The 69,927-nt window shown below is 43.8% G+C and overlaps 6 protein-coding genes and 1 long non-coding RNA gene across 10 annotated transcripts; 4 read left to right on the top strand and 3 right to left on the bottom strand.

Moving 5' to 3' along the window:
• The first annotated feature begins 1,675 nt into the window (after nt 1–1,675).
• LOC100829351 (methyltransferase-like protein 13) lies at nt 1,676–13,713 on the top strand. Of its 2 annotated transcripts, none has more exons than XM_003579544.4 (16): nt 1,676–2,149; nt 3,270–3,371; nt 3,497–3,563; nt 4,368–4,549; nt 4,647–4,907; nt 6,770–6,853; nt 6,945–6,992; nt 7,092–7,156; nt 8,501–8,549; nt 10,246–10,486; nt 11,667–11,788; nt 11,974–12,054; nt 12,125–12,199; nt 12,735–12,874; nt 12,980–13,130; nt 13,197–13,713. In XM_003579544.4, exons 1-16 carry the CDS (start codon nt 1,793–1,795, stop codon nt 13,377–13,379), a joined length of 2,208 nt encoding a protein of 735 aa, XP_003579592.1. In that variant the 5' UTR covers nt 1,676–1,792; the 3' UTR covers nt 13,380–13,713. The 2 variants fall into 2 exon arrangements, with proteins under 2 accessions (XP_003579592.1, XP_010239790.1); XM_010241488.3 differs by having other exon boundaries at nt 1,793–2,149; nt 10,246–10,477.
• LOC112269317 lies at nt 4,914–6,708 on the top strand. The gene is made up of 2 exons (XR_002960975.1): nt 4,914–6,152; nt 6,227–6,708. It is a non-coding gene; the product is annotated as an uncharacterized LOC112269317 (long non-coding RNA).
• A 5,142-nt stretch (nt 13,714–18,855) lies between the features above and the next one.
• On the bottom strand, nt 18,856–19,488 carry LOC104585552. Its single transcript, XM_010242475.1, has one exon. It carries the CDS (start codon nt 19,486–19,488, stop codon nt 18,856–18,858), a length of 633 nt encoding a protein of 210 aa, XP_010240777.1.
• Nucleotides 19,489–30,240: 10,752 nt separating this feature from the next.
• On the top strand, nt 30,241–34,426 carry LOC100829659 (RPM1-interacting protein 4). 2 transcript variants are annotated; one of them, XM_024456112.1, is made up of 4 exons: nt 30,241–31,262; nt 32,226–32,764; nt 32,873–33,046; nt 34,084–34,426. In XM_024456112.1, exons 2-4 carry the CDS (start codon nt 32,261–32,263, stop codon nt 34,105–34,107), a joined length of 702 nt encoding a protein of 233 aa, XP_024311880.1. In that variant the 5' UTR covers nt 30,241–31,262; nt 32,226–32,260; the 3' UTR covers nt 34,108–34,426. The 2 variants fall into 2 exon arrangements, with proteins under 2 accessions (XP_024311880.1, XP_003579593.1); XM_003579545.4 differs by having other exon boundaries at nt 30,242–31,262; nt 32,279–32,764.
• A 516-nt stretch (nt 34,427–34,942) lies between these two features.
• Nucleotides 34,943–37,667, bottom strand: LOC100829969 (violaxanthin de-epoxidase, chloroplastic). 2 transcript variants are annotated; one of them, XM_003579546.3, is made up of 6 exons: nt 37,498–37,667; nt 36,880–37,074; nt 36,613–36,785; nt 36,330–36,426; nt 35,856–36,247; nt 34,943–35,778 (listed from the first exon to the last, which is right to left on the bottom strand). In XM_003579546.3, exons 2-6 carry the CDS (start codon nt 37,060–37,062, stop codon nt 35,265–35,267), a joined length of 1,359 nt encoding a protein of 452 aa, XP_003579594.1. In that variant the 5' UTR covers nt 37,063–37,074; nt 37,498–37,667; the 3' UTR covers nt 34,943–35,264. The 2 variants fall into 2 exon arrangements, with proteins under 2 accessions (XP_003579594.1, XP_010239793.1); XM_010241491.3 differs by lacking the exon at nt 37,498–37,667 and adding an exon at nt 37,364–37,478.
• A 66-nt stretch (nt 37,668–37,733) lies between these two features.
• Nucleotides 37,734–44,056, top strand: LOC100830271. The gene is made up of 12 exons (XM_003579547.3): nt 37,734–37,954; nt 38,064–38,157; nt 38,266–38,329; nt 38,499–38,600; nt 38,715–38,773; nt 39,564–39,659; nt 40,074–40,153; nt 40,833–41,049; nt 41,998–42,053; nt 42,343–42,450; nt 42,852–43,035; nt 43,716–44,056. The coding sequence occupies exons 1-12, from the start codon at nt 37,884–37,886 to the stop codon at nt 43,836–43,838; spliced, it is 1,254 nt and encodes a 417-aa protein (XP_003579595.1). The 5' UTR covers nt 37,734–37,883; the 3' UTR covers nt 43,839–44,056.
• A 265-nt stretch (nt 44,057–44,321) lies between these two features.
• LOC100830577 (stearoyl-[acyl-carrier-protein] 9-desaturase 5, chloroplastic) lies at nt 44,322–48,337 on the bottom strand. The gene is made up of 3 exons (XM_003579548.4): nt 48,024–48,337; nt 45,691–46,192; nt 44,322–45,222 (listed from the first exon to the last, which is right to left on the bottom strand). The coding sequence occupies exons 1-3, from the start codon at nt 48,137–48,139 to the stop codon at nt 44,662–44,664; spliced, it is 1,179 nt and encodes a 392-aa protein (XP_003579596.1). The 5' UTR covers nt 48,140–48,337; the 3' UTR covers nt 44,322–44,661.
• Nucleotides 48,338–69,927: the final 21,590 nt, after the last annotated feature.

The raw sequence follows: 69,927 nt of genomic DNA on the forward strand, positions 1-69,927 counted from the left end.
CAGCACGACGTCCATGTGCAGCAGCCCCGTGGCTTCCTTCTTCCTAGTCATCTCCAACATTGTTGCTGAATTCTTCATCATACTCTCCGTTGGCAGCACCTCCAACAAAATTCTCATCGCTAGCTTCACCGTGTGGATCAATAGGGTTTTGTCGTTGTCGAACCCCAACACCACATGCAGGGAGACGCTCATTAAGCATCCTCTGCATGGCTTGAACCATGTGTTTGTAGTTGTTGCATCTCAGCTCGTATGACTGGAGCATCTTCTTCTCCATGGTTTTCTCCACGAACACTTGAACCAGATCCTGCCATGTCAGTGGAGATAAAAGTGGAGTAGGAAATTTTTATGGAATCACACAAACTCACCTCTTACTTACCAAAGTTCTTATGGATTCAAACAGATTGCGACCCCGGATGTGTTAAAGCGATTGAAAGACAGGAATCGAAAGATCTAGCCTTGGGTTTTTTTGGTGGAGCTCGGTGAGATAAACAAAAGGGGGCTTGTGCTGAAATCAAGTTGATGCAAACCAAGCAATATCGGAAAAAAATTACTAGTTCTTGCACCAGGATTGAAAAGCAACAGCACACACATACTTCTGAAATTTTGTACCAAGCTGAAACCTTTGGGATCTTGACCAACACTTTCTTTTCTCAAATCTCACTTTTTTCTGTCACTTCTTTTCTTTCTTTTCTCTCTTTTTTTTATTTTCTTTCTTTCTAAACAACACAATCAGATCTGAACACAACTACAGCGATGAACTTGATGCAAAAATAAAAGATGAAACACATGCAAGGAAAACAACAACGAGATCGCAGCACCAACGAGGCTTGGATTTATTTTTGGTGGGGCTTTTGGACTCTAGGACAGGAAATAAAACACTAGAACTTCAGATCTAAAGGGATTGAAACAAGATAATTATGATAACAGATCCTACCGTGTAAACGAAAGCTCTGATACCAAGATGATAGGCACAACCCGTTTGAAGGAGTTGATGCCCAAGGGTGGCTCGATCTTCACGTCGTAGGATCGAATCGGGAGGGGATAACTTGCTACAAGCAACTGGGGTTACTAGCTTTAACCTGCCAAAGTTGGAAAGCAAATTTGATTTAGCTTCTGTTGGTATACCCCTCTTGTCATGTCTCTTCTCCAGGTGGGTGGTAGCACAGCCGAAAGGCAGAGGAAAAATGTGCATTGGAAACACTTCTAACTTGTTTCTTCACTTGGTTTCTTCAAGAGCTCATAGGTTGATGGATTTCCTCAGTAGTGTATCCGAGTTCAACCAACAACAATGAAGACGAAAGAATAGCCATATCACTAAAGTTGTGAGATAAACTTAAGTTAGCGTTCACCTGATCGCTTATTAGTTTGGCACGACTTCGTGTGATAGGTCCATTGATTGTTGGTGTAGTGTCGATGGCTAGGATGTCCTCATCAATTGCACTCGGCTTATATACAAGCACGCGGCAAACGTTGGCTCTCCCTAGTGAATCGTAGACATTTGATTAAGATTTCTCATCTTTTGCATTTGCTTGTGTTTTGCACAAATCTCAACAATTTGATTCGTGGACTTAGATTAGATATAGTAGTTATTTCTCGTGCAGTTTTAGAAATAGCAAAATAAGTAAGCAACGGCCGGATGCAAAAACCGTCGCCCACTCAAAAGTTTCAAAAGTGCCGTTCTCTCCGAAACCCCAAACCCGAGGACGTCCCAAACCCAACCCCAAACCACTGTTCTGACATCCATTTTCTAAACCCTGCTAGGTTAGGGTTTGACACCTCAACCTGCCATCCCATGGCGACCTCGCCGGCGGCGGGCGCAGCGATCCTCGGCACGCTGAACGACTTCACGTCGCAGAAGAATTGGGACAAGTTCTTCGCCATCCGCGGCGTCGGCGACAGCTTCGAGTGGTACGCTGAGTGGCCGCAAATCCAGGCCCCGCTCCTGTCGCTCCTTCTCGAGGAGGAGGGGGCGGATATCCTGGTACCTGGATGTGGGAGCTCGGCGCTCTCGGAGCAGCTCTACGACCTAGGGTTCCGCCGCATCACCAACGTCGACTTCTCCCGCGTTATCGTGGCCGACATGCTCCGTCGACACGCCCGCGTGCGCCCCGAGATGCGGTGGCGCGTCATGGACATGACTAACATGCAGGTGCGGCCTCTCGTGGCATGAATTGTGGTTGCGTGGTGCTAATTTAGATGATGCTGGATTTTGTGTGGGTCGTCGGATGAGTTTTTTTTTGTGTGTTGTTGGGGACTTGGATTAATGCGGTTTCTTCTAGCTGAAATATCGGCGCTATTCAAACTTGAGTTTTGAATTTCGAGCATGGTGATTGTGCTGGAGGTAGGATCAAAGTTTATGCTCTGCAAATTTCAATGCTCGATTGGACCTGATGGGTGCAATGGAAGATGATATTAGCTACTGAATGAAGAAGAGACACACCTCTCTTTTTGTACAAACATCAGTACTATAACTAGAATGAGAACTGCTTATAGAACAGGTTGGTTTGGGATTTGTCGGTGCATAGTTTTGTAACTGAATAGATTTGTTGTCAGTTGTCACTCCGAGACAGCTTCCAGACGATACTTTTCTGGGACATGATAGATCAAACTAACTACAAAATTTATGTATTTTATTGAGATTCTGAATGGCCTTGATATCGGGTACCTGCTTGGTTATGATTGTGATTCCTCATTTCCTCTTAACATGTGCAGTGAACTAAGTCACTGACAATATTTTTGGTTACACATAGGGCATCCACAATGGTAGTCAATATTGACTCCCCACATCATTTAGAGTCGACAGTAAAATAAGAGTTGACATTGGTCGTGTCTTTAAACCGACTCTAGATGTTTTGTTAGCATTAAATGCGATGGTGTACAATGGTAAAAGGGGCAGGGCAGACTCTTAGTTGACTCTTGGCGAAGAGTCTGACTCTCCAGGAAGAGTCAATTCTCTTCTCTCTCATACTTCTCTTTCCTCCGCATCAACAAACTTCAAATAAGGGTTGACCTTTGCAGTTGCCCTTAAAAAATCTACTCCCTCCGTCCCATATTAAGTGACTCAAATTTGCCAAATACGGATGTATCTATGTCTAAAAAGCGTCTAGATACATGTAATAGAAAGTCACTTAATATGGGACGGAGGGAGTATTGCCTTACGTTCTCATTTGCCCTTGCCATCTTTGGAAGGATTGCCACAGGGTTATGAATTTTAGTACCTTGTGCTTTCGTTCTTTAGGTGGAAACAACCTGACATCTCAAATTTACAGTTTCCAGATGAGTCATTTGATTTCATACTTGATAAGGGAGGATTGGATGCTCTTATGGAGCCAGAGGTTGGCATGGAACTGGGGATGAAGTATCTAAATGAGGTATTTTGGTTTTGCGTTTTTCTTAAATACTCCTGTTTAATTGTCGTAATCTAGTGGACTTGATGGAAAATGCTATTTTCTTCAATTTATGTCTGACTAAGCAACTAAGCAAGCACGTTTCACAGGCCAAGAGGGTTTTGAAATCTGGTGGGAAGTTTGTGTGCTTTACTCTAGCAGAATCCCATGTTTTAGGTGAGCTTCTATCATTATTGAGAATGGAATACTTGGCAGCTACCACCTTGTACCTTTGCCATTGTTTGCTTTTAGTTTTACATATGCACATGTTTGATTTTGAGCTAATATAGTTCCAAATTTTCAGTTACACTTCTTTTACTTGTTCTATTCTTCTATGAGCGGTATTATTGACCCTTCTCACATTTCTGGACAAATTTGGCCATTGAGTTTTAACTATATATTATTAGTACAAATAGAAGGTTGTGTGATTACAGGAGTACCTTTTTTAAAAGCCAATTTAGTGATATACTGGTATTATATGAGTTATGTCCCATAGGTATCCAATTAGGATGTTATGTGGCCATGTGGGGCAACTGGAAATTAGGAGGTGTGAATCCAGCTTAGAGTGCAGCCAACCTCAATCAATAACCAGCCCTCAGGCATTGCATCAGTAATGCAGCAGATAGGAGTTATCAGGGGTTGAGCACGCAGGCAGCAGTAGGTTATAAGGTTTCTTCATTACTAAACTATTTTGTTTCCCAAGACATAGCTGGCTCTAAGAGCCTGGTCATATTGTATGGAAGAAGGCAAGCACTCATTTAGTATTTCTTAAGAGTAGTTTAGCCTAGTTGTCCTGGAATGATATAATATTGTTCCAGTATCTGCATATAGCTACTTCTGCGGATATTGCAGTCAAATTTCAAGAAGTTCACATCAACTATAAAAGAACAGACGGGCTATTTTCTATGCAATTAACCAGTTAATATATTTTTATTTTTTTCACTTAACTTACACTTCTTCTTTCTACGTTCTATTTTGTAGCCCTACTTTTTTCTGAGTTCAGGTTTGGATGGGATATGAGTATTCAAGCTATAGCTGGCGAGCCCTCGAATAAGTCTGCCTTCCAGACCTTCATGGTGGTCATGGCAAAAGGGAAGATGGGTGTTGTACACACAATAAAATCACTACTGGATCAGTCTGCAAAATATTGTAACATGGCACAGGTACTATTATGTTCTTTGGATAAATACAAAATATAAATAATTAAGTTCCTCTCAGGACCCTTAAATTCTACTCTTCTATTCTATGTTGGCACTACAGGCAAAGGTTGTAATTCATGCTCTGCAAAATGAGAATAGAATCCGGGAGTCACACACTTCTGGTGGTGATATACTTTTCTCACTGCAAGATCTTCAGCTAGGAGCTATTGGAGATCTGAATGTTATTGTCCCAGGACGGAGGAGGCACTTAATTCTCGGTGAACAGGGAAGTTCACTGTATTGCTACAAGGCTGTTTTGCTGGATTCGAAGAATCAAACAGGAGCATTTGTATACCATTGCGGAGTTTTTATTGTGCCTAAGGTCTGTTACGTATTGTCAATTTACACCTGGTACCTTTTCAGTATTTTACTGTTTCTGTTTAACTGAAACCCCTAGCCATTCATTTCCTTCGTCTTGCAATAAACAAGTGGACTAACAAGATGCATTATCTGATTATCATGAGAAATTATACTTTGAAGCTAAGGCACAGTAGAAAATAGTTAATTTTCTTGAACAGATTTTCGTGGGTCCATTTGCTGCCTCGGCACTAAGTTTTTTCCTTTTGATTGAAGCCTTTAACCTATGCATTTTATGTCACTTTTATTATATGTGATCTTATTTGATGTGTTGGTTTTGTGTCAAATAGTTGACAGGGCACACATCAAGTTGCCTCAAACTATGATATGCACTAAATATAAACCTGTCGATGCCATACCATTCTATTTCCTTCTCTATCATGGTTGTAAATTTCTTATGTCGCTCTCATACTGCACCTTCCATTGAAGCATTACGATTGCTGGAGATATGGAAACCTATTTCAGAGCAATAAATAACGGTTACCCTAGTTTTTTTTTAAGTGAACACACAAACAAGCATTTGCAGATTTTTTCATTAAGCAGGGCAGCAGCAAAAATACAAGAGTTTGGCACCTAACCGAGATCTGCAAGGTCCCTAGTTACCCATAGTGGTTCGCACAACCGATAGTTGAAAGCCTGCTGGCAACGCTCCGCTTCAGCCTTGATTGTCGTTTGCCAAAGCCAATAGGTCCTTGCTTCTCCCCTTGAAAGACCCTTCTGCTGCGCTCCTGTCAAATAGACCATACATTGAGGGCAACCAACGAGTTAAACTCCCTTTAGCGCTTCGGGGTGGTTTATGCGCAGTCAGTCACCAGTCCTCTAAAGAGTTCGCTACCGCAGGGATATCCAAACTGGGACCAGGTCAGTCAGAGGAAAACACGACGCTTTAAAGGCGTGCGGGTCCAGGCAGGGGGGTGGGGGGGAGTGGTGGACCTTGGTTTGGTCCTGCCGGGCGTGTAGTGCATTGAGTTGTAACCGTGGCTGTAGCCCTTTTTTGGTCTTGTACATAATTTTCTCTTCAATCAATCCACCGAGAAGCAAGCTTTGTGTTTTCTCGAAAAAAAAGGCATGCGGGTCTTCCAGACGGTTTTGTGGCAGGGGAAGGTGGTGCCACCGAACAAGAAAGCTTTGTATGCCAACTGCGCTGAGTATGTCCAATCTGTGGACCAGCACCCGATCACCACATTCTCCTGGCCAACCATGAGAGCAGGTCAGTCACACGGCCCGACACAGAAATGTATTTTATATATGGTAGGGACCGTGAGCGTGCTGGTGATGTCGCAGACCCAGGCAAGCCCTTCCAATGCTTGAGCCACCGTCCTAGATGCACAAACCTTGGGAGAACTTGCTAGCATTAGTTTCTGGCCCAATGCAGCAGCAAACACTCCAGCAGCTCATTGACCGGCTCGAGGTGCGACTTTTATGTGGGAGAAACAGACCACCATGTCATCGGCATAGTGCAACATGTGGTACCAAATGTCTCTGTGGTCCAGCGGCTGGAGGTTGCTGGAGGAGTCCACTCTCTGAAACATGGTATTGAGCACCTCTATTGTGAGGATGAAAAACATAGGGGACATTATTACCCTAGATTTAATTTACTCCTGCTAAGGTTTTTAATCTACTTTATCTCACATTCTCATTATTTATTTATTGCTGTCATGATTTTTTCCACTGCACAAAGTAATGTTGCCAACTAGGTTTCACTGAACGGCAGTAACTTTCACAGAATGTCCATCAGTCCTTCCAGTACTGTACCCAACAATGTAGAAAAAAAACTCAAATAGTTCATCTGTCCATTCATGATTGCTAATGAACACCTTCTTTCAGGCCCGAGCTCAGGAATGGTTATTTGCTTCAGAGGAAGGGCAGTGGCATGTTGTTGAAAGTGCAAAAGCTGCTCGTCTAATCATGGTACAGTTATGAATGCAAACCGCGTGTTGATCATTTAGATATCTAGGATTATGTGTCTGCATTTTCGTGGCTTATATTTGTGCTATTTTAGGTATTTTTGGATAGAAGACACATGGATTCTGACATTGATGTTATTAAGGTGATGTTTCTTGAATTACACAACTGTATGATTGCCTAAGGATCTTATGTTAATGTATGTTCTGTCTGTCTTAACATTCATAATTTTTGCTATTGTCAGAAGGATTTATCTCCTCTTGTTAAGGATCTAGAACCTGAATATCCTGAAGAGGCAGACCCTATACCGTAGGTGTCAATGTTCCTTTCTGATTTTTTTCAGCATTAACTACTGCGAGCATGCATTTATCATGTTCAAAATGAAGACAACAAATTACTGAGCCAAACTTTGAAATAACGCGTCCGGACAAAATAGTGTTTTCCATTGACCAGTAGAAAAGTTGTTGTTATTTTAATAATATATTCTGCTTATGGAAAATTAGTTTGATGTGTTTATTCTGCTCATGCTCTTATTTAGGATATATATTATCATCAATATTATTCTATCAAATATATGTATTATAGCAACCATAGGCAAATTTAGTGTTATAGTTGTTACTGCTCACAAATTAACATCTCCTTAGTTCTTGGATATTCCTTTGTTCTTGTGCTAACTACATGTATGCATTGAAATTTCCCCCTATTTTCCATTGCCTTACTTTTGCAGACATCAACCGGTTTCCTCTCAAATAAAAAAAACCCTGCATATATTCTCAAGAAAAGGAGCCAAATATTAATAGCTATATTTAATGATTTGTCCTCATTCAAATTACAAAGTGTATCAGTATATTTGAACTACTCCCCCCGATCCATAAAAAGTGTCACCCACTTAGTACAAAATTTGTACTAACTTGGTACAAAATGGGCGACACTTTTTATGGATCGGATGGAGTATTAGTTATTATAGATGTGTTTAGTGTATTGGTATTAAACAGTGGGGGGCTTCTTACGTGAACTTTCTTTAATGCTATAAGACACGATAGGAAGAAGTGACTAAACCATTACCATATAAATAAGTATTAACATAACAAAATGGAAAACTATATAGTTTTATAAGGCATTGTATGATGATAGTAGTGAAAATATTTCAAACTAATCTTATATTGTAAGGGCATTTCACAAAGTGTAACAAGAAATAAAGCTCCAAATCAACATAAAGGAGACAGAATGGGCAAGGTAGGCGCTTGTTTCGTGGAGTGAATGATGTGATAGTCTATGTTCTATTATTTTAACTCGAAGAGGTTCATTTTTCAACCCTAAAACTCTGTTGGAAGTTCACTGATAAAGTTCAAGGTTGAAAAGTGGACTCTTGTCTTTTATTTTATTTTTCATCTAATTGGTTATCTATTGTTGCCAATATAAATGGTGCAATTCTGTTCTGTATAAGTAGAATGTGTTAGATTCTATCCTGCAGTTTGAATATCCCATTGTGCATTGCACTGCTACACAACATTTCAATATCCCATTGTGCATTGACCACTTCTTAACTTGTTTACTTTTTCTCAATTGGCTTTATTCTAACTATTTATCACAAACTTTTTTTTTTACTTTGATGTTTGATCGTGTGGCATTGGTGCATCAACACCTATGCAGGTTCATGATGGCTAGCGATGGTGTCAAGCAAAGAGATATTCTGCATGAGGTATTATTGATGTCTAATTTTTCTGGAGACCTATTCCGGCAATAATGATGTTTGCCCTTTTCCCTTGGGGCCAACATTCATAAAACTAGCATAATTTATATTTGGAAAAGGTCCATTATGTAATTTGGTTGAATCCAAAAACTATAAGACCAAGTATTTGTGACCCCCAACATTCATACCGGATCACTTTGGACTCTAATGTGGGTGAGGGCCATTTTATTGATGTGGCATATGATGCAGGTCAGCAGGTGCTTTGGTTGAAGGGTCACATACGTGACTGGCATCATGTTTTTTTTATATATGAGGAAGATATAATGTTTTGTGTTTAACCAGGACTGCATTGGCTGCTTGTCATTCGAAAGCTTCATAGTTCTAGCGTTAGTGTTACTGTCCAACTCCCAGTTAAAATGAAAAAAAAACATCTTGTTCAGTTGTTGCTTGATGGGATGTTTAGTTTCTCCTTTATTCATCAAATAGGAAAATGACTTTAGCTTTAGAAACTAATTGATACATCGAATAGCTGTATCTTATCCTAGGAAGCTAAGTAATGTTTCGAATGACATCTCCAGAGCTGACAGCTGATTCTAAGCCTGCGGTTTCCTATAATCTGGTATCTGCTTCTTCTGGGAAATTATATTACTGACAACGAAGCCTCCCAAATCTTGGTTGTGGGAACCACTACCCTGATGCTGTGCAAAGAGTGCCATGCAGTCATGCACAGGGCCAGTGTTGTACCCCCAGGATTAGGAAGGTTCTATCTTGTCAATCGAGCTATTATGTTTCCCAAATGTTTGTTTGGTTTGCCAGGCTATGGATCCATTATTTGGAATATCAATTAGCTTCTGCATATATGGTTAGTTTTCTACTATTTCGTACACTTTGTGAGGATAGGTATCATAGAAGTGTGACATGCAACCAAAAAGGATGAACTAGTCAGTTGGGTTTGTCTTCCTCTCATAGTGCCCCATCCACTTCAAGCTGGTATTGCATGGTAACTGTTCCCAAGAACCAAGGTTATGCTACCTTTCTGCTATTCCCAAGAACCAAGGTTATGCTACCTTTCTGCCTATGAAATGCTATTAGCCCCTTCTGTGTTCTTCAACTGTGATGGTGATGTTAATCTAGCTGGTCTTCCTAGGACACTGGATGGAGTAAAGTACACTAGAATAAGGTTATTATCACTTGGGTCTATTGAATTATCTGTCCTTCTAGCTGCTGTTAATTTGGCTATCAGTAAATTTTCATCGTTGATCAGGAAGAATTATCTGATAATTTTTCTTTCAGAATATATCCTAATAAACAAATGTCAAGTCCCCCAAAAACGCCAGGCCCTTTATCTTGGTCCTTCCTGCAATGAAATAGAAAGATTGATGTTTGGACATTATCAATTGGTGGATGGCTTCATTCACTTTTCGATTTAGAGTTTGACATGCATTTGACTTTCTGGATAGATGGGACTATAGTCATAAGGAAACGACTGCAATCTGCCAACTAAAGGTTACTTCAAAAAACCTACTACCACATCTCAGGTCTGAACAGGATGGTACACAACTTATGGGTCCATAATACATCTATAAGATTTTATTTGAATTTCTCAAGGCCTCCTGGTTCACTAATTTGTTCTAATATCTGATCGCTGTTGAGTTCCACGCATTCAATAGTTTCCCAGCTGACCTCCTTTTGTTGCATTTTGAAGGTAACATCAGAAATAACTGGTCCTATGGTTGTGGAAGATGTTGTTTATGAAAGTGTTGATGGAGACCAAAGTTGCATGTCTGAAAAAATGTTCCGGCGACTTGTCTTTAAAAGAAGTTCTGGCTTGGTGCAATCTGAAGCATTGTTAATCAGAGAATCCCCCAGTGATGAGACAGATAATAAGAACAAAAAATCATCTACAGCATCAAAAAAGAAAAGGAGCCACAAAAAAGGTCTCACTGGTATTAGTCATTTTTAATGTTAATTGAAATGTCAATGTTAGTTTTATGGTGTGATTGTTTGCTTTCCTTGTTCGAAAGAATAATATATGCCCTTTTTATGGGTTTTGTTTGAGCTGATTTTTTTTCTGCATTGGACCTCTTATTGATTTTCAGGTCTCACGTATTCTGATAGTTGTGTTGCAGAGTTTCTATTTTATACTCCCTCCGATCCATATTAATTGTCTCAAATTTGCTCAAATATGGATGTATCTATGCTTAAAAAGCGTCTAGATACATGTAATATTTTGACAATTAATATGGATCGGAGGGAGTACATATGAGTTTCTATTTTATAGTCAAAACATTCTATTTTCTACATATACGCTCTTTCATTTCAAACATAGTTGATTTTTAGATTTCATGGAGAAAGCATTTCATGCATGGCATTATTCTATATGAATTGCACTCTGAATTCTTTTCAATTGGTGTAAGCCTGTAACTTTTTTGTTCAGCTACTTGCAAATGAACTTTCAGACATGCAACCATTCTTGAAATTTGAAATTTCATATTCATCTGATACTGGTTGATGTATTATCTGCCTAATTTGTTGTGAGTTTCAAAAAAATTTAGACGAAGTGATTGTAAACCTTTCAAAAATGCAGACTATCTATAAATAGTGCAAGTTGATCCTACACGCTGTTCCTAACTGAGGTAGAAGCATTACTTGATGACTTGATATACCTATCCGCTACCTCCTTTGGCCTATTAATTGATAGAAGAAATGACTATTGACTAGTTCTCCACTTCTCTGGCTCTCAATAACAGGTGAACAACTCCTGACTTGGGAGCAGTTTAATGTTCAATTTTTCAAAGAATAAATAGTACTGTACTAAATTTGGTTGGGAACCATTCATATTCAAATTTTACCTGTAATTTATACAAATCAAACTGGCCAGCGTAAAATTGGTTTCTTCTGTAACAGGTTGAAACTGATACCATCAATATTGGACTTCCTATGAATCTGGAATATAAAACCCTAGTTGGATAACGAGTTGTTACCTTACTTTATCATATTTCTACACCTTTTAATGTTATTGATCTTTGCCAATGCAATAATGAAATAAAATTATGTACAGCTATGGGTCTTATCTTCTCTAACTTATAAGCCCGTCGGTTTGCCTTTGTATTATGATATATGTAGGATCCAAGAGCAGTCTGAGGATCGATCACAGCTATCTTGGTAGCTCTTATCACAGTAGTATCATATGCGGGCTTTCTTTAATTGCATCTGCTCTGAGTAATGCTGCTTCATCTGGAGAAAAAGTAAGTACTATGATATCATTATGCGTTAACAACATAACTTTAAGAGTAAGAATCTAAAATTCTATGGTTTGTATTGTATGGATAACTGATGTTCAATGCCTGGACCTCTGTAGTACCCTTACCATTTTTCCATTACAGCATTAATTTCAATGTGTGATACTAATATACTGCAATTTATTTTGTAGGTCAGCACCACCATTGTAGGTCTTGGTGCAGGGTGTTTACCAATGTTTCTTCGTGGATGTCTCCCTTATTTAGATATTGAGGTAAATGGAAACATTTGCTATTTTTTATTGACTGTTTGAATTGGGTAATCATGCTTCTCAAAATTTGCAGGTTGTTGAGTTGGACCCCATAATAGAAGAGGTAGCAAAGAAATATTTTGGCTTTTCAATGGATGAGCAATTGAAGGTGACTTCTGTACTATAAAAATAACAATTAGAGGCGTGCTTGGTGTACTTAGTGCTATACATAATATCCATAAGACCATAAACACATACTCCTACATAGCAAGGTCTATTGCAACTGCTATTGTGTTAAATTCTTTTGATTGTGATATTCATTTTGGCTCTCTATGTAACACCAAGCAAACACAAGTACACAACACAAAGAGCACTTTCACAAGTAACATTCTCTATTAACAAAGCCTGATGGATGTTCTTTGTTCCTTGTACTCAAAGTAATATTGTACTGCATTCCTCTAGGAATTCAGGTTTATGAGTTTTGTAGTACAACACTAGCTACTAAGCATGTACGGAGTAGTAATCATCAATGATGAGTTTCTTTCAGAATTCAGAATTCAGAATTCTCTTTCAACTCTTAAACTTCTCTATCTTTCTTAAGAGTTGTGTTCAGTGTTGGTTTGTTCCCCTTTGTTTGTTATATTCAGATAATGTGCTATCTGTAGCATTGAGCTTTATTACAATTTTTCCTTCACTTGTATTAGGTGCATTTGGGGGATGGAATCAGATTCATAGAAGAAAAGGCTGTTCCAGACCATAGTGCTCTAACCCATTCTGTACCAAATGGCAAAGACAGCAATGCAGTTAGAATTCTTATTGTTGATGTTGATTCATCTGACCTAAGGTATATTGTCTAACTTTTCCATGTCGTCATTTACCGTTCCATTGCTGTTCTTTTGTCAAACAGCTTCATGTAAATAGACTCTGAGTTTGAAGTCCATGGCTACAGTTCTGGGTTGTCTTGCCCACCAGCAAACTTTGTGGAAGATCATTTCCTTACGTCAGCAAAAAAGTTCCTTTCAGCTGGGGGCCTATTTGTCATCAATTTAGTCGTTCGGTCATCTACAGTCAGGGAAATGGTCGTTTCACGACTGAAAGCGGTAAGATGGGTCTGGGAAGGCATATATTTAAGTGGAACTATTATTATTAACAATTTTCTTGTCTAGGTCTTTGAGCACCTGTACTCACTTCAACTGGAAGAAGACGTGAATGAAGTTCTGTTTGCGTCCTCGAGTGAAAGATATTTGGAGATCGATCACCTGGATGGGGCTGCAACCAAACTGAAGGCTATGCTGAAATTCCCTGTGGACTTAGAATCGGATATACAGAATTTGCAGAAGCTGCAGTAGCGTAGGCGTGTGTTGTTGAAAGCACCATCCATTTGTACTAGGCATAGTCGGTAAACGGGTGTTGTTTTTATTTGCAACAAAAGGTAGGACTAAAAAGGAGGTATAGATCCATTTTTTACGTTGTATTTTGTTGCCAAAATTGGTAATAGTAAAGCAATGTGCAATCTGCGGGAACGTACTTCTTACTGTACGCAGTTCTCAGACAGATTGGCATTACAGCTTACAATACGGCGACCCAGCTGGCCAGCTGTAATTTCATGCCTGCCAGCTGTTTACTGGTCTTACCAGTGCCCATGGTGGTCGAACGAGGGAGAAAAGCACCGGTTTCATCAAACTTTGGTCAAACTTACCAATTTTTTGTTATTTTCTTCACGAAATTCAGGCCTATCTGATTTTGAGGGTTTTGAAAGGCAGGGAGTAGGGGAAAAACAGGAATGGCAGGGTTTTGAAAATAAAGGAATATGGAAAGCACATAAATGGATAGGATTGCAAATGCAAAATAGAGGATTGAGAACACAGAAATGCACGAGTACGTTCAATGTTGGTGCACGTAAGCCATAGCTGTACCACGAGACAATACACACACCCTCCGTTTGTGAGCTTAAATATTCCAACTTTTCATCTCCAAGTTTCCAGTGCAAGTATAGTCGTAATAGATTATGGGTCTTTTTGATTCGCAGGATTTCTTTTTTTTTTAACGTTTTTTTTCTAAGACACATCAATAGGAGAAACACATGACTAGCGTGAATCCCACGTGATCAAATTAGAGGTGGATATAATTTTTCAATATTGGACGGACAAATACATTGCGGTTCAATTTTTTTTAATGATATTTCCTCCGATCCATATCAAGTGTAATTGATTTAGTACAACTTTATACTAAATCAACGACACTTGTTATGAATCAGTGGAAGTAATTTCTACTAATAATAAAGAATTTAAAAAATTAGTGGGTGTGGCTTGCCCCACCCAAATACCTGGCTAGGTCCGCCACGGATCAAAATACTACATAAACTATAATTTGGCACACCATAGGAGAACAAAGGAATACTAAGAAGAAGAAAAATTCCTAAAGATTATATTCATGTGAATTCAAAGAACCTACAAAGAAATTTTTCTTCAAGACTCAAATCCTCCAAAAATCTTATGAATCTCCTTTGAACCAAAGGAGCCGTAAAGAAACAATGCCGTCAGCAAGCAAAGCATGACTGATCATAATACTTAAATCTCACTATAGTCAAACCGAAATGGTCAGAACTAATATAACGTCGGCATATGAACAGGCTTTGGTCTGGTCTCATGACTTGATTACGAGAAGACGAGAGAATTAAAGGACTTCTCGAGAAATTAACAAGTCTAGTAGAACCAGCTGTTGCCACGCCAAACTGATCAGGTGTTGGTGGCGACTGTTTTGACAGATTCTGTCCACGAAGAAACGGTTAATGGCGGGAGAGTTGGCATAAAACTGAGGATTAAGTTTTTTTTAAACACAGTACAAACGCAGATGCTGACAACACGCGCATACACTCACCCTTATGAACGCACACACGCACAACCTACCCCTATGAGCACCTCCGCTGACGACTCGTTGTTGACGGGTACGTCACCTACTACTGAAAGAATAGTGCCGGTTAAATACTAAAATAATGCAGGAAAATGTGACACCAATGTCAAGTTTAAAACTTAAATCTGGGTGGGCTGGTTCCACCACAAAGAACCAGACCACCTGAGTTAGGCTCAGTTCACAAAAACTGAGGATTAAGTTGACGGCAGAACTGCACAAGAACAGGTGAATGTCTTATAATTTTTTGAAATCAAATTCAAGATATTCATTTCCCATGTGTTACTTCGTTTTCAGTTCTGTTCAAGATTTTGAAGCCAAATTCTCATGATGTGGAAAAAACACTATAGGACATTTGCAGGGTAGATCTAAACAAGATCATGACTACCTCGTGACACCTAACTTGGATCTAGATGGACATTTGGTAAGCGCATGCATGCATGGTCGTTCAAAGTTTGAAAACACGGTCAACAATACATCAGCATATTCCAAGACCAGATTCATATATGTGCATGCATGCATGGTCAGCGCCTCAGCGAGTCTAGACAAAACAGCTGATCTCTTTCTCCATGACCATTTGGTCCTGCGAAAGAAGCGCACGCGCACACACTACTGTGTATACCCCGCTGGCGACTTTGACCAGCCTATGTACATTTTTTTTTAAGACATAAGAAGGAAAGAGTTAATTACAGAGCTACAGCTAGGCAATTACAAGATCAAACACCACGACTAAAGCTAGAAACCCGCACAGCCGGCGGTCTTCCAAGAGAGGAGCTCGTAGTGGGAGATGTCATAGAGTCTGATTACCGAGTTTTGCTTGGAATGAAAGACCCTTTGATTTTGCTCAAACCAAATTTGCCACCAGCCAAGCATGATAGCAGTTCTCGGCCGGGTGCGATGTTTGGCGGACTGGCAATGAAGATCTTCATCAGTCCACCAATCGAGAATGGAACGCTCGGCTAGGTGAGGAGGCACAAGAATTTGAACATTCAACTTGGATAGTAAGGCATCCTAGAATTGAGAGGCAAAGGAGCATTGCATAAAGAAGTGTCTGGCAGTCTCCGGCGTGGTGCGACATAGTTGACAGATCGGATTGTGAGGAATACCTTTGATGGCCAATCTATCCGCTGTGAGGCATCTTTCAAGGGCGACAATCCATGCAAAGAATTTTATCTTACCCAGGATTTGGGTTTTCCATATTAGGGGGGGCAGCACCGCAAGAAGTTCTTCCAAGAAACTGAGCACGATAAGCTGATCCAGCTGAATACAGACCCGATGGGTGAAATTTCCAAGTTATAGAGTCCTCGATGTCACAAAGAGAGATATTTTGCCGGATGCTCCAAAGAAGGATGAATTGAAGGAGGATCTCATGCGTCGGCTGTCTTTTGATATTGTGAATCCAAGTATGGTTAGCAAGAGCCTCTTTAATGGAAATTTCTTTTGCCCGGGAGTGCATGAACAGGGCTGCCCTTGAAACCAAGGATCTCTCCAAAAAGAGCAGAGAGAACCATTTCCAATGTTGAAAGAGGTGGCAGCATGGAATAGAGCCAAAGTGCACTGGTCTTTAGCAAGATGCAAGACAAACTCTTTGTTAGGACCACCCCAAGCGCTGAACAACCATCTAACCCGGAGCGCTCTGCCTTGACACGCAAGATCAGGAATGCCGAGGCCTCCAACTTCCTTTGGCGCACAAACTTTTTGCCAGGCGACAAGGCTTTTCGCTCCGACCGGCTGATCCGTACCAGCCCATAGGAAGGAGCGACGCAACTTGTCAATTTGCTTGATCACCCACACAGATTGCTTGATGGCCACCATTTGATAAGATGGCAACGCTGAGAGGACGGAGTTAATAAGAATTAGACGGCCTGCTTTAGAAATGAATTTACCTTGCCAACTAGCAAGTTTCTTGGCGACCTTGTCAATGATATCTTGGAAGTCTCCCTGCTTGAGCCTCGCAACAGCCAGCGGCATACCAACATAGGTGCAAGGGAAATCACCACGATCACAACCTAGAAAGTTGCTGGCCTGAGAGAGATCAGCGGCATCGCACTTGATGCCAAAGATTCTGCTTTTACTGAAATTAACGATGAGACCAGTAGCGTGCCCAAAGAGCTTGATGATTTCTGCAGTGGCATGCTGGTCATGACAGTTGGGATTTAAGAAAATCATGGCGTCATCAGCGTAGAGGGATACACGCTGGATCTGGCTACGGCGGCCGATTGGATGGAGGACGGCATTCTCCTCCGCAAGAGATAACAGACGAGCCAGACAATCCATGACAAAAACAAATAAGAGCGGCAATAACAGATCTCCTTGACGTAATCCTCGACAGTGACTGATTCTCCTCGAGAGAGATTGGTTGACCAAAATGCGAGATGATGACGTTCTGAGCAGCATGGCAATCCATTGAGTCCATCTCAATGGGAATCCTAGAAAGTTCAGCAACTTGATCAGGAACAGCCAAGCAACCGAATCAAAAGCTTTGGAAATGTCCAACTTTAACATGAGAGTAGAGTGGTTGTCGTGATGCAATTTTCTGATTGTAGATTGGACGAACATATAGTTATCATGGATGCATCGACCTTTTATGAAAGCACTCTGGCAGGGGGAGGTGAGTTGTGGCATGAAAGGGTGCAATCTCCTAGCCAAGGACTTAGTCGCCAACTTGGCGAAGCTATGAACAAGACTAATAGGCCGAAAGTCCTTCGGTTGAGAAGCTTCTTCAGTTTTAGGCAGCAGGACAATACTTGCAGAATTTAGCAACATCATATTCTGATCATTCATCGTCCAAAGTAAGTGCATGGCATTCATGATATCATCCCTGATTAAATTCCAGCAAACCTGAAAGAATTTGGCAGTGAATCCATCGGGGCCAGAACTTTCTCAGGGTGCATAGCGAATATGGTACTTTTGATTTCAGATTCAGAGAAAGTCCGGTCAAGTTGAAAGAGATCAATGCGAGGCAGCCTATGTACATTATGCATAGTTATATATGTAGGCATCATCGTGATCGCTGTGGACACTATACTTCTCAAAAAACACCGTAAGCATATCGACACATCCATTTTATGATATCTACTGGATCATGGTTGTGCGTGTTGTCATGTCTATCAGTTTTGACTATAGTGATATGAAGAACAAGTATCTGTGGATGCCGCGCCTGTCCATCTTTCACAAAGTTTTTGGCAATTCATGGGACACGAGACATGATTGTTATATTTGCAAAAACTGGCTCATGTTCTCGAAAACCAATTAAAATAGGTTTGAGTGCTTTTTTATTCATGTCCGTATTTTTTTGGTTAGTTAGTACCAACACTTTTGGGTATTAATGCTTCTCCTTTCTTTTCCCCCAATGCTTCGCTTTCTTTTTTTATCATCAACTTAATTATCGGCTTGATCGATCAGGAATTCTCAGCGAGTTGTCGATTTGATCAATTGGATTTTAGAGCAGTACAATTAAATTCGCCTCGACCTAGCTTGGTCCAGGTGGCCCAGACGGCCTGATTAGCAATAAGGCTTATTTTATTTTCTCCGAGAGCAGTTGCTCTATAGGACGAAGGCTCACAATCAGACGGCTAGTTTTCTCACGATCAAAATGGGGACAAGCAATAATTAAGCTAATTATGTGTGTGGGGGGGTGGGGATGGGGGGGGGAAGGTGGGGAATGATGCGCACAACTACATTTTATTGAATTATTAACAAGCTTGACAAAATGAATACGTCAAGCAAATGACCCAAGGTATACCTGGGCAAACCTCGGGCCGGGCTTCACAAAGCCCGACGGGAAAACCTCAGGCCCGAGCCCGGCCCGGCCCGGCCCGAAGCACAGAAAAATGACCATTTTAGCATTAAAATAAATATTTTCGGAATAAGTAAATGATTTTTTATACCTATTTTTAGCCATTCCGGTCTTTTTCAGCTTTCGGGCCGGGCTTGGGACTGGAAAGTGAGGCCCGATCCTGGCCCAGGACCTCGGGCTTCGGGCTCGACCATGAGCACCTCATCAGGTTCTTCTTCACCAGTTGCGACTGCAAGGTCGTCCGGTGAGTCAGGGTCGAGAGGTTTTTGCTCACCGTCAATTGGTGTTAACTTCTTGGGACTCGAAGTATTCTTTTCTTTGATAGATCTCTGGTGGATGATCTCTAGGAATACTCCGGACGGGATTGGGGAACGAGTCGAGCCGATGTTGGCCAGACTGTCTGCTTCGTCATTGCTGTTTCGGCCAATGTGACGCAGGTCGCATCCCTCGAACTGGCCTTCCAGTACATTGTAGAGATCGCGATAAGCAATCATGGAGTCGGAGATGGCGTCACACGACTTCTTCGTTTGCTGAACGACGAGGTATGAGTCGCCGTATATCATGAGCCTCGTGGCCCCGCAAGCTTTGGCCATGCGCATGCCGTGCAAGAGGGCCTCGTACTCAGCTTCATTGTTTGAAGGGTTGTGAAAATGCATCTGAAGCACATAGCGAAGTCTATCACCTTTGGGTGAAATAAGCACGACACCCGCGCCTGCACCTTCATGCCGCTTCGACCCATCGAAGTACATCGTCCATGAGCTTGACATGTCAGGCGGGCCCGGAGTCTGAGCCTCTGTCCACTCGGCGATGAAGTCAGGGAGCACTTGTGATTTGATCGACTTCCGCCGCTCGTAAGTTATGTTGCGAGCTGAGAGCTCGATTCCCCACTCGGCGACTCATTCGGTCGCTTCAAAGTTGTTCAAAATGTTGGCGAGAGGAGCCTCACTGACAACCACAACTGTGTGTTGCTGGAAATAGTGTCTTAACTTGCGTGCTATTAGGAAGACTCCATACGCAAGCTTTTGATAGTGGGGGTAACGTTGCTTTGTAGGCGAGAGGACCTCACTGATGTAATAGACTGGGCGCTGAACACCGTGGGTCTTGCCATCTTCGGCTCGCTCAACTACTATCATTGTGCTGACCACCTGAGTGGTGGCTGCGATGTATAATAGGAGCTGCTCATATTCTTGTGGGGTGACGAGGATCGGCGAGGTTGACAATAGGCGCTTCAAGTCTGGAAAAGCAGCACTGGCTTCTGGCGTCCACGTGAAGCCGTCCTTCTTCTTTTTCAGAAGATGGTAGAAGGGCAAGGCTTTCTCGTCGAGCCTACCGATGAATCGGCTCAAGGCCGCGAGTCGACCAGTGAGCTGCTGGAGCTCATGAATTTTAGTCGGCTCCTTCATGGTTAGGATGGCTCTGATTTTTGTCGGGTTTGCCTCGATGCCTCGAGCCGACAGAAAGTATCCAAGGAGTTGCCCGGCGGGTACCCCGAAGGTACACTTGGTCGGGTTCAACTTGATTTTGTACTTGTCCAAGTTGTCGAACGTCTCCAGGATGTCATCGAGAAGCGTTTCTTCTTTCTTCGTCTTTATGACTATATCATTGATGTAGACTTGGATGTTGTTCCCAATCTCAGGCTCAAGGCATGCCTGCATGCAGCGCTGATAGGTTACGCCTGCGTTTTTGAGCCCGAAGGGCATTGTTGTGTAACAGAAAACTCCATATGGAGTGATAAATGATGTCTTCTCCTCATCTTCGACCTTGTGTCGAATCTGGTTGTAGTCTGAATAGGCGTCCAGGAAGGACAGTCGATTGCAGCCGGCGGTTGAGTCGACGATCTGGTCAATCCGGGGCAAAGGGAAGTGATCCTTTGGGCAGTGCTTGTTAACCGATATGAAGTCGACGCACATACGCAACACTGTGGTATTCTTCTTGGGGACAAGGACGGGGTTTGCTACCCAGGTCGCTTGTTTTATCTCCCTGATGAACTTAGCTTCGAGGAGTCGTTTAACTTCTTCCCCGATGGCTTTGCGCTTTGGCTCCAAGAAATGCCACATGGGTTGTCGCACCGGCTTTTCGTTCTCGTCCACTTTAAGTGCATGCTCGGCTAATTCCCTGGGAATTCTTGGCATGTCTGCTGGCACCCAAGCAAAGATTTCCCAATGCTCACGGAGGAACTCGACGAGCATGCTCTCCTTTGCCGGAGGAAGGCTTGAAGATATGACAGCGGTCTTGCTAGAGTCGGTCGGATGGACATGAACCTCCTTTGTGTCCGCTTTCTTGTTGAACTCGGGCTGATGAGCCGGCTTCTTGGAGATTGGTGTTTGCTCTAAGCCAGTTGAGGCTTTTAGCTGCTCGAATTCTTCATGCATGCCGAAGGACTCGGAAATTGTGTGGAAATCTTTGTCACAGATGTCTGATCTCGTGAAATTTCCTGAAACGGTGATCACGCTGTTGGGCCTTGGCATTTTGAGCTTGAGATAAGCGTAATGCCGGATCGCCATGAAGCGAGCCAGCGCGACTCGGCTCAGTACCACGTGATACTGTGAAGGCCAGTCGACTACTTCGAAGTCGAGTCTTTCACGCCGAAAATTGTCGGGTGAGCTGAATACCACGTGTAGGCTGATTCTTCCAAGTGGCGTGGCTGCTTTGCCCGGTATAATGTTGTGGAAGGTTTTGTCCATTGCAGGAAGCTTTGTCATGGAATGGTTCATCCCGCGGAGGGTGTCAGCATAAATGAGATTGAGACCACTTCCGCCGTCGACAAATACTTTGTCCATCATGTACCCACCGATCTGGGCTTCGAGTACCAGAGCAGCGTGTCCAGTTCGTGGGACCCTGGGAGGGTGATCTTCTCGAGAGTAGCTGATTTGTGTTTCAGACCTATCAAGGTATTGTAGCACTGCTGGTGGCGTGGCCACGGCCATATGTACTTGTTGGGTTATTAGCTTCTGGACCCTGTTCGTTGGCCTGCTCTTCTGAATCATGCAGACGTGGCCTGCTAGGGCTGGATACAACTCGACAGCAGCAAGTGTTTGCTCTGAAGAGTGGTTCATTACCTCGACCAGGTTAGTCTGTAGTACGTGGGCCGATGAGGCTCCGATGGCCAGAGTCGCCGGTGACGTCATGACGGTTCTATTGGCGGGGTAACGGGGATAACTCATTTGTGAGTTTGTTTGCTGTGCTCTGGTAAGCTCGAGGTGTAACACCTTGAATCCTCCGCACTCCCGCAGGGGATGGCTAGGCTTGACATTGCCCTGTTCGTCTTTGTAAACATGGAACAGGCAAGAGGCCATCAACTGTTGAGAGAGCGTAAGTTGGCCTCCCTTGCGTCGCCACTAAGGTTTAGGCTCGCGGATTTCGCAGCTGCGGTCACCCTTGGGAAGTGGCTACGATGAAATCAGGCGAGGCTAGTTCTTCGTGCGTGCGACCCTTGCGTTTCCTTCGTCTCTCGAAGGCGCGATCTGCACTACTGGTTGGGGATCGACCTCGTTCATTGCAAACTGAGTCCTCTCAATCAGATATCCGATGGTAGAGGGTCGAACGCGACCCAATTCTTCTTTGAGCTCGATTCAGTGAAGACCTCGTTTGAATGCGTCTATGGCGCTTTCATCTGAGATTCTTCGGAGGCGTGCTTCGAGTTGGTCCATCGCTGGATATAGGACCGGATAGACTCTCCCTCACACTGAACGCACGACCGGAGTTGTTCGAGAGACACTGGCCGCTAATACGTGGCTTTGAAATTGCGCGTAAAAGCTTGTACCAGCTCGTCCCACGAAGTGAGCTCGCCGTCGCGCGAGCTGTTCAGCCAAGTGCGAGCTGGACCCCTGAGCTGAAGTTGAAGATACTGCATAGCGGTGGTTCGAGTTCCACGTTGGCATCGAATCCCGGTGAGGTAGTCCTCCAACCAGGTTCTGGGCTCCTGCGTGCCATCATATTTGATCAGGTCAGAAGGTGGCTTGAAATTCCTTGGCATCCTGGTTCGGCGAATCCGACGACTGAAGCAGGGCGCTCCACACGCTTCGTGGTCTGAATCAGGAGAGTCCTCCCTGTGGCCGGCTAGGCAGCTAGCGGCTCGACGAGGAGATTGACTCCTTCTGCGAGGGTTTTGCTCGCGCTCATTTTGACCCGAGTCGGGCAGTCGTCCATCATACTAAGGCTCGCCATCCTTATGAGGCAGGGCGGTCAGGTTTTGCTTGATACACGAAGCCTAATCCCTTAAGGATTTGCTCGCGGACGTGCCAGCGTGGGTCATTGTCAGGCAATGGGATTGACTGTAGATAAGTACTCGCAGCTCGGAGTGCCTCTTCAGTAATCCCAAGTGTCGCCTCGTTGCGATCATCTGCTGATAGGAAGCTTGAGGAGAGATCGCGAACCGCGTGTGTTCTATCTTCCTCGGGTAGTTTATAGAAACGGGACCCACGATGGGCGTTTCGAAGAGGGGGAGCGCTTCTGCCCAAAGTGTCGGATGACTCCGGTCGAGCCTTTATGGACGCTTGAAGTTCCTCCTCTATCCTCTTAAGTTTGTCAGCTTCGAGCTTCTGTTGCTTAACAAACTCTTCTTTTTCTTTGACCAAGTTGAAGCGGTTCCTGGCCAAGGAGTTCGCATATAATTCCAACTCTGCAGGAGTTGGATCATCCATGAGGACTCCTGATGTGGGTCGGGTGGCCCGATCTTTCGATGAGATTGATAACTCTCGATTTGGGGTAGGAGGTGACGTTGACGATCCGACTACGGCCTAGGAGGCAGTGCCTTAGCAATCGATACACCAACTCCAGGGGGTTATTGATCACGCGGGGGCACGATCAACCTGACCACGAAGGTCTTTGTTCCTGCAAGCAATCGAAGAACAAGCAAGAACAAGATAAATAGCGGATGCAATCTAAAATCGCGAGTATACTATATCAAACCAATGTCTCAACGAGACGATAAGTTGGAGTCTTGACGACGGTAAAACAGGTGGTCTAACCGACACACGCGATTACACGAAAGTAGCAAAGATGGCTAAACTTTATCTAATCAAAACCCAAGGCTCCTTAGGGGGGGCTCATGGGGTATATAAAGGAGGAAGGAGAGATATTTTCGTCCACCTTGAATAAGGAGTCCGAAATCCAACTCTATCTCTAACTTTCCTAACAAACTACAACTCTTTAGGAAACAGAAAAACAGATCCGTCAGCTTGTTTTGTCTGCCACGGTCAGCACGAGTCGAATCTCTTGATGGGGCCAGATCCGTTGGAAAGGTCTTGTAATTACCTTTCCAACAAGTACTTGTTTGCTTGATTTGGACTCCGGATGCGGCCTGGGTGATTAAAACAAATTCGGGCCTCCTGGCAGCTCGGACCCGAATCGGATTCAACTTTAATTCGTGATATCTTTCTCTAGCAAGCTCCGAATCATGTGCCGTTTGATTTGTTGGAAAGTACACTTGAAATCCTTCCCTCTCAGCTTTATGAATGCTTGATTCTTGTTGGCTCTCCCGTTCGCCTCCATCGTATCTCATCTTGACCTTGGACTTGAAAAGCTCGACAAGATGCCTACGTAATAAAACGAGACAAGATAGTAGTAGCTCCGCCTCTTCATAAATATGACAATGAAAAAAATTACTACTTGAATTCACCTGATTATAAATCTTGTCAAATATTATAGAATTGAGGGTACCAAAGGTCGTATCCATGGTTAGCATGTCCATATCAACTCCCGAGTCGAGGGCTGCTTGAACCAGCGACTTCTCCGCTGCTGGATGTCCACCTTGCGGATTTACGATCATATCCGCAGTCGAAGGAGTTGAGGTGACAGGGTTTGTCATGAAGAATTGGGTGATGGCACACTTGGGTGCAAGATCGCTTCTGTCATGGCAGCCTTCTTGTTCCGGATAGTCGCCAGCGTCGCTTGAGACGGGGCTTTCTGCACAACAAGGCGAATTGGCTTCGACCCTAGGGGAGTCTCGAGGGAGTCTTGCTCTCCGAGCGGTTCTGCCGAATCTGCCAGCGGGATCTTACCTGAAGGTGAAGGAGGAAGCGACTTCTCCCGAGTAGGAGCAGTCAAATCTGGTAGTCAAAGGATACCAGTTCGGTCGGCTCGAAGATGGAACTCCCCGAACACGAGATCCATGCCAGTAACAAGCGCGTTGAATACCGCGTGGCTGGCCGGAGGGTGAGCGGAAAAGTGGAAGGACACGAAGGTCATAGACTCCGCCTAAGTCGATGACGGGTTTAAGGAGTCTGAAACCGCCAAGGTCGTGTTTCCAACACACGTCTTTCCCACAGACGGTGCCAATGACGATGATGTGACTTCGACAATGTCTATATTGATGGACTTGTATCAAGGGAAGATTTCGAGTGTGTGTTGGTGAACTCGTCGGCTAACAAGGACACAGGGGACACGATTTACCCAGGTTCAGGGCCCTCGATGAGGTAATACCCCTACGTCCTGCTTGTCGGATCTGTATTGATGAGTCGATTACAATGGGGTGCCACGGAGTCTAGATGCACCGAGTCGTCGAGTGCGTCTAGGCGACTTCTATCTAAGTTGGGCTCTCCTCTTGGCTTCCCCTCCTGATGCTTTATATATGCAGAAACTCAGGTCTCAGGTAGAGTCCAAGTCGGTTACAATGAGGAAATACAATCTAATTAATTTTCCTTATCTTGAATCGCAAGACTTGGCAGGTAGACTCCTGGAGTCGAAGTAGGCTTCCTTGTGGGCCCTAGTTGGATTGCACCGGGTATACTCGAGTTGAGTACGTGGTTAGTCATAACCACATCACCGCCCATGCCCAGGTCTAACCCAAGGCCACCAATCTGTTCCTACAAGTTTGATGAAACGGGTGGCCATTATCAGGCTGTTTACCCTGACCGCATACCACCGCCTAACATTGAAATTCGGAGGCATTGGACACAACCAATCATGCAAATTCTCAGCATGTGCCGTCTGCATGCTCACGCTCGAGAATAGTCACCGTCATCCACCTTCAGGACAAAGATCGAAGCATTGCAACTTGCCAGCCTGACATCGAAGACGCAAGCCAGAGCCACCAACAAGCACGTGCCCAGCAGCCACCATTGAATCAAGACCTCCACACCAGCAAATCTACCATTCCTCGAAGTTAGAACTTAGAACAGGGGTGGTGTGGAATTACCTCGACAACGCCTCAGGGAATGGGGAGCCGGTATCATGGCCGGACTAGACGACTAATTAAGAGATTCACCTTGGGCAACTTGGGCAACTCGGGCACTCGCCGCAGCAGTGGACGTCGGTCACCTGTCCCACGAGGCGCAGATATGCACGCCCGCCACCGCCTGGGCACGGCGGACGCTGCCAGGGCCTGGCCGCCACAACAGGTCCTGCTCTGCACGCTCCTCGCCCCTAGCACGGCCCTGCCGGCATGGCCTGCAGCATCGCAGCCCTTAGGCCCACAACATCCTACGCTGCACGCCAGCAACCTCGAGCATGGCACCGCCGCCATGTCTCATGCCGCCGCCGCCCTCCGCTATAGGCGTCCAAAACATATCAAATTTTCCGAACGCTTTGTCCATAATTCGATCCGGATTCTTGTTGAATTAGGTTAGAACTGTCAGAAAATGATGTTGTTTCAGCGGAGTTTTCTCCCTTAATGCTTTTACACAGGAGAAATCAGATTAAGGGAGCAAAGTTCTACGTTTTTATGCTCGTAAAATAAACATTTATTTACCTACTTGCTACGCCCCTCTCGCCCAGTCGCTCCTCCTTGTTTACTTTGGAATTTCTCTATCTTCATTTACTCACTCCGTCCCATATGAAGTGACGAAATATTACATGTATTTAGACATTTTTTAGGTATAAATACATCCATATTTGGGCAATTAGAGTCACTTAATATGTGACGGAGGAGTATATGATATGCATTTCTGATATGCATCCAATCTACTCCCTCCGTCCCATATTAAGTGACTTTCTATTACATGTATGTAGACGTTTTTTAGGCAATAGATACATTCATATTTGAACAAACTTGAGCCACTTAATATGAGACGGAGGGAGTAATTTGTACGTATTGATAAGGATCAACGTGATCCAAAAGGGTTTTAGGCCCAATCTTTCACGGCGATCGGCGAACAAGCAGATCAGCACCCGAGCAAAATCAATCTGAAGTAATCCAGATCAAATCCCTCCAATTTCTCACGTTGGAACTGATTAGAATCAACTCCACCGCAGGGCATGACATCAGATCTTCAAAATCAGCAAGCAAACACGACGATATGCGCCCCCAAACATTGGGACTTTTCTGGTCTATTCTTAATCTCCAACTTACAACGACGGCTATCAAAAACCCTTTATAGGGTGACTCTAACCCTAATCGGGTGGGACAGGGCCCACGCCACAACTACGGCCCAAAGACTGACTCAAAGTGGTTTTGGACAGGCCCAAAAACCATCAAACAAAAGCAAAGTAAAACACTTCATACTTTAAGGAAATAAAAGATTCAAACAACTCAAACCCTAAACCGAACCAAACTTCAAAACTGGTTGTGTTCTAAAATTGGGCTTCATCTCTTCCTTAGCAGAAACTTCAATGCAAAAAGATCCAAACTTCAGAATATATGGAATTGGTGAAATAGCAGGATAGTCGATATCCTCCCCTCATCACGTACACTAGTTACTATCTTGTCTGAGATGTTCTACCACTTGGGATAGTACGGTGTTTAATCCAGTACCTAACATGGCGGCTGCTAGCTCAGGAATGATAGCGTGGGACAAAAGATAATGTACATGCATGATTGCAAAATTGTTAATCCCTCTAGACAACCACGAGTACTGCTCATTTTCGTTCACACATTCCATCAAAAATCCATTAATCAGTGATACTTCCTCGGTCCAACAAAAGATGTCTCAAGTTTCTTACAATTTGAACGTATCTAAACATGACTTAGTGTATAGATGAATTCAAATTTAGTCAAAGTTGAGACATATTTTGTTAGACGGAAAGAGTATATTAACTTCGTGGTACATTAAGTACTGTACCTAATTAGTTATATAAAAAGTTCGAAAAGAAGTACTCCGTAGTTAAAGTCATCTACTCTATGTTCGCAAAAAAAAGTCATCCACTCTAGATGCAAAAAAAGCTATGGTCTTCCTCCGAATTCTCCCGGTTGCTTCTTCTTGGTTGATCTGTCCGTCAAATCTATCTCCTTACTCAAGGATCGGATATTTCTGTGAAGATTGAAGCTTGTCGTCACAATGGAATATCCATCTCCATCTCCTCGCTGCAGAATATACACATTTTCACAGCATCTCGTAAATTCTCTGTTTTCTCTCATGAGGATTGATTGAAGTCGCCCCAAAATTCAGTAAGCAATCCCAAAACATGACCAATAAAAAGAATTCATCATAATTTATTATTCCAAGAAATATTGGCCCCCAAATTTCTTCTGCGTGCGTTGTGGTTGACTTATACAAACCAAATGCTTGCACCAGCTTGTGTGAACGCTCCATATAGATATCAGGAAATAGCTGTCCAACAGCTCATGAGATGTTGAAGTTTTCCCATGCTCGTCATGGCGTTAGCTAATGTTTGGAGGTTTGTTGATGGCAACTTTTGCTCTCACCGCCACGACGTCGGAGAGGGATCCCCTGACTTAAAGTCAGTGACTTCACAGTCACTGACATGTGGACCCGGCCCCACCTATCATTGACCATAAAGTCACTGATTTTAAGTCAGGAAATCCAAGTCCCACGGCGCCACTCTATTTTACACACAAAAATTGAATCCAGAGAAAAAATGATCTGCGAAAACTGCAAAGCTTGAATACCAAGTAAGCGCAACCTCGTCATTCAGCCTCGTCAGGCTTATGTCATTAGAACAATGATTAACTTAATTTAAGCATAGCCGCCGCATTGGGCTCCCACCCCCCTTGTTTTATAGAGCATGGTTTGATTTGGTGTGATTTTCATTGCTTTTCTACATTATTTGCAGAATGTATATCTGGTGAAAACCACCCAATTACTATGCAGGTTTCAAAAAAATCCCCAAAAAACATATGCTTTACGAATTAATGCTTTATATATGTTAAAAAATTCAAGTCTAAACCCAATTGCGTTTGGGTACAGGAGAGGGAAACAAATTCAACATAAATAGTGATTCTTCAATGTTTGGCACTATCAAATTTTAGATTTCTCTTTTTAATTCCTCACGGATGCGCTTGAGTTTGGATTTATAAGTTTGCATGATAATAATAATACACTACTTCTCCAACATTTTCTATTATTTGGGGCATTTTTTTTAAAGTTCTACTCACTCCGTCCAACAAAGGATGTCTCAACTTTGACCAAATTTGAATGCATCTATACACAAAGTCATGTTTAGATACATCTAAATTTTGACAAATCTAAGGCATCTTTTGTTGGACGAAGGAAGTACATTAATTTCAGGGAGTTTACAAAGTAAAGTTTGCCATGTAAGGTACCTGCAAAAAAAACGTTTGCCGTGAAGGGTGCCATTTTCATTTGAATATTTCATCATCCATAAATGCATAATTACAATCATAGAAAAATGAATTTCTATAATAATTTCAGCAATTTCATTTTTGTGTCACACAAATCACATTTTGTGAAACTGAATATTGGTCGAAGTTTAGATATTAATTAAATATGTGGATGCCTTACGTAATTCGATGTTAGACAGTATATCTAGTTGATCCATATTCCTTAGGGCATTACAGGGAATAGAAAACATATGAATAGGAAAAACATAGGATTGGAATGCCATGTACTTTGAATTCCTACGGGATTTGAAAACACAGAAATTTCAGTAGTTGTGTGTTTGGATGGTGCACAGGAAATGAACATAGGAATTTTACAGGAATAGATTGGAGTTCTCAAAGGAAAAAAGAATGAGCTTTGAGCTCTTGTTAGAATTACTATGGAATGGAGGCCAAAGGAATTGATTCCATAAGATTTTACCAAGTCCATTCCTATGGCTCTGTTAGGAAAAAAAAAATCCTAAGGATTAGAAACCTCCAAAAATTCTTTTGAAAACGGTACAATCCAAAGAGGCCCTAAATCAGCAATGCAATTTATCTTACTCCCTCCGTTACATATTAAGTGCCGAAATATTACATTTATCTAGACATATTTTAGTATATAGATACGCTCATTTTTAGACAAATTTGAGTCGCTTAATATGGGACGGAGGGAGTATATTCTTATTGCATACATTGCCACGTCGTTCTAGTAAAATATAGTCAGCTTTATAGTAGTTGATGAATTGGATTTATTGATACAGCTATTTTGAGAATTGTTTGAAAATCAGCATGTGCTTTCTATATGGTAATATTTCAGTTTTCGAAAAGATGCATTTTCACATGAATACATGATACGCCCCATATATCCGTACAAAATTCTTAGCTGAGAGGAGAAAAAACAGTTCTGCTTGCAGTTTGTGGTTAAGTAGTATTTCTTGAGTACATTATGTTCAAATGGTATATCCGTTTTCCTTGATGGACACAAGATTAAATTCAGAAAGAGAGAGCTTTGAAGACTTCGAACTGTCAGCCAGTGGCGCTCCGTCGTCAACGGCTTTGTCTTCTTCCTTGCCCTTCCCTTCTTCTTCTTCTTCCCCAACCTCTTCTCCCAGTTCTGAATTCCCCTCTCCTCCTTGCTTATGCGTATATATCACATACGAACACGCTTCAGAAGCTGTCAGGTCAGAAGACAGGAAAGCCACCTTTGATTGCTTTCTCTAGGTGATCTGGGTCCTTTCTCGAGGGGTTTCGAGGTTCGAGCGACAAGAGAGGATTAGTGGGTTGTTTTCCTGGACAGGCATTTTTCTGTGTGTGTTTTTTTTTGCGGGGATTCTTGTGAGATTTATGCCAAGGAATTCACCTTGAGTACTTGGTGTTGTTCTAGGGTTAGCGTGAAAAGATCCACCTTTGACCGACCAAAATTCTCGAAGAAATTTGGTTGTTGGGAGGAGTGCTGGTTAGATTCCTTGATGTTTGCTCAGTTTTGGTAGTTGGAAGGGTAGCAGGAAGCACCTTACATGAGGAGAATTTTGGTGCTTTTCTGAAGAGACGTCTCTTGGGAGGATTCGATTTGGGAGGAGCCACTTATGGTTCCTGAATCCTGATTTCTTGGGAGGATTCGATTTGCTGGTTTCATTAGGGAAATTTGGCTAGGGAGCTGCCTTCAATCCTTTTTTTGATTGATTGGTAAATTCTCCTTCTTCAAAGAAAACCACAAGCTCGGATTCATTCTTGGGAGTTAAAAGGGTTTGGACTTTGTAGTGCAAGGGGCTATTCTTTGGTGTTCCTTTGTGGTGAACTTGGTCTAGGTTTTATTGGTGGTTGGGATAAGCATTACAGCACTAGCTTAACTATCTTTCTGAGGAAAGAGTGTAGTTAAGTGAGAATTTTTCTCAGCTTTGTTCTTTCTTGTGGAGAGGATTGTGGTCAGTTTTTCAATAACTTGGGAGAAAAGACGCAATCTAGCATTTATTATCCAGAGGATCTGCTCTTCTCGACCTTCTAGATTCAAAGTGGCCAATGGCGGTGAGTAATTCATCCCTTATTTCTCTCTGTTCTTATGCTTATCAATGCTCCTAGCGCCGGAGAAATCTTGAATTCTTGTTGTCTTGGTGCAGCATAATAAGTTAAAAAACATTTTCGTTTGGTGGATGCCATTTGTATTATCTCTCTCTTATGTTAACTAATTATCTAGGTAAAGAGAGATTTCTCATTTAGCACCCTAGTTAGAAATATACTCGCTCCAATCCATAATAAGTATCTCAGATTTTGTACGGACTTAGTACAAGTTGCACTAGATTTGAGACACTTATTATGGATCGGAGGGAGTACTATTTTTCACCATTTTCTCATTAAGGTATGAGTAATTTTTATTAATCTTTGGGGCATCTTTTTGCTTATTTCAATTTGGGAACATTTTTGACCGGAACCTCAGGGAGTCATATGAGACATATTGATGAACGAGCCGTGTATTATTTAACTGGTAATAGTAAACATTCCTTAGTCTGTTTTTGTTGTGATTATTTCTGGTATGTATAGTAGGCCTACTTTATGTCATGGGTGATGTTCTTTTAAGATTGAGGACAGCAAATATTTTTCCAAAGAGGATACAAATCTATTTGAACTAGTTCACAAAATACACTAAAATTGAACATCTAGACTCCATCCAGATTAATCACAATCACAGGACTTATACCAATGTGAATCGCCAACTAGCTTACAGTGCAAACTGCTTGATGCAACAATTCCCTTAGCATGCATCATATAATTCATAATTCTTCTTTTGTACAAATATTTACCAATCGGCACTATTGGTGAAATATCCCGGTGTTAGGGTTCTAGTTAGTCCATAACTAATAATCTCCTCACTACACATATTTAGCTCATAGCATAGTTTGTGATGTTCTTAGCGTTTTCTTTTGGAATTGTTCCCATCAGAATAATGAATCCTGAAAACCGATGGATTATTTGTTTTGCTGTGAATCATAGATCATAGTCTTCGTGGAATTTGTCAAGATGTGCTAATGTATCTAGTTAAACAGCAACCTCGAATTCCTACATTTGGGGACTGGGAAAACAGTGAGGACACCCCTTACACACAGAAGTTCGAGGGTGCAAGGAAGAACAAGAAAACAGGAATTTATTCCAATCCAAATGATCCAGGACATCAACCTGAACCTCCTCGCAGGTCACCTTTGAATCCATCATCATATACACCTGATGCTCGAGAACAAGGTCCAAGGAATCCACCACATGGAAGAAGGCCTGAAACGGATCCACACAACCGCGAGCCTGTACCACGACGGCATTCAACTCCTCAGCAGGAACAAGGAGGAAACACTAGCACACCGAGAAGCCCCTACAGAACTGCTGCTGGGTCTGCTTCACCAATGCAGCCAAACAACACATCAAAGCCGAAACACAGGGCAGCTGGAGGGCAGACTCCAGAAAGGAGAGCTTCGTCAGATGTACATGGCCAGCATACTCCTGGAAGGAGCAGAATGAGGCAGGGTTACCAAGGCTACAACGTACTACCTTCTAATCCTTTGTTTCTTGTTGGTCCAGAAATGTATGCGGGCTACAAATGTCTGTGGAGTGTGGAGAATGAACTGTTGGTTTTGCAATTTTGAATCCAGGCTGAAGAGGAAGTAGCAGTTCCACCATTTGGTGCTTGGGATGAGGCTAATGCGGCATCAGGCGAAAAGTTTACTGGTATCTTCAACAGGGTGAGGGACGACAAGTTATCGCCTAACTCTTCAGCAAGGCAATCTTCAAATGCTAATCACGGACAGGAAAATAAGGTGCAACAGGTATTTAAAAGCTAACTCCTAAGTAAAATTATCTTTAAGTTCTGCTAGCATTGGTGTGACTGTGATCTTTGTTTGACTTCAGAATTTCAGTGTATAGCACATACGCAAATCGGCAATGATGAATGCATTCCATAAGGGAATTAGTAGCTTTGCTATCTTGTGGCTGTAAAGTTCTCGGACCATCAGCCTAATCCTTTTTGTGTTTGGGATAATGCTCTGTTCGTAGACTGATATTTTATTTCAACAATATTGCAATTCCAAGCGGAACTCCTAATGGAACAAAATGTTTTACATGGTGTGAATGAAAAGTGAATCAATAGATCAACACCACAAATTTTGTGATCTAACTGTTCAATCTGTCCAGGCATGTGATATTAAAGCTTACCGACTGTCTAGATAACAAGTACTTTCTATAGAGCTGCTTCTAGTTTTGCATAATCTTAATGTCAAATATATGATCTCACTATTAACATAAACATATATTGGAATGGTGATTCATAGGTGACCTTTTCATTTACTATATGCTAGCTCACTAACAGATGAATTGGTAAGCTTTCGTAACAAGTTACTTTGTACTCCGTATTCTGCACATGATAAAAAGTGTGGTTGGGAACTTCATCGTGTAGAAAAAAAAATCAATTTCTGCAACTATTAATCACATTCAATATTCATGCTTGTGACGTTGCAATTCATCTCCATTTGCTTTGTTTTCTGGGTGGATCTCAATAGCTTTGGCGTAACCATACTCTTCTTACTGATGTCACTCATTGTTAGTTCACTAATTTTCCATGCAAAACATATATGTTGTGTCTGTATCTTTGAACTGGACATACTGCTATGACCTGGACTACTCCACAATGTTAAATGTTGATTCCTCTAAAGCCTTCAAATGACACAATAACCTTTAAGCAACTCAGTCCATTCAGAGAGAGACCTAGTTGCTTTAATGCCCAGCACAAGTAGCATTTTTTTTTACGTCATTCTCTACCTGATATTCCCAGATATTAATGCATTGACTAACCTCTCTTTTTCTTCAGACATGCCCTTGCTGTATACTTTGACAAAATGGGGACGCAATCACAGATGTTTCTGGAAAAGTCTGGGTTACTCGTGCAACAAACTATTGTCTTCATGAAGAATTTGTCAAGAAACTCTTTCATCATGTATTACCTTTCCATGCTTACCACTTTACCAGTTATTGCTATTGGTGTGTGTAACTGTAATGTACCTATAATTGAATTGTTCGATGATTTATGTTCTTCGCCTATCTGGAACATATATTGGATGCCATTGAGATATTTGCAGTATGAGTTAAGCAGTTAGCAATTGCTGGCAATAAAGGTTTCTATAATTTCATTTATGGAAACCTGATTTATTATATTGATATCTGATTAGATATCCTGTATGCTTCATTGTGGTTGCATTAAAATCAAGTACTCCCTCCCTCCAACAAAGGATGTCTCAACTTTGACCAAATTTGAATGCATCTATACACTAAGTCATGTCTAGATACATCCAAATTTTCACAAACTTGAGACATTTTTTGTTGGACAGAGGGAGCACTTTTTTTTTTTGTAAAAGCTATGTTTTGTATCAAAGCACCCAGTTACTCTCATACGTTCCTGGTTCCTCATCCAAGGGACACCAGTTTTTCGAAAAATTCTGTTGATTTTGTTGGAAAGACCATGCAAGCTAAAAATGTTGGTCTTCACCTCTGTTTCTAATTGAGCTCATGGTAAAGAGTAATTTTTAAATTATTGAATATCTTCAACCTTTCAGAACAGCCTCTTCTGGGGAAAGTTTAATGAAATTACAAAATTTGCAGATATTCATTAATATTCGGTATAATATTGTTTTACATAAATAAAGTATTTGAATTGCCATAAAAAAAGAAAAGGATACTAATATAATTTGAAATTTCCCAGAAAAAGATATAATCATTCCAGAGCCTATTAGCAACAGTTGTATAAAGTTATGTACCTTCTTTTGATAGAAAATTACATACTTACTGATGCTTTATACATAAGCTAATCTGGGAACATGCTGTGAAGATGGGTAAAATATTATCAGATCCAAAATTCTGATGTCTGTTGAACAACCTGTTACTGCAGTTTGTAGGTATTCCCTCGGCAATTCGATTCTATTTTTTATCATTGCTGAATGACACCCTGTTCTGCAAATCCTCCTTACGTAGTTTGGATTGTCTGCTAGAACTAGCCTACCTTAGCTTCCTTATTGGCAGGGAACGGCTGAATAACTCCTCAACCTGGGTTGCCTCCAAGTCCAGCTGATCCAAAAGTTCCATTTCCTCCTTGCTTAACCCCTGCAAGAAGTTCATCACATCCTGTTTGACCTCTGTGAGGCCATCAGCCAACCTCTTAACCAGTGTCTCCTCTTCCTTCTCCAGCTCCTCGACTTCTCCCTCAAGCTCCCCCTCAATCTCCTTCACCTCATCAACGATGATCTTCTCTCCTTTCTCAACAGTCTTCTCGATTCTATCCACAAGAGGAGGCTCAGGACCACAGGTGTTGTCTGTCCTGATGAATGTGGAAAAATCCCGCCCTACACTTTTCGCTGCCCTTTCTAGCTCAGGCACTATTGTTTCAGGTAATTGTTTGCTTCTTGTGTACACAACAGCGCCACCATATCCATCCCATGCGTCATTTCTTCCACGGTAGTACACAAATATGTAGTCATCTTCCTTGTTCTCTATTTTTGATGAGAGAATGTACCTACAGTTCACCAAATTTCAGCTGACAGACTGAAGTACACCAACAATGATAATTTCAGGAGGTGGGGAGGGACATACCAGTCATCTTGATAGTGCAAGTACTCATTGTCATGGTTATATAGTATTGCGGGTTGTGAAGGGTCCTGCGCGAACCGCTGCACTGCCCCCCTGGTGAAGAAACCGGTGTCGGGGGTGCGGATTCTCCATGCCAAATTTGCAACAAGTCTGTCCCCCTCGACATGAAACTCATGAAGCTGGCAATCAAATGCGTCGAAGGTAGGATTTAGGCCACTTGAAATGTACCACTTGCCAGTAAAATCTGCTATGTTGAAGTTCTTGACAAGGGCAGATGGATCAGGGACTGGGAACTCGCCAACATCAGACTTTTTTGGGACACACTTTTTGCGTGAAACGGCACAGTCATTGAATTCATCGACCACACTGTTCTCGAACAGATCCCCACATTTGATCTTTGTGATGACAAAGCACAAGAAAAAGGTTACCTTTTCTGAGAGATCGAGCTGGACCAATGGTTTTTGAAAGTGGAATTACCTGGCATTCGGTCTCGTCAGGTCGATTATTGCATGTATTCAAGCATGCCACATTTGCTGCACAGGATGGGTTGGCTATGCATTTGGCCAGCTCTATCCTGGAAATGGTCCCGTTTGGTTTCAATTAGGAACACATGGATTTAACAAATCTGCTGAACACATTGCACTGCTATTTGTGTAGACATTTTGGACCGAACTTGTAGTATGGAAGCAATAATTTAAATTGAGTTAAAAAGAATAAGCTCCACTGTCAATGTGACAAATTCTGGGCTGTGTAGACTCACCTGCATTCCTTGAGCAGGCAAGTACATGTCTTGAGAGCATCAGTGGCACCAGCCGAAGGGACTACAAGAACTACACATGCCACCAGCCCTGTCATGGTGACCAGTTGCAATTTGCTCCAATTATTGATGCCATTGAGAACATCAGATACTTGCAATACATTGTGTACCTTGACCTGTAAAAAAACAGAGGCAAAACCATGTTGTTCTTAGCAGTATAACAAGAAGCTAATCATGCTTGGTATCGAGGAATGAGCGATCGGTGATCACCTCGGACCGAGCAATGTTTACATGGAGGTGGTCAGTCCTCCATAGGTTAGCCCTCACACAGCACCGGTGGAACCGGACGGTGCCGCGGCTCTTGCTGGTTGTGCCTCTAGAGCTGGGACAGTGGAGAATGTTGGAAGAGCCTTCGGTGAGGAAGACGTGATTCGTGCCCTGCCGTAACATCATTTGTGCCGCAATCTGCATTTCCGGAGGAAAAATCGGTTTGCCAAAAATCAAAGACTGAAAAAGACCCAAATCAAAGTGGAACATGATTGCACAAACAGTTTGTCACATTTTCGGTATTGAATGCGTGAGAATAGATAGATTTCACGGCAATAACTCTGCTACAAGAAGGGGGTTGGGGGGGGGGAGGGATACTAGGCTACTACTGATGTGTCTATGCGACATGCTGCAAGATTTATATCAAAAAGCACTGGGCAGGAATGGCGCAACAACTCTCGAGCTAAGCAAGCAAACAACACTTAACCCTAATTTCTCAGTCTCAAGCTTGACGAACAGTTCATCTCAGCACGCCCGAGAAAAAGAAAAACCGGATTGGTTAAACAGGAAAATGCGGCAAGAATCGACAGGCCAAGTTACCAGCTGAGAGCAGAGCCTAACCTGCCAATCTCCACACGAAGGGAAGGGACTGGATAGGCCGAGATGGAGAGAATGGAGACAGCGGGGCGCGCGGATGGAAAAAGGATAACACGGTGAGGCAAGCTTGGCTCTCCTCTCCTCTCCTGGAAGAGAAAGAGAAGCGCTCGTGTGGCGCGGAGCACCAGGACGTGGAAGCCGTGGGGTGCCGCGTGCGTTCTGTTTTGTTTATCGGAGCTCCGGTAAGCCCGGGATAGAACCGTAATTAGCGTGAGTCAGGAGGGTGGGATTGCAAACTTCTCCGACCAGCTCTTGCGGTGCGGCGGCTCTCCTTCTGATTTCCTTCCACCATTTCGAAAGCAAATTTCTAGGCGGGAGAGAGAGAGAGGGGCGGAGGTGGCTGCGCCGCCATGGCGGAAACCCTAGCGCTGGCCCCGGTGCAGGACCCCGAGGCGCCCCTCGACGCGGCGGCCATCCGAAGGTGCGTACCCATCACCTCCGCCGCGCCTCCTTCGAGGAATCGTTCTGCTTGGTTCATTCTGCTCCACGGGCTTCCTCGTCTGAGTTTTTGCCCCCTTGCTTCCGTTCAGCCGGTTCGAGCAGCTCCAGATGCTACGGGGAGAAGGTGATGAGGAGCCGGTGGATGATGAGGACGCGGTACTCGGATTGCGCTCCGGGTGGGAGGTGCGTGAGGACCGCTTTTGTGCGTGAACAGTGAGGGGTTTGGTTGCTGCTTCTTACTTAAGCTTGTGATTTAGGCTAATATTTTCGTTTCTGCTGCTGTGTTACCAGGTGGATCTTCAGGAGGTAGATGTGTGGGACTCGAGCGCTGCTGCTCTGGGGGCTGACAGTTTGGGTATGCTATTTGGTTATCTGGGTCCATTTGATCTATTGTTATGTTGAGAGCTCATGTAAATTGCTGTTCGGTAGGATTACTAGATGCAAATTCCTACGACCTCAATTTTGAGAAGAGTACACCTTTGGCTCTTTTGCTTATATTATGATGGTGTGGTTGTTTTCTCTAGAGGCATACATTGAATGGTTAAGAAATGAGGTGAGCCTGGCAGAGGAGGAGAACTGCAATTTATCTAAGGAGATTAGTGCCACTGGAGAGACAGTGTTCACAGGTTATTTCTCTTCACTTTGTCTTGTTTAAGGTTCTGTTGATTGTCAACACTTTGCCATGTCAGTAACTAGCACTTGGTTCCTCCAAATAACAACAAAAAACTTCTGCTATTTAGATACGATTCTGCTGGATGCTGACATTCAAGCACTGGAGCGTTCACTGGTTACAACTGAGGTTGTGCTTAATTCTGGACCCTTTATTAAACTTTAATTCATTTTTAGATGACTTTTCGACAACCAGCTAAATTATAATTGTGAAGAAAGAGTTCCTGCATTCAAACCAGCTAAACTGGATTTGGTCCCACAGTGTTTACTTTTGTCTCTTTGTAGTTTTTCTTGGATTATATCTCATGTAGGAGCCATGCTGTTTTAACCACTACTTATCAAGTAGTGCATGCCTTCACTTCATGCTGTTAGTGTTTTCAACTTTGCAGATCACATCAGATAGTTTAGTTTTCATATGAAATTTGCCACACAAAAATGAATAAGGATGCAGACAAGTATCAGGTTTACCAAATAGATTCTGTGACTTTGATCTGATAAATTACTAGTAGGAAGATAATTTGCAGAAACAGAGTTGACATGCGGAAGTCAGTGATATCAGAGACTCAAAGGATGAAAGTTAAGCATAGCCTGCATGTTTCAAAATTTCATGAAACTAAGTTTGAAGAACAAGATTGTTTGCAAAAAAAAAGTTCAAAGAAGATACTCCCTCCGATCCATAATAAGTGTCTCAGGTTTAGTACAACTTTGTACTAAGTTAGTACAAAATCTGAGACACTTATTATGGATCGGAGGGAGTAATTTACTCTGCCCATTCAAAATTTAAAAAGGTTTTCTTATTGTTAGGATCTTAAACATCAGTTATCATGCTTATGTAATATTTTCGCATGTAATCTGATCTGCATTAATTAACTTCTTACATTGTTTCTGGCTTTCTTTTTCTCAAAAACCACTTGATTTAGGGCTTGGAACATTCAGAAGCAAGTTCCATGACTGGGTTATCAGTTTCAACTGATTCAGGCCGAGACCAAACTTATGTTGAGGACTACAAATATGAGGTGTGTTTATATGTTTTATTCATTGACATTCCAAACATTGTGTTGTCCATACTTAATTTCTTAACAACTTCAATGGTGTGAGACAAATCAATGGAAGTTTTGCGTGATAGCAATACAATTTCATAAAGGTAGCTTCTATACTCTTTGTGAACACATTTCGTGCAAGCTATATAATCACTGCACTATGTGTTGGTGGTATCCTCTTGACCTCTTGGCTACTTCCTCGCTACCATTCCTGCCTATTTATATTATGGAATATCTCCAACAAAAAGTAATAACAATGAAAATCATGACCACATATGGAACTAGTACAAATGCAAACAGATTTTTCAGTTCCGTGGTCAGTATGTTCTTTTTCTTCTTTAACTCGCAATGCTCTTTGTTGTTGAAAATACGACTTTGATAATTTCATAGGTGTTGGAACTCGATTATCAAATAGGAAAAAGTGAGACGGATCTTAAGCTGTTAGAACTACAAAGTACTTCAATGCAAAGGTATCAATCTTCTATTGCACCTTAAGTCTCTCTATTTAATGTAAGGAAATCCGTTTAAAGCATCTTAACATCAACAATGGCAACACTCCCACTTTGAGAGTAATATAGTTATTCAGAACTCAGAGGAGGTTCCTTATATTCTATGTGGTATTTATCTAATGCTCAAATTGAGCAAACATTTCATAGAAATGTTTTGACGAAGAAGGAATATCACCATTTTCTCTGTGTTGAATTCCCTAACAGTTCTGATTTCATTAGTATTTACTCCTTGTTTGTGCTTATTAAGGACAGAATACACATATGCTTAGTTCACTATCATCTGCTAATGCATTTAGACTAAGCGTGCAATACACACAGCACACCAGTAGAGTAATTTATTTCATTTATAGTCCTCATTTATCTTACTTACATCCTTCTCAGTTTCAGCTCAATATTTTGCACTTCTCATCACAACATTTGATTACTTTCTTATCTTTGTTGGACACATACATTACATTAGATTAGATATGCATGCTAAGTCTGGTTCTGAGTTTGTGATCACGCTGATGTACACATTTTCACCTTTTATGAGGCTTGTTAAAAGCTATTATTCTGAGGCTCTGGGCATTTGACTGCAATGCGATGTTTATATCTTAAGCTTGTTCTGCTTCAAAGACCTCAATTTCTATCTGACATCCAGGGATGAAACAATGTGGGGACTTCAATCTAGGTTATCAGGACATAATGTCTTGGAGTGTAATGGCAATTGTCTCAGGGTGCTCCTGAAGACACCTATACTGACCCCTGACTGTGTAATTTATGGGCAAAAAATGGATTGTGTTGCTGATTCATTGGTTTCAGACCATGAGTTACTGATAGAAGTTGATGAAGGAAGCATGGAAGTGAAGAAAGTGCAGGTGCTTTTGTAACCATATTCTCATTTTATAGAATAAAATCATCTTTGATAAGCTAATTCATACTTCTCTTTAGTTTTGTATTTACGGTACATTTTTTGTGTAATGCCTGAAGATATTGCTGCATTTTGCAACTGAAAATTTCATGGAACGGAGTGCAAAATGGCATAAGTCCACAAGACTGATATATCAGATAATAATATAATATTCTTGTCTAACCAAGGACCATAAAACTGCATAGCAAGCCAAATCAATTTGTGATCTGTTAGTTTGATGTGAGCTGTTGGTCAACCCTGGTTTTTCGTAGGCAGTGATCAATTGCTCTATTTCACACTCAAACTTCATTCAAAGTAATTAGCTGCATACAAGTATTCGACGTCTCAACGACACATAAAGGCTTGGACAAGTTGAGAAACATATCCTTAAAATACAATGATATCCATTTTGCGGTAATGCGGTCCCAACCAAACAGGCCATGTCAGATTTTGTTGTTCCTGTTTTTGTACTTTGTCAGTTCAATTTCACTGCAACATTACGGTCCTTGATAATGAATTGCCAGTTCATTTACCTTTCGAAGTCCAGTTCAGCAAAAGTGGAAAACTATGTACTCCAGTATGGCGAACGAGCCCTTGGCGTCATGGTTAAGGGAACAACTCTAGTAGCACTCCTCAGGTCCTGAGTTCGACTCCCCGTGAGAGCAAATTTCAGGCTGGGGTTAAAAAATTCACTCGTCTGTCCCATGCCTTAAGCACAGACCTAAGACCCGCCCGGTCTCACACGGGCTTCGGTGCTGCTGTGTACAGTGTGGGGCAGGGGTTTGGGGGTTTCTTGACCTACGTGAGAAGGTCTTCTTCTTAATGCAAATGCCTGGGGGGTGGCTTACTCCTTTGCAGGTCGAGTTTTTTTTATGTACTCCAGTATGTTTTGCCTGAGATCATTTTGGTTTTTCAGATCTTTCCCAGTGACATTTCTGTTGATATACTGATTGAGAAGCTCAAGTTCTCCAGGTATGTTGGAGACATTTTACCTTCTCTCTTACAAAGCTGGCTTATTTTTCTTCCTACAGAAGGGCTTGCTTGTTATTGAAACAATTGAATGACATAGAGATATATTATATTAAGGCTCGGAGGTAGAACCAATATTAAACAATATAGAACACAACTTCATACGTGTCCTTTTTTGTGTGTTATTTTCACATACAATTTACAATTCACAATCCTGCTAATTGTGCCGTGTAATTATACTTTTTCCTTCATTTACGTGTGCTTAAACAAAAAATGTTAACTGCTTTTGTAGAGAGGTCATTTCTGCTCCATCCTTGGGATGGCTCATTCGGCAATGTCAACACCACATTATAATCAACACTCTAAGGCGGTCTTTGGTGAACGATGCTAATAATTCCAGGTGAAATAATTCTCCATTTGCTAGCATTGTAAATTACTCACGGCTATTGTCTTCCTTAATTAGTTGATGCAAAGGAATCTGTGGTTTCTAAACTTGTTCATTGAGTTTACAGTTTACGTTGCAATGATGCATAAGTATAACAGTCCTTGTGTTATACCATTGTATGTTCATGTCCATAGTACTGGAGATATTTTTGTTTTGTTCAAGCAGATTTTACTATGAGAGACTACAATTTAATCATTATTTTCTGACTATCTGGATGTGATAATCCCCTTAACTGAGGAATGATCCACATTGCCTGGTGATTGAAGCCAGACACATGCGATTCTTTTACGCATATAATTTTCTTTCTTTGTGTTTAACGTTTCAAATAATGGGGCAACACATTCTGTTTCTTGCAGGCATTCTTTTGAGTACCTTGAGAAAGATGAGACAATTGTAGCTCATTTGGTTGGTGCGATTGATGTCTTCATCAAGATAACTGCAGACTGGCCGCTGTCCTCCTATGGTCTGAAGTTAATCTCAATCCGCAATTCCAGGACTCAGCCAATGGATATGTCTTTAAATTTGCTCTGCAAGACTAAGGTAGAAATGGCTACCTCAGGCCTGAAATCAATGCTTCTATTCAGTATCTATATTGCCACAGTACACATGAACAGAGTAATGCAACCTTTGGGTAACTATCTGAACTGGTAGTAATTATTTTTAGAATACCAACTTTTTCAGCAGGATGCGTAGTGAAACTAATTTAGCACGTTTTAGAGTAGTTTTGCCAAAAATAGGTGATTAGATTCAGAAGTCTGCGGACATGATTGCTTTTCAAAAATTGTCTGGTCCCGGGAAGGATCAGGAAGCAAAGGCATGCCAATACTACCAAAGGGAATGTGGAATAATGATACAGTAACTTGTTTACAGAGAGACTCCTAATTTCCTTTATTATATAACCCACATACAACTTTGCAAATTTATTGGCGATTGTTTGGGGTAAAGCTCACCTACCTGATGACCAATCTGGTCCAGCTTCTAGACTAAAAGTTATACTGAAACTAGTATACGGCTACCAAAACAAACATAATAAGATGATCGACATGTCAACTAAATTAATCCAAACCACAAGCATTGTCTCATCAACTCATCCTCGAGAGGCATGTGTGCCCTCTGAGTATTTTTCATCTGATGCGCAGATGATGCATTGTTTCCTGCACGATCAAATTTATATGCCTCGATGAAACTACTAGCAAGCTAATCTGTGTTCTTGGTGCCAGGAACTTGCAAATGGTTTAGAGCTTCTGACTCGGCAACATCTGGTGAGATTTGTAGATGCTGTTGAGGAGATCCTTGTTCGAGAGAGGCAGTCAGAGCTGCACGCCAGCAGGAGTTCTGTTTAAGATGTACTTTGTATCTCGTGTCATTTGACTTTGTGCTGTTGAGGACATAGGTGCAAGAAGTTATATTCAGTCCTTATTTGTGGTAAGAGAGGGCTAAGTTGGCTCATCTGATGTTCCATTTTGTTCTTTCTACCAAAACTATTGAATCATTTTCGCCAGGGCAACTGTTGGATTTGACTAACACTGAAGAAAAGAGAAACGATTAGCTTTACTGTTTACTGGTGGCCTTTGTGCACAAGCAGTTATGAGGCGCTAGAAAACGTATGAAATATCCAATTCCTGAATATACCACGAAGTCAACAAAAATTACAAGCCCAGTTGGGACCTTGCGATTGGTCCTTCCAAACGGCATTTTATGATGGTACGGGCAGTGCTGATCTGCCATTTAATCACAAAACGGAAATTTCCTTGCATTAGTAGAAGAAAAAATGTTGGCAACGCAAAGAACATGATGGTATGCCAGAATGGTTAGTGTCGTTACAATGCAAGCACAAAACTTAGCCTAGATTTTTTAGATGCACCAGTTCAAGGCTGTCTGTATACAGATATCCATTTATTACTTTGAAACTTATACAAGCGCTATAAAACCTAGACGCTTACATAAATATCTCAATACAACAAAAGATTGCAACGAGAGCACTTGATGGCTATTACGGCCACCACGGCAGCACCTCACAGCAGTTTTCTTCGGACACACCACTGTCATCCAACATACAGGACAGCACATAGAACATTTCTACCCAGCTACAAGACCTACATTGATTTCTTATAGAAAACCCGAAACTTTATAGGACTCATTAACTTCCAAGTTTCTTTATCTTGACTAGAGCTGCACTTTCCGGTCATAAACCCAGCTGAAAGAAATCGCAGGCCCCTGTTTTGCCCTAGCTTGTGCTCTTTCGTCCAGCCGCCTGAATCTTGTTGCCAAGGTGCAGACATAGTCCTGGGCATGTCTCCCTTCACCAGATAGCCCAGTGAGATCTGCAACTTTCCACCTCTGCACCAAAAACTCAAGGATGTCGGCGTAGTCTTTCGCAGTGTACACGCCCAGCCGCTGTGCCACCGAACTGAAGTGCTCAAAAAGGTTGTCGTCCTCGCCATCGTACATCAGGTGAGCAGGCATCGAGATCTTCTTCCTCATCATGTCGGCAAACGCAAGCACAGTGTAGTCAGGATCAATCTCAAAGAGTTTCTCCACTATCTTGGTGTAAGCCGTCTCATGGCGCTTTTCATCAGCTGCTATTGTACCACATATCTGGGCGAGTTTAAGGTCGCCAAACTGCTTGGCATGCCTTGCCGTGTTGCCATGAGATATGAATGTTGCTCTCTCTTGGAATGATGTGTAAAGGAAACCCATGTAGGGATTGTTTTCAGTTCCTGGATCCTGGAGAAAGAAGTAACACACATTATGTTCATGGTAGTGTTTACTGAAATATCTAAAGTAATCACCTATTATAATTTAAAAAGAGCTACACCATAGATACGTCAAAAGTTGATAACTAAACTAGCTGTGTTTCTTTCAGAAGCCATAAAGGATATTATTCTTGGTGCACCACTGTCCTGTTTGAAATGGCTAAAATGGAAGATATCGCATCTAAGTTGACCCATAAGTTTACTGGCTTGTTAAGTGAAGGTACTATGAACACACACAGGGTAAATTGTGGTTTGTTGATTGACTAACACTCATTTGTTACGTGTTGCTATTGAGAAAATTGGTGACTCCGTGATTCATTGTAAGCTGGAAATGAGAATTCTCTAGCGGAAATAAGTATATCAGATTTAGTAACTTAGGGATTCATCGAAAAGGAAAAGGGATGGCATTCCTCAAAAGATATTATATAATAGCCCTTACCATTCCAGAACCAATAAGATATTGTATAGTCTTCTCAATCTGTCTCATGTCAACCCGTCCTGAAAGGTACATATACTTGTTCAGAAGATCGCCATGCCTGTTTTCTTCAGCAGTCCATGCTCTTGTCCATACAGCCCAGGCGGTTGGACTTGCACCAGTTTCATCCCGGACACCATCAAGGGTGTTGAGCATTGTTTGATAGGTAGGAAGGGCTTCCTCGGTAACCATGTCACCAACTAGGCAAACAAAGTAATCATCAGGGATTTCCTTTGCCCGCTCCCTCAGTTCTTTTACTTCATCATAAAATCCCTCAGAAGAAGGGTCTGGTAGGAAATCCTGTGGCTGCCACGATTTCTCGACTGGCTTAAGAAGGTTCAATAGGTTGTCCCTGGCCCAAGATTGAAGTGAATCAAAAATCTCCTGCTTTTGGGCAGGTAGTGAATGCATGATTTGGAGCTGCACCTCACGTGGAGGAGCATATGGCTTTTTGGCAGTTTTCACCCTAGCAAAGGAAACATAATTAGTCATATGGATGCAGTTAGCAAGGTGATTGACTGAACAGAGCTGAAACAAAATGATGTAGCAAACTCATAATAATCTATCTTAAACGAAATCTCTAGGCTGAGAACTTCTGGCATCAAATTTACAGTGGCCAAGAAATCACAATGAAACTATTCTTCCACACAGGTGAAGAAAGGCTTCTAATGTCTGCATAGACAGTGTTTACCAAACATGTTACCATATATCCAAAACGGGTAAGGTTCTGATGAAGCGACAATGAGTAACTTGATGTGGTGCCACATAGTAGGTACATAAACAGGACATAATCTTCCCTAAAAAAAACAGGACAGAATCAACCGTTTTTCTAAGATTTTACAAGATATTATCCACAATAACCAAATGGGCATTTTGACTAAACAGAGTAACTTGATGGATAATCCAACTAAGCGAAAACACAATCAACACCATGCAAAATCCACTCAACCTTATCGAATTGTATTTTCATGTCACATCACATACTTCCTATCTTCCCTGGCACTAAATGTTGTCTTTTTTACTGTCTTGACATCTCCAGTGTACAGTTTGACCATTCACATATCCAATGTATTGTTGATGACAAATATTAATGTTAATTACAAGTCATTTTTAAATACTTCTATGTTGGAATAAAAGTTGAAAAACTATTGCTGCACACACCCTAAAACAACATTTGTATTGTCCATAGAAATAGACAGAGTAAAATTCCAGTTCTTAGATTTGGGTTTAATTAATTTGATACCACGAACACATAAGAACAGTGTCCTGTGCTCTCCCAAAAACTTAATTACATTGATATCAAAAGAACATTGGACTAGTGTCATGTGCCCTCCAAAAAACTAAATTACACTAACCATAAGCTGGTATCACTAGTAGCCATGTAGTGGCTGGTTGCAAATGAAGCCTTCTGGTGCTCACTATCAGTCTATCCCCGTCAACATATTTGAACAAGTTCAGATCTCATCAGCTAACTAGTTTATGACTATCTGCTTGACATAAACCCCTTGAAAGGTACTGGAAATACAATTCTGAACATCTACAGCCTCCTTAAATTGACCATGGAACTACAAACAAATCTGGATTTCTACAGCCCGCTAAAATCGACCATCGAATTACAAACAACTCTGGATTTATACAGTGTTGACATTGACATTCTTGTTGCATATATCTATTGGTTCCTTAAGAAGGAATGCAAGTCAATAATACAAGAATTTTGGTTATGACAATTAACTATTTATTCGCAAAACTGACACTAAAACGATTCATACCCAGTTAATTTGAGATGACCCCGTGAGTGACACAAACAATTCAACAAGTATATACGGAAAAAGAAAAGGAGAAACAAGATTTTGGCTGCACATGCACACACAAAATATCGCTACAACTGTAAACCGGCCAGATCGCTGAATCAGGTAGAGATCATAAACTAGCCATCTAGATCACAAGCAGGAACATACTATCAATTGGATAAGCGAAAGAATCTAAGGATAAGCCTTGCATAGCTAACAGAACACCCCAAACAAAGCCCTGGATCTCAACAAGAAAAGGGAGAGAACACAGAAATCGGACACAAAAGGTTGTATTTTTGTCTTCGCAAGATTTGATCTGATACACTAGCGTAAGGGAGTGTACCCAATTCCAAATCACAAATCTCACCAACCCCAATACCTCCTCAGAAACTCCCCCACCAACCAAGATCACAGAGTACACCCAACCATTCCCACCGTAATAATAATCAAAGGACACAAATCGAATGAAGAGCGAGGTTGCAAGTCTGCGCGGGAAGATCTGCTCACTCGTTGATGGTGGAAGCCATGGCGACCACCGGCGGCGGCCCATTGTTGGCCCTCCTCTGTGGTACGGAAGGCGACGGCGAGGCCCTGTGGGACGGGAGGCACGCCCTGAACGCCATGGCCGCCCGGCTGAGCTCGGCTCACGACCACCTGCCTTCTCTCCCCGCGATCCGAGATCTCGATGTGGACAGGTGGATCGATTCTTTGCTACAGGCCCCGGGATTCCTCCTGCCCCGCGTCTTGGGCGCTCCTGGTTGTCTACACCTGTGTGGGCTGGGGGGTTATACAAAGGGCTTTGTGAGAGGAGTGAGATACAGCCACAGGGGGGGTCGGCTATTAAAAGGGAGGAGAGAGAAAGGGTCTTTGCTTTCTCAGTATGGGCTATTATTGATTTGTTTTAAATTTTGTTTGTCAGGCCGTGTTTTTTTTTTCAACCCCTTTTGTTGGCCTGCATTGAAACTTATGACCCCACTGTCACCGGTCCCATGGCCAAAACATAGCGGAGCTTCCAAACATGGCGTGTTTGCAACGAGTGATGGATGCAGAACAAGAAGATAGAACCAACTTATTTAGGTGATGTTGCATTTCATCAACAAAAAAATAGTATTGGTGGGAGTATATTTTTGTATGCTTTAGAAATCCTACGCTTCTAACTCCTCTCTCTTTGCACCTATGCTCGTGTCAGTCCCGACAATTGTCCTAAGGTTGACGATAGAGGCACCTAGGCCCAAATGGTTCGCAAGGGGACATGTGTTATGCACGTGCTTTGTGTGTGTTTGGCATGTGTGACGATTTTTCATGAAATGCTATGCATGTGTTATTATGCATATGTGTCATGCAGTTGCTTGTTGCTAGTTTTTTGATCGAAAATTCAAATGATTTCTAAAAAAAGAACATTTACAAGCATACATGTTAGTGTCTTTTGTACTCATGGGTAAATTTTCATGGAACAGAGACAATATTTGTGTAAAACGATAAATTTATTGTTTCAAAATCGACTTTTTTAAACACTAAATTCATATTATCTTTCCTAAGGTGCAAAAATGTTTATTTTTCCCAACATTTGCAGCACACAAATGACACGGTATTGCTGCATTATATGCTTTTATTTTTACACTTAGTGGGAGCCAAAACACTGAAACCATCTCTGACCCGACTTCGCTCTCTAACTACTTTGAGAGAGCTTCAACATTCAACAGTTGTGGCAGAGGAGAGGCAACATGTAAATTAATTTCCTCCGGAAAGAAGGTTTATGTAGCCACAACTACTTTCCTGCTTTCCTGTACCATCTTATAATTAATCAGTTTGGACAAAGGTTTCCAATCGTGATTAAATTAGCGATGAGGTCTTAGTTACACCTACATAAGTATAAGTCACATTGTATGGTTTGTAGGCCTGGTTTTCTTATAAACAGGATCAACTCTTTCTTCTAATCGAGCAACGGAAATCGACGCTCAAAAATAGTACGAATCACATTCAAATAAGTCAGATAATCATAGAGTTTAATATACTGATCTTTGTTCATAGAATCATTATTAAAGCCTTGAACTAGCCAAAGTAGCACTACAAGTTTATGAAATGCCCCAAACAACGAAAATGCATGAATTAGCTAGAATCAAAGTTTTAATTGTGGTTCACAAGGTTTAGCTGCAATAAATATGCATAAGATCAATGTGCTTGTATGGAGTGTGAGAGCTACGCTAGCTACGAGCTATGGCAAATAGTGAAGCTCTATAGAATCTAACGCTAGCTATATCGGAACATTGGCCGTGCTTAGCGTTTTGGTTCCAAAAAAGTTACTTTCTCCGTTCTATAATTATCGTCTCAAATTTCCTCAAATAATTATCGTCTCAAATTTCCTCAAATATGGACATATCTATTCCTAAAAAACGTCTAAATACATGTAATATTTCGACAAGAATTATAAAACGGAGGTAGTATAACACAAGGAGATCATCATTTAAACTAAATCATGATATGAACACCGACACGCTTCAAACTGACCGGTAGCATTCATGGATCTAAAGACAACACAAGGGGCTATAGCAAAAGGAAAACCCGGCCCGATCTCAGTTCATGGAACATAAACAACATTAACGAAAGTTACATCAAGAAATAGAACACCATCCGTGCAAAAGAAGATGTTCGTTAGGCAGTGCGTAATTTCCTCTTAGAAGCATCCATGTACTACTCCCTCCGATCCATGATCAGAAGTGTTGAATCGAAGAGAACCAACTATGTTTATTATGGATCGAAGAGAAAGTACTGAAAAGAAGGTAGGAACAGAAGAGGACAATTTGTAGGCAGGTTATTAATGGCCGCAAGTCTTAGGTGGATTTGAAGTGGGTTGGACTTGTGTCACTTTGGGGAAACAGGTGGCACATTCACTTGTACCTACGTTGGTACGCTGGCGGTATTAATTTTTGGCCCCGGCGCTGCTTCCACATGCGTGCCCCAAGAAGCTTCGAGATGCATGCAATGCATGGATGCGTGTGGATTCTTGTGGTTGTGGTGGCACGCAAAGTAGGCCCATTCAAGGGCCGACCCAGGCCTACTCACACTCACACTTGCACGTACACGTCCCGGCCGGGTGCCCGATCGAGTTGAGATCATGTGCGGCTGTCTGCTTAATGGTCACTAGTCGTGCAGCACTTTTCAGTGTTTAGCTCGAAGAAGAACACGTCTTTTCCAAAGCACCGTGCGACACGAAGAGAAGAAAATTTCACCCGGAAGAATGGATGCAGCTTTCAAAGTACGTACGTGTGCGTCTAGACTTGAACCAAGTACTTTCTCCGTCGAACAAAAAAGTCTCAAATTTATCAAAATTTGGATGTATCTAAAATGATTTAATGTATAAATGCATTCAAATTTAGTCAACGTTGAGACATCTTGTTGAACGGAGGAAGTACAACTTTTAAGTAAAAAAGATAGATTATTTTTTTGTCCTAACGTTTGAAATACGTGGCGAAGGCATACCATCATCATCAACTATTATTTATTAGAGATCAGACTTGAGCAACTATGTTGAAATTTATCACCATTTCTAATATTCTTTATTCTTTCTCCTTTCATGTTTATAAGGGCTCGTTTGAAAATCTTTGGTACCAGGGTAAAGAGCGCATGTTTCAATTTTTTTTGCTTCGGTTTAGATTTGAAAATCAAGATACTTGCAATTCACGCAAATTTAGAATGTTAACATGCATTTAAAATTTTTGCAAATTTCGGGTACAAGAATTGTTTATTGAACCACACCCTACCGCAAAATCCTCGATAGGCCCTTGTATGCCGCAAAATTATTTCGGCAGAAATGACAAATTACTCACGCTATTTTATTTACTTATATTTTTCTTTTCTTGATGGAAAGCTTTAGGCCGCCATAAGGCCTATTGCATATTAGTAATTAAAAATAAAGTATTTACATAAGAAAAAAGAAAATTATCTAAAACTATCTATCCAGGCCTTTAGGCCATGATAGCTCTTTCTTTTAGCTCTATGAAATGCAAGGTTGAGTTCATCCTTGAATATTTTTCTTCTAGGAATAACTTTAGTGAAAGTTCTTAAAATTTGACTCTGCCAACGTCTAAAATTAAGGACCATTCCTGACGAAACTAGTGATAGTAAGTTACGCTGAATTATCCATTCATCGGCATGTGCATGCATTTGGATTACATAGGCGTGCAGTACTTAATTATCGCATGGAACCCCATCCTGGCCAGCGTAAGCATTCTTTCCTCGATTGTGTCGCCGTCCAAATTTAATTAGTGAATTGGTGTACTCAGTACTCTGCATCCTCGAATGCTTGATGCCAGCATAAGCTAGCAAATTCAAAGCATGGGCATGAGCCACCGACGTAAGTCCAACGAACGGAGGAGAGGAGCCGATGATCGTCCGTGATCCCATCCCACGGAGTACGTGACGCTGATCAGTTGATTAATGGGCGCCGTTTGTCCGGGATCTGTATTGGAGCGGCCGTGTAGATCTGACGAGTCTTTGATCGTGTTGGGGTGGCCGTAGTTACGGGTACGCCAACAATATAGGATTTGCCGGACCACCGTACCAAGCCAAGGTTCGCGCAGCACAGATAAACAGAAGGTAGTATTTTGAATTCACTTATAAGATCGAAAAATTAATCTGCAGTAACTTTTATGCAACACGTGTTGTTTTATATATTGTTGGTTCTAACGCTACGGGAAAACCGCCCGTTGCCGGCGGCCAAGGGCTTTGCCGGCGGCTTTCTATCGGGCCGCCGGCAAAGAGGACTTTTGCCGGCGGCCCCGAGAAAAGCCGCCGGCAAAGGATCGGCCGCCGGCAAATTCACCAAAAAGCCGTCGGCAAAGGACGGCCGCCGGCAAAGAGCCCCTATACGTGGGCCTGCATGCGAGGTTAACAGCGGGCGAAACGGCCGGCCGTTGAAGAAAAAATAAATTATCTTTGCCGGCGGCCACCACAAAAAAGTCACCGGCAAAAAGATTCGTTTTTCCCGTCCCCCGTTCAAATTTGGACGCGCGCACGAATTTTAAAAAAAATAACCCTTTGTCGGCGGCACCGAGAAAAGGCCGCTGGCAAAGGCCTTTTATTTTTTATTTTTCCCAAATGTCCAAAAAGTACACCTTTGCCGGCGGCCCGACGAAAAGCCATCGGCAAAGGCCCCTTTGCCGGCGGCCCGATGAAAAGCCGCCGGCAAAGGCATTTTCCAGGTTTTTTTTCCATTTTTTTTTTGAGGAACACAGTACAAACGCAGACGCTCACAACACGTGCGTACACTCACCTCTATGGACGCACACACGCACACCCTACCCCTATGAGCATCTCCGAAAGACTGGGCCGGCAGATCCTGAGAGATTGACGAAGTCACCGCAGGCGCCTCGCTGTTGACGGGTACGTCACCCACCACTGAAAGAATAGCGCCGGTTAAATCCTGGAAAAATCCAGAGAAATGTGACACCCATGTCAAGTCTAGGACTTTGATATGGGTGGGCTGGTTCCACCACAAGGAACCAGACCACTTGAGACAGGCTCGGTTTAGTTTTTTTCCGGTTCTTACTTTATTTATTCACAAAACATTTGGGTTTTCCTGTCAGTTTAGACTTCCTTTTTGTTCTATTAGGACATTTGAACATGAAAAACCAAAAATCTACCCAATTTCTTAAAGAATTCTGCTCCGTCCGTTCGAATTGCGTCTTTTCCCCCCTAAGTCCGGAACTTCCGTGCAGGTTAGTCTAGTTTGTGAAGGAGTTGAACCTCAGATACTTGGATTTTGTTTTCCTCTTAACACCATCTTTATGAACCCATTTGATGACATCATCCAGGATTTCAAGTTTTCTGGATCATTCGTCGTGTGATTTCAGGCATCGCCCTCTCCTATGGGCCTCATGGCGTCTCCGGGCGAGATTTTCACCAAAGCTTGTGTTCTCAAGTCACTTTACTCTATACCTTTGTGTTATACTAGCACATGGGGACATGAAAAACCAAAAAGCTACCCAAGTCCTCAAAGGATTCTGCTCCGTTCGACCGAATTGCGACTTTTCCCCCCTAAGTCCGGAACGTTTGTGCGGGTTAGTCTAGTTTGTGAAGTAAGTGCAACCTCAGATTCTTGGATTGTGTTTTCCTACACCATCTCTATGTACACATTTGATGAAATGATCCAAGATTTCAAGTTCTCTAGACCATCCGTCGTGTGATTTGAGGCATCGCCCCCTCCTGCGGGCCTCGTGGCGTCTACGGGGTAACTTTTCACCAAAACATTGGTTTTCCTGATGTTTTTCTATTACTTAGTGTTCTATTTCCACATGGGCACATGTAAAACAAAAAATCTACCCCAAGCCCTCACAGAATTCTTCTCCCTAGGTCTGAAATGCGTGTTTTCCTCACTCTAGGGCTTGGGTTTAAATGTTCCTTAGTGTTTTGTTACTAGCTTTTCATCAAAACTTGGTTTTCCATGTCACTTTACTATATCATAGTGTTGTATTAGGACATGTCAACATGAAAAAGCAAACATGTACCCAAGTCCTCAACAGATTCGGCTCCGTCCGTCCGAATTGTGACTTCCCCCCCTCTAATTCTAGAACGTTCGTGCGGGTTAGTCTAGTTTGTGAAGGAAGTGCAACATCAGATACTTGGATTGTGTTTTCCTCTTAACACCATCTTTATGTACACATTTTATGACATCATCCAAGATTCCAAGTTCTCTTGACCATCCATCGTGTGATTTGAGGCATCGCCGCCTCCTGCGGGCCTCGTGGCGTCTACAGGGTAGCTTTTCACCAAAACTTGTGTTCTCAAGTCACTTTACTCTACCTTTGTGTTCTACTAGCACATGGGGACATGAAAAATCAAAAAGCTACCCAATTTCTTCAAGAATTCTGCTCCGTCCGTCCGAATTGCAACTTTCCCCCCCTAAGTCCGGAACTTCCGTTCGGGTTAGTCTAGTTTGTGAAGAAAGTGCAATCTCAGATACTTGGATTGTGTTTTTCTCTTTAGCACCATCTTTATGAACCCATGTGATGACATCATCCAAGATTTCAAGTTCTCTGGATCATTCATCGTGTGATTTCAGGCATCACCCTCTCCTGCGGGCCTCGTGGCGTCTCCGGGCGAGCTTTACACCAAAACTTGTGTTCTCAAGTCACTTTACTCTATACCTTTGTGTTGTACTAGCACATGGGGACATGAAAAACCAAAAAGCTACCACTAATCCAGAAAATCCCTCTAGTGGCGGTCAAAAAATTGAGTTGGTGGCCGTGATCACGCCCGCCACCAACTCTGCGTCACTGGAGATTTTGGCACCGGTGGCGGGTGAAATACCTGCCACTGCTGCTCCGAGATCACCAATGGCGGGTAAAATACCCGCCACCGAAGACCCACAAACCGCCACTGTAAATCCCTCCGGCACCAACCGAAAATTGCGTGGAGTACATCAGTGGCGGGCGAGGAACCCGCCACTGCACATTTTCCAGTGGCCGTCTATGGCCACCGCCACTCGAAGCTTTTCCAGTGGCGGTGGTGTCTAACCGCCACTGCTATGTGTTCGGTGGCGGTGGCTTTTAACCGCCACTGGTACTATTTTTTTCCGAAAAAAAATGAATTATTTATAAAATTGAATATTCTTGTAGCACAGAAATAGCAGGAATACAGCACATCACAGATAATATCAGGAATACAGCAGTACAATATACAACACCAAAGAAACAGAAATAGCAGCAAATATATTACAAAGTTCCACACGAGCTAAACATTCAAGTCACATGCATGTGTATACAAAGTGTTTGAAAGAATGAGCCACAAATAAAAATATTCCACACAATTTAGCCACTTTTGGCGACAATCCCACCGCCGTAGTAATCCCCATTCGATTTGAGGACCTCCTTGTTGAGATTTCGCCGATGTCCTTCTAGATCTCGTACACGAGAATTTCAGAGTTGTGCCCTAACTCGGCGTTGGCCAGAAACCAATTCCTCACTTCTTCGAAGGTCTTCTTCCCCTTCGGCTGGAAGTCGTTGATGAACTGTTGAATAGTGTGCGCGCAATAGTAACCGCAGTAGACGGATCCTTGAGGCTATTGCTCGTAGGGGAAGTTGAAATTGTGCCTGAGGGGATCGTCAGGATTGCGGCTGAAGCCAGTCATCCCGTACCATTTCACCGCGTCGCGATAGGCTGAGTCGATGACATATTTGATGGGCCCAAAGTCGCGTTGTGGTTCATTCCCCTTGTGTCTTAGTGGATCAAAATATGTGACCCCTCCCATATCGAGGCAGATGGCGATTGTCACCCAATGGCCGCTGTTTCACAAAAAGACGCACATTGTATTAGCCAAATAATATAACAAGCAAGTCTTCCAACGGAAAAAGATTTATGTATTCAGACGAATTGAAAACAACTTACTGTAGATGGTACAATATCAATACGAAATGGCGGTCTCTGTGCTTCAAGATAAATTGAGTGAGGTATTCAATCGCCAACCTTCTACTTTCGGCCAACAACGGGTCTGGACCAAGGAAGGTGGCGTTGAAGAGTAGGGGGTCGGCGACGGCCATCCCATATTGCTTCACCCTATAGGCCTCCCTCGTGTAGTGTACACACCACAGTCCTAATATGGCGTTGCCGAGGCACTTGCGGTTGAAGAGGTGAAACAAGTCGAGCAAGTCAATGCTGAAGGTAACGTCGTTTTCCTTCTGGATTTCCCCCGTATTGGAGTCGAAGAAGCCATAATGCTTTGCCACTCGAACCCTGATTTCCAGATTCTGGAGGTCTGCGCCTGATGATGCCACATTCATGTATTTATCATGGAGCTCTTGCATCTCCCATGGCAGGCGATACAAGTCATTCTGGGTCACCATCGGTTGTCCGGGGTGGAACAACAAAAATTGGGAGAATCGCCTGTCCAGGAAATAAGACCCATCAGGCAATCTATCTCCAACACGGGGGTGGGTGGGCATCTTCAGAATGTCTGGCCGCTCTTCCCAAATCCCTTCTATCTGCGGTGCGGTCTTTGGTTGTCTTCCCATAGAAGACGACTCTTTCGCCTCCTTGGAGGAGCCCTTGCTTGCCTTGCCGTCTGTCCCCCTTTTGTTTTTCCTGCGTCTCAGGAAATCAGAACTGTCCGGTTTCTGGGGACCTGCATCCTAGCAAGGGCACTTGGACGGCTCTCCAACGGGGCCGATTGTGCTGCGGCTCTCCGAGGGACGGGTCTTGGTGCGGATGGCTTCAGGGCTTCGGGTTTGGGCGGCGACGGAGGATTTTCGCCTGCATTGTCGTCGCTGCACTGCGCCACAGGTGAGAAGTCTCGTTCCGCGGGCTTGTAGTCGAAAAGACCGGGTGAGGCGCCAAGCGACGACGGAGACGTCACGCGCCAGGCGGGTGGAGACGGACCGAGGCGGGGGGACGGAGATGGAGACGGCTCCGTAGCGAGGACCACCAACCTCCTAGGCTAGATGAGGTAGGAGTTGACGCAATCCCTTACGGTCGTCGCCTTTTCGTGCGGAGGATAAGGGACCGGTTCGTCCTCGAAGCCCCTGAGTACGGAGTCCACCTGCACCCTGACCATGTCGTGTCGCAAGGTCACGTGGTGCACCACGGCCATACGCGGCATCAGCAACCCGCACGCGCCCAGAGGTTTCCCCACCGTCGGCATGTGTAGCTGGCATTTGACGCCCTTCTGCGCATGACAAACATGGCAACATCATTAATGGATTGGAGCATGATAGTGGTATTTCTCAATTTTTCGTAGCGGGCGAAGACGCTTACCGTGAGGTTCTCGTCGGGTGGCCCAAGCGGGTCAAGCTGGCACTCGGTGCCGGAGCATGAGGTGCTCTTATTCCCTCGCGGGGACGGATCCGATGCGGGCGGGGTTGTTGGATGGGCACCTCCGGGAAAACACCGTGATCGATGAAGTTGTCGACGTCACGCTGGTCCCTTGCAAGCCGCATCAGCTTCCTGAGCTCCTCCCTCGCCAATACCCGGATCTTCTCATCTAGGTCCGCTGAGCTCTATTCTTTGCTAGAGACCCTTCTGCGTTTGCGGGAACCTTGCTCTTTCGCCATCTACCTGCGAAAGGGCCCGAAACCGACACCTCGCATATGGCCCCCGTGCTCATTTCGTTGCAGATCGTAGCTGATGGCATCATCCCACTGTTGGTTGATAGACGAGTGGGAGCCATCCGACTCCCACTCTGCCATTGCACCCTGTATACAAAAAACAACATGCTCGGTGTTAATGTTATATGTGAGTATAAGAAACCAACCGATAAAAGAAGATGTCAGGACGAGGCCTTATGAGTGCAGCCTCTTGCTTCTCTTACATAGGCTCCAGGCCCGCCCACTGATTTGCGGTCATGGACGACCGCATCCATTTGCTGGAGTGCTCACTGTGAAGCAAAGTTGGGACCCTCGGCTGTATACCGGCTTGGTCCAATGCGGCGTCCTCCTTCGCCCACACCTTCTCCTTTCCGAGGCGTCCACGACTGCCGAGGTGGTGGTCAAAGGTCCTTTTCTCACGAAGCTCCTTGTACCATTTTTGGCTGGCCTTGAATTCATCTGAGCCGACCCACTCCTTGAACCTCTCCCAGTCCTCCTCCGAGATCCCCTTCCAGTGCTTGTTCACCTCTGTCTTCCAGTCTTTGCCGATGAGCTTCCGGCAGTTATACTGCCACGTGCTCTGGTCATTCCTCATGACTTGGTGCATCCGCCACTCCAACCGTCTCCTGATCTCATCATTGGCAGGCACGAACTGCTTCCATGCCGCCTCGTAACAGTCCTGCTTCACAGCTTCCGGGACGTCGCTCCATCTTTGATAGATCCGAGCGCGTACCCGTACGATGGCGTTGCATGTGTTGGAGAATCTTTCTGCGGCCTCCACCGGTTCCTCCAGGTAGTTTTCTTTGTTCAGGTTGGTGACGACCCACGACTCCGTCGGCACCTTGTTCGCCCCCCGCTTGGACTTCGACTGAGTAGTCGCCTCCGTAGCCTGAGACGTCGCACCCTGGGTTTCTTCCTCGTTAGCTGCTCCTTCAAGGAGCAACTGCTCCTCGGCTCCTTCAAGGAACAACTGCTCCTCGCTCATGGCAATTTCCGAGCCCGAGGAAGATGCCCCCGCTTCAACGCGAGCCTGAGCTTCCTATCCAACACTTATAAAAGTAATTTAAACAAAGGGAAAAATTCGGCATGACCTATGCTGTAAAACAAGAAAATTTCGGCATGACCATTGCTGCAAAACAACAAATGAGTCTACCCGAATGTTATACCTGTATAAAAAAAACTCCCACCCACATATACCCCCTCGGCACGATGGCCGGACCCTTCTCAACGACCCGGCATGATGGCCGGGCCCACATTTCTCATATCAACCGACACGATGGTCGGGATCACATGAGTGTATCATTAAACCATAAACAGCAATAACATCAATACTTAACCATAAACAACAATATTTAAACCCTAACTAAACATAAACAGCAACCCTAATTAAAAGACAACAAGATTCAACCCTAACTAACTATGGAACTAAACATAAACAACAATATTGAAACCCTAACTAAACAAAAACAATAAGATTCAACCCTAATTAAGAAAACAGCAAGATTCAACCCTAATTAACTATAGAACTAAAGACAAACAACAATATTTAAACCCTAACTAAATATAAACAACAATATTTAACCCTAATTTAACGTAATTTAACCCTAATTGAACCCTAATTGAACCTAATTGAACCGAATTTAACCCTAATTGAACCCTAATTTGACTCACCAGGACAGGGGCTTCGTCAGCCGGCGGAGGGATCGAGGCAGCGGGCATGGTGGTGGCGGCGTCGGTCGTGGCGGGGTCGGCGGCCGCGGGGGTCGCGGCGACGGAGACGGTCGGGGTCATGGACGGGGTAGAGGCAGCCGGGGCAGAGGGGGCTGGTGCGTAGGTGGCCGGGGCTGGGGCGGCCGGGGCAGGCGGGGCGGAGGCGGCCCGGTCGCACCCCCGGCGATGCGGGCCGGGCGGCGGCCCGGCGGGGCAAGGGGGGGGGGGCGGCGGAGCGAGGGGCTTCCCGCTCCTCGTCATCCGTTGTGACCCCCTGCTGTTGCCCTTCTGCGACTCCGACATGGTGGCGGCGGCTAGGGTTTCGGCGAGGGAGGCGCGAGGGAGGGGAGGGGAGGTGAGCGAGAAGGACGGCGGCGGTGGCGCGAGATTGGGGCAGCGCTTTGCCATCGGGGTGCTCGAGGAAGCGCTGTTGGTCGAGAAGACGCGCGCTTCGGATATGAAATTTTTTGCCAAGTCTCGCCCTGTAATATATATGGGGAGGGTCTCCAGTGGCGGGTATTTCACGGATACCCGCCACTAGAGACCTTCCTAGGGTTACAGGTGCAGGAGACCGTCGGTGGCGGGTATTTCTGGATACCCGCCATTGGCGACCCACTAGTGGCGGGTATGTGAAAACACCGCCACTAGTAATTGGCGGGTAACCACATCCCTGTTCGAAGCAACGGTGGCGGTTGTATTGCAAATACCCGCCACTGGTTATTATCTTCGCTTTAGTATTATATTCTTATTATATTCTGTGTCTCTCTGAAAATTATGCCACCTGTACTTTCAAGTGTATAATAATTATTTCTTGTCTCACTAAAGATTTCAATGCTAAATACATTGCTGAAATTCAAATATTTATGCTGTTGTAGTGTTTACTATGGTTAAAAATAGTTATAAATTACAAAATTACTCAGAATGGTCTGATATTTCGCATGGAAGCTGCTCACACAACAATATGCCTCTATATGAAGTGTGGTGTCAAAATTCCAAATGAAGCCCATAAGAATAACATATTGGGATCATCTAGGTAGATATCTTTGATAACTTCTAAGCCAACATCCAAATGGTAACATTATAATAACTTTGGGCTTGATTTTTTCCATGTGGATTCATTGGACTGAGAGGTGTTCCCATGCCAAGTTTCAGCTCATTTTGATGAAATTGAATTTTATGGAATTAAATTAGCACCAAAGCCACACATAATCACAGAAATTTGTAAGAAATACTATGAATTAATGTCTAAATTTAGTATTGGGAACAAATAATATTACTATACACCCACAAGTACAACTGCTATATTTTTTGGGAACGCAGAGAATATAATAGGATTATAATAGTGTATTCTGAAATAATTATCAGTGGCGGGTTTCAGGAAAATAACCGCCACTGGTGAGTTGGAGAAGATTTGGGAAATCCCATGTCCCGTAACACACACCAGTGGCGGGTTTCAGCAAAATCACCGCCACTGGTTCCCCTTCTGCGGGTTGCCGCGCGAGGCGAGGTGGGAGTTTAGTCCCACCTCGCTAGTTTACGAGCTGTTCGACCAGCATAAATAGCTTCCTCCCCTTACTTTTGCAGATTCCGAATAAAAACAAATGCCGCTCTCTCCTCTACTCCCGTTCGCCTGGCCTGTGGGCCCGGTACCCTCTGTGTGCACTGGTGGGCTCGGATTATAGCCCCGTGGGCCCGTGCTCTTCTGGCCTAGTAGGTAGTAGGCAGCTCCCGGGTTCGCCTGGCTGGCCCGAACCCGAAACAGCCTAGTTGACCGGGCGGGTTAAAAAACTTTTTTGCCTCCATTTCTGGTAGCACGCAACAGTGGCGGGTTTACCTATAATCACTGCCACTGGTCCCCTTCCAGTGGCGGTTTTCCTGGTAATAACCGCCACTGCTGTCCTTCTGCGGGCTCCGCGCGAGGCGAGGTGGGAGTTTAGTCCCACCTCGCTAGTTTACAAGCGGTTCGACCAACATATAAGGCTTTCCTCCCTTCTCCCATCAGCTTCCTATTAATCATCTCGCCTGTCTCCTGTGCTCCTCGCCTGGCCCATGTCCGCTCTGCCCTAGTAGGTAGTAGGCTGCTCCTGGATTTGCCTGGTTGGGCCCGAACCCGAACAGCCTAGTTGACCCGGGCGGGCTTAAAAACTTTTTTTTTCTCCTTTATAATGATGAAACAAGCAAATAAAATATGCATTCACAGTAGAAAAATATTGCGAACAAATTTATGGCATTTGTTTTCAAATTTGAACAAGTTAAGATTCGAACCTCGTTAGAATTCAAATTACATTGAAAATCATCAACGAGCATAGCGAACAAATTTACGGCATTTGTTTTCAAATTTGAACAAGTTAAGATTCGAACCTCGTTAGAATTCAAATTACATTGAAAATTACACAAATAGTGAACTATTGGACAATCTTGTCTTTCTTCTTTGTTGTCTTCTCTTTCCTCTTATACGTTTGGACCTCATTGTGGCTGCTTCTGGCGTAGGCCCCGTCTTGTGTGGGTAATTTTGACTTCTTTCTTGTCTGGATCGTCCGTCTTGCCACCTCTTCTTCTTGCCTGGTCGTGGGATCGGGAAAACCTTCATAGTCTTGTTGTGAAGTTACTCCGTCGACCCCAACAATGCTCCTTTTACCTCTCCTCACGACTACGCGGTTTTGCGCTATCGGGTCTTCTACGAAGAAGACTTGTTTGCATTTGGAAGCAAACTGCCATGGTTCATCCGAGCTTACCCCTAGGGCTAACCCCCAGGGGCTAAGCTCCCCCATACCAGCTATATAGAGAGAGAGCTAGAGAGAGAGCTGCAGAGAGAGAGAGCTAGAGAGAGAGATCTGGAGAGAGAGAGGGAGCTCATCCGAGCCAAATTAAAGCGAGAGAGAGAGGGAGGATCATCACTAGGGTGAGGGGGAGCTCCAGAGACAGCGGGGGCAGCCCGGGAGAGCCGCCGGAGAGAGATCGGGGCCGAATTTCCCGCCGACGGCCAAGGCACCATTAATGGCCATTTTGCAAAATTGGAGAAGAAGGGAGAGGAAGAGGGAGGAGAAGGGGGGAGAGCTACCTTCCGGCCACCGCCATCAAATTTTGGCAAGGCTTCGTCGCCGGTAAGAAGCAGAGCCGCAGCTGGTCCAAGACAGACGCGCGAGCTCGAACAGCTTCGTGCTCGTACAGGGGTTATATATAGGGAGGTCTCCAGTGGCGGCAAATAGAATAACCGCCACTGGTGACCTCCAACAGCGGGCGGAGACATAAACCGCCACTGGAGGTCTCACCAGTGGCGGGTAAGATTATACCCGCCACTGGTGATCTCCCACCACCAGTTCCCCAACTTTAGTCCCACCTCGCTAGTTTACAGGAGTTCCGACCAGCATAAAAAGGGTTCCGCCGCACCACCTACCGGTGGTTGCTACTCAGTGCTCAGTGCGTTCCCCGTTCTGGTTGAGTTCTAAACGAGTGATCGGACGGTGCTTAAGGGGTTCAGGAAAGAGCACTGAGACTGAGAAGCACCATCATGTATCGGGTGGTCTACCAGTGGCGGGTCCTTTTTACGGCCGCCACTGGAGACCAGTGGCGGGCAAATAGAATAACCGCCACTGTTGAGAACTTTAGTCCCACCTCTCTTGTTTACAAACGATCTGACCAACATAAAAGGGATTCGGCCACCCATCCTATCGGTGGCTAACCAGTCAACAATGACTTCCCAGGCCGCTGGAGTACGAAACGCGATCAGTTTAGTGCTGCAGCGGTCAAGGGAATGTCACGGTTGGCTGAGAAGCTAGCCCACTACGTGCGGACTCACCAATGGCGGTTTTTTCAGGTGCCCGCCATTGCTAACAAATGGGGCATCCGCGAGCAGCGCCAGCGTCAGTGGCGGTGATTTGTTTCGGTGGACAAAATCACCGACACTGATGGTGTACCTCCAGTGGCAGTGATTGGTGCTCTTGCTGTATGCAATTTTGAGGTTTAGTCCCACCTCGGTTCTTTACGTACGGCCTTCCCAGCATAAAAAGGCTTCGGCTGCACCTCTTATCGATCATTGATACCCAGTCGTCAGTGTTTTCCCGTTTCGTTGACGGAATATACTGACGACTGGGTATTGTGATCACCTATGGTGATCACTATCTGTGGCGGTTCTCTTGGACACCCGCCATTGGTAGCTTTTAGGGTTTCCATGGGCAGCGCCAGTGGCGGTGGTTATCACCGCCACTAATGATGGACCACCAGTGGCGATGACTTTTTTCGGGACACTATTCACCGCCACTGGTGGTGAGGCACCAGTGGCGGTGATTATCACCGCCACTGGTGGCGCTCGTGGATGCCTCGAGAGGCCTCCAGTGGCGGTGTGTTTTTTGGTCCGTTTCAACCGCCACTGGAGGGGGATCACGGATGGGGTTTTCTGTAGTAGTGTACGCAAGTCCTCAAAGGATTCTACTCCGTCCATCCGAATTGCGACTTTCCCCCCCTAAGTCCGGAACGTTTGTGCGGGTTAGTCTAGTTTGTGAAGGAAATGCAACCTCAGATTCTTGGATTGTGTTTTCCTATTAACACCATCTCTATGTACCCATTTGATGAAATGATCCAAGATTTCAAGTTCTCTAGACCATCCGTCGTGTGATTTGAGGCATCGCCCCCTCCTGCGGGCCAGCTCGTGGCGTCTACGGGATAGCTTTTCACCAAAACTTGTGTTCTCAAGTCACTTTACTCTACCTTTGTGTTCTACTGGCACATGGGGACATAAAAAACCAAAAGGCTAACCAAGTCATCAAAGGATTCTTCTCCCTCGATCTGAATTACGTGTTTTCCTCACTCTAGGGCTTGGGTTTGAATGTTCCTTAGTGTTTTGTTACTAGTTTTTCACCAAAACGGCCGCCGGCAATGAGTAATTAGTTTTCTTTATTTTATAAGTATGAATTGGGTTCAATCTAAATAACATATATATCGCTCTATGTGTTTACAATATGCTTGATTTACATCACAAAACAAACAAAAAAGGAAAAAAAAAAGCTTTGCCTGCGGCTATTCTGCGGGCCTTCGGCAAAGCCACCTTTGCCGGCGGCTATTTTTCGGGGCCGCCGGCAAAGTGTTAATTTGTTTATTTTTTCTTCAGTTCAAATAAAAAAAGGCCTCGGAGCCGCTGGCAAAGGATTTTTTTTTTCTTCCCGTTCAGTTCGAAGTGGATTCTAGGGAAAAAAAAGCTGGATGGGAAGAAAAAAAGTAATAACCTTTGCCGGCGGCCTTTTCTCGGGGCCGTCGGCAAAGGTTATTATTTTTTGTGTGCAGAGTATGGTGGGGGCTCAGGTGCAATCTCAGATGGAGGCTCAGGTGCAGTCTCAGATGGAGGCTCAGGTGCAGTCACAGATGGAGGCTCAGAGGCAGGCTCAGGATGCTCAGATCCAGGCTCAGGTGGCGGCTCAGGTCCAGGCTTAGATGCAGGCTTAGATGGCTTAGATGCAGGCTCAGATGCAGGCCGCACTAAGGGCTCAGTACGACCACCTGAGGGTATGTTTACCGCACATAATAGCCAAGAAAGCGTGGTATTAGTTCCGTAACTGCAACTCTTTGTCTTTTCAATATGCAGCTGTACCTCGCCGCCACCTCTCAAGAGCCGCCTACAGCACCACCGCCGTTCGACTTGGCGTTTGTCAATCTCTAGATTGAGCATGCTCCACAGCCTTCTCCACAGACTCTGGTGAGTTCACTCGAAACATTTCAATCTCCATTCATGAGCCTTCTTGCTTTCGTTGAGGGTTGGGGTCAATGCCCAATCATCTGTGCAACAGCATCAATCCGACCGTGGCTCGAACGACCCTTCTTCACACGCGAGCCTTGCTGGAGGCAACCCTCCTGGCCAGTCACCTGCTCCTAGGCACTGACTCGGGTAAGTTGCCACAAACTTGTCTCATCTCGAGGTTCGTTGTTTTAAAAACTTACTTTCTTGTCTCCACACGTAGAACTGCGTAACCTAACATCACATAGTGACATAGATTCCTTTTTAGAACCAAGAGGGCTCACTTGGCTCCAAAATGTTGCCTTGGTGGCATTTTTGGGCATTTGGCTCCAAAATGCCACCAGGGCACAATTTTGGAGCCAATATGGCTTGGCTCCAAAATTGTGCCTTGGTGGCATTTTGGAGCCAAGATGGCCCAAAAATTGCACCAAGTCACCATTTTGGAACCAAATGAGCCATAAATGGGTCAAAAATGGCACCAAGGCAACATTTTGGAGCCAATATTCCTCATTTGGCTCCAAAATTGTGCCTTGGTGGCATTTTGGAGCCAAATGGCCCAAAAATGGCACCAAGACACCATTTTGGAGCCAAATCAGTCATATTGGCTCCAAGAGGGTGCATTGGTGCCATTTTTTGGTTATATTGGCTCCAAAATGCTACCAGGGCATCATTTTGGAGCCAAAAGAGCCATATAAGAGTCATAAAAAATGGTACCAAGGCATCATTTTGGAGCCAAATGAGCAATATTGGCTCCAACATGGTGTCATTTTTGGGCCATTTGGCTCCAAAATGCCACCAAGGCACCATTTTGCAGCCAAATGAGCCAGGTTGGCTCCATATTTTGGAGCCATGGTGGCATAATGGAGCGAAATGGCTCGTTTTGTAGCCAAAATGGTGCCTTGGTGGCATTTTTGTGCCATTTGGCACATTTGTGCGACCAAGGCACCATCTTGGAGCCAAATAAGCCATATTTGCTCCAAATGGTACCATTGTGCCATTCTAGAGCATTTAGGGGTCATTTGGCTCCAAAATTGTGCCTTGGTGACATTTTTGGAGCCAAATGAGCAATATTTGCTCAAAAATGATTCCATTGCACCATTTTTGATCCAAATGGCTAAGTTCCGCTTCAAATACTACAATTGTCACTTCAATTCCTTTCTTTATATCTAATTATGCTATTCTAACTCCATTTCATAGGTTTCTACTGGTGCAATGGGTGGTGGATGTTGAAGGTGCCCGAGTCACCATCTTGTCGTGTATGAACACTAGCTACCTTGTAATATATATATGTTGCTACCATGCATGTGATGAACACTTGTAATACTTTTGTTGTGAGATATGTGATGTTTTCGGACTTTCATGAGATGTTTATATATATGCTTGTGATGTGAATGCGTCGATGATTTTTTGTGGATGTATTGTGTGTGTGTGTGCTGTGAAAATATTTCAAATTGCTGAGATAAAAAAAAATATCCTATGCCGACGGCCAAAGGCCTGGCCGCCGGCAAAGGCTGAACACGGGCACGCACCAGATCGTGCCACGTGCCCACCCTTTGCCGGCGGCTTTTTCCCTGGCCGCCGGCAAAGGCCCGACCCTTTGCCGGCGACTATTTCCCAGCAAAGACCCCTGCCTTTGCCTGCGGCCAGAGAAAAAGCCGCCGGCAAAGGCCCGACAGGTGGGCCCAGCCGTGGCACGCGCGGCCAGCTCGCGGCGTGCCACGTGCCGACCCTTTGCCGGTGGCTTTTTCCCTGGCTGCCGGCAAAGCCCCGACAGGTGGGCCCAGCCGTTAACGGCACCGCATGCCGTGATCTCCTTTTCTTTGCCGGAGGCCGTCGTTTCGGCCGCCGGCAAAGGCTTTGCTGACGGGCCCGTGAAAAAGCCGCCGGCAAAGATTTCTTTGCCGGTGATCCTCCGTGCCGACGGCCTTTGCCGGCGGCCCCGAAAAAAGGCCACCGGCAAAGCCTTAATAATTACCCGCAAATAATAGGGAATGGGAATTTACAATTGGCAATATTAGGGAGGGGAATGGGAATTTAGAGGAGGGAGTTTCGAGAAGATTAGATGTGGAAATTGATTTTTAGTCTCAATCTATCGTCTGGTATGGGATAAGAAATATGCGTGGGAGTTAACGGGAAAACTAGCTGTGTACGCGCAACAATTGTTTCTATTCTTCTTCCAATCCACAGCCAACATGCACGCATGCCAAAATGGGACACCTTGATCTTTTTTTCTTCTTATTATACAAACTTTGTTTTTTGTGTAACACAACTAAAAATTAATACATATTTCTTCTACACTACATGAGATTTTTGAATATTAATCACAAATATTTCACAGGCCTTCTCGGGACCAGATAAAAACGCAATCATCATTTATTAACTCAGAAGGTATATACGTTCACCATTTTTTTAGAAAATCCTGCAATCTTGAGACCATCAAGCATTAGATTGATCGAAGACCAAGGTTGCTAGAAATAGAAAAGGAGAAGGTAGACTGGCAATATTAGGGACGGATGATGCAAGGTATCTTCAATCTTCAACCTGTCAATAAGAGAGAAGAAACTGAAATAACCTGGACGAATTAATCCCAAATCTCTAGATCAGCCTTTGTAAAGGCACCAACACTGCAAGCACGCAATATCAGTAGTTATACATCCCAATCAAGAACCTGCGTCGCACCAAATCCACTCCACATATCCAAGAGATAAATTGGAAAATTTTGCAAAGCGTGGCTGGGAGCAAGTTACTTAATCAAGGAAAAAGGAGAGGGATTAGTGTAGGTGATGCACGAACACATCGTGCCGTTGGCGTCTACACCGTGGGCTAGCAGCACACGGGCATGCATGCTCCCGCCGGAACTGCCGAAGTGCAGCGAGCCCATGTCAGAGCCGCTAACGGCATCCAGCTTTTCAGCGAAGCGGCGTCCCTCCGCGCCCTCGCCGCCCCTGCAATCGCAAGCAAAACGGATCCATCGGCAAAATGGAAACAGATAAATTGTTGGCGCGGCCTTCCCATCGCCTACCTCGCTCTCTGTCGCCGTCGCCCAGTCGTCGCGCTGCCCGGCACGGGCCTTGGGCCAAGATCCTCTTGGGGGGCGCCACAGCTACCTGGCAGTGGCCGGAGCCCGGAGGTCGTCATCCGGTGTCTCCTCTCCGACCTCACCCGCGAAGGAACAGAGCCCATCGCCTCCCCGCGCTTCCACCCGCCACGCAGCGACGTATCCAGGGGAGCCCTGCAAGAACGACCTCCCCAACAGCAGCTGCCAGGAACGGGGTAGACCAGCGACCGTCATCGGAAATGATCTTCGGCGGCCTACCCTATAAAAAGGTGAGAAAAGAAGCTGCGAGAACGTCGGTCGGAAATGCCAGCGCACAACCTCTAGAAAAATCCAGCCAGCCAATGCACCACGGATGCATGCGTGTCACATTGCAAAACCTTAGTCGCTGACTATGGCCCTGTGCATGCAACCCCGTGGCTTTCCGAATAACGAGGAACTACGCTGCGCCTCGGTGGAGCAAGGAGAGGCCGAAGAATCCTTCGGCTTTAGGATTTGGATGTTATTCTATTCCACCATTTTGTTTGAGGGAGTTCATGGGGCGAGGCGGGGAACATGATGCGGCGATCTATCTACTCCATAGCAGATTTGTCAAGACAAAAAAAAAATCTAATTTACCTTTCTAAATAGATGGTCAGATTTGTGAGGTACTCATCTCCTTCGAAGGAGTATCAGGTAATCTAAAAATTCTCAGACACGAAGCAAACGGTTTATGTGAGACTTTATCTCATCATACGTACGCAATCCTGGACCTGTTGTAACCCTTTATGGTTAATAGCTGAGACAACAACCGATCTGTCAGACTCCAAGATCAGAGAAATGGGATCAGTGTTAGGGAATAGGGATGAACTGAATTCCAGTCAAACAAACCATCGCATCATAAGAACGTCCAGAAGCACGACAGCCCGCCCACAGTACCTTGTCAAGATGGTCTCTAGCAATGTAACCAACAAGAAGATTTTTACAATACCCGGTACTTCTTAAAATGGATTGGAGTATCAAATAAATCTGACCGTTCATTTTACAAGGGCGTTTTAGACTTTCTGCTTCTTTATGGAACTGCACGGCTCAATTCTTCGTCGCGCTGCCCCTTTCCTCCGTCTTCAATATAATCGTCCAGGGCAAACAAATCCTCGATGGAACTTTCACTAGAAACAGTCAATTGATGATTGATGAGATGGAGGGAATAACAAGACAACGGCAAACTACTACTTTCTGAACTTCTGATTGGAAAAATGAAGTTCCGAAGAAGATCAAGCAACAGTGCTTTCTGGTGAAATCCCTCCATTATTTTTCCAAGGAACACACGCATGATAATTAATCACCGAATGATGCCATGGGGGGATTCCATTTTGACCTTCAACCTCACGTGATACTACTCACAAAACCCAACGATGATTCGGGGAAGAGTTTTGTTGGCAAAAGCCTTAATTCACGTCCAGAATTTGGACCAGTACAACTTAGCCTGAGAAGACCCTGCAAGGGCGGCGGCGGGCAATACCTAGGGTTTTTCCTTGGGCCAAGAAACCATGGCACCAGGAGTGGCAGGGCGTGCTGGAGATCATCAACGAGCAGCCTGGGCGAGACGTGGTCGGCGGCGGCAGCGAGGAACCAACCAGCGGCAGCGATAAATCTAGGAACGACGGGAGAGGAGACTCTGGGATTACGGTTTTACCCTTAAAACAGAAGTACTCCGTGGCTTTTGGAGGTAGCATTTCTTCAAACTATAGTCAGAGTACCAACTAAAATTAGCCATTAGATCGGGATGAATAAACGGCTTATATTAATTTTAGGATAGTGTAAAAGAGCTCAACAACAAAGCTATTACCACTAATTAACCCG

The sequence above is a fragment of the Brachypodium distachyon genome, chromosome 5 (genome assembly GCF_000005505.3).
Source record: "Brachypodium distachyon strain Bd21 chromosome 5, Brachypodium_distachyon_v3.0, whole genome shotgun sequence".
NCBI lineage: Eukaryota > Viridiplantae > Streptophyta > Magnoliopsida > Poales > Poaceae > Brachypodium > Brachypodium distachyon.

Coding starts and splice junctions, on each gene's coding strand:
- LOC100829351 (XM_003579544.4), top strand. CDS start 1,793: ATGGCGACCTCGCCGGCGGCGGGCGCAGCGATCCTCGGCACGCTGAAC. Junction 2,150..3,269: donor TGGACATGACTAACATGCAG/GTGCGGCCTCTC, acceptor TCAAATTTACAG/TTTCCAGATGAGTCATTTGA. Junction 12,875..12,979: donor GTTGATTCATCTGACCTAAG/GTATATTGTCTA, acceptor CCATGGCTACAG/TTCTGGGTTGTCTTGCCCAC.
- LOC100829969 (XM_003579546.3), bottom strand. CDS start 37,062: ATGATGTTACGGCAGGGCACGAATCACGTCTTCCTCACCGAAGGCTCT. Junction 36,427..36,612: donor TGCCTGCTCAAGGAATGCAG/GTGAGTCTACAC, acceptor GACCATTTCCAG/GATAGAGCTGGCCAAATGCA. Junction 36,248..36,329: donor CTGACGAGACCGAATGCCAG/GTAATTCCACTT, acceptor GTCATCACAAAG/ATCAAATGTGGGGATCTGTT.
- LOC100830271 (XM_003579547.3), top strand. CDS start 37,884: ATGGCGGAAACCCTAGCGCTGGCCCCGGTGCAGGACCCCGAGGCGCCC. Junction 38,774..39,563: donor GTTCACTGGTTACAACTGAG/GTTGTGCTTAAT, acceptor CACTTGATTTAG/GGCTTGGAACATTCAGAAGC. Junction 42,451..42,851: donor AACGATGCTAATAATTCCAG/GTGAAATAATTC, acceptor TGTTTCTTGCAG/GCATTCTTTTGAGTACCTTG.
- LOC104585552 (XM_010242475.1), bottom strand. CDS start 19,488: ATGTACTTCGATGGGTCGAAGCGGCATGAAGGTGCAGGCGCGGGTGTC.
- LOC100829659 (XM_024456112.1), top strand. CDS start 32,261: ATGTATCTAGTTAAACAGCAACCTCGAATTCCTACATTTGGGGACTGG. Junction 32,765..32,872: donor AGGGTTACCAAGGCTACAAC/GTACTACCTTCT, acceptor TTTTGAATCCAG/GCTGAAGAGGAAGTAGCAGT. Junction 33,047..34,083: donor AGGAAAATAAGGTGCAACAG/GTATTTAAAAGC, acceptor CTTTTTCTTCAG/ACATGCCCTTGCTGTATACT.
- LOC100830577 (XM_003579548.4), bottom strand. CDS start 48,139: ATGGCGTTCAGGGCGTGCCTCCCGTCCCACAGGGCCTCGCCGTCGCCT. Junction 46,193..48,023: donor ATGGCTTCCACCATCAACGA/GTGAGCAGATCT, acceptor TTCCTTTGCTAG/GGTGAAAACTGCCAAAAAGC. Junction 45,223..45,690: donor ATCTTATTGGTTCTGGAATG/GTAAGGGCTATT, acceptor TTCTTTCTCCAG/GATCCAGGAACTGAAAACAA.